Below are 72,089 nucleotides of genomic sequence, written 5' to 3' on the forward strand. Positions count from 1 at the left end.
GCTTCTGAAGGAGCACCCTTTTATAATGTCCTTTTCTGTCTTTCAGGTGCCGAGATGCTGTGGGCGATGCCGTCGCTGTTGCACGTGCGGTGGCACGTAAGTATAACTGAATTGTGGCCGTTTCCAAATGGGCGCCTCTGATAATATCTTTTCCTTCCTTTCAGGTGCCGAAATGCTGAGGGTGATGCTACCGCTGCTGCGCGTGAAGAAGCGCGTAAGTATAACTGAGTTGCGAACCCTTCGGCTCGGACACCACTAACAATGTCTTTTGTCTTCCAGGTGCTGGGATGCTGCCGAAGCGAAGGCCGCGGTGAACTCCGGTGTGATCACGGATGGATAAGGTAAGCGAGCGCAGCTGCGAGCGTGTTGCCCGTTTTCTAACCTTATGTCTTTATTTGCAGGTTGTCGGAGACTGGACTCTTGTGGCTGAATTCTGGTGAGTAGATGTTCCTGTGCCTTTTCTTCATCCACAGGTTGCTGCTCGAGAAGCTGAGGGTGTGTCTGGACCTGGAATGCAGGAGCCGACTCGGTGAGCGTCCTGCTGCTGTTGCAGAATAACGCGAAGCATGTGAATTCTATCGGGCGTGGTTTAAATAGTGGAGAAGTGCTTTGGTGCGTATTCTTCCTCCAGCCTCAACCAGGTAAGAAAAGAGTTCCAGTGTCAGAGGATTAGCATCAGCCCAACCCAGGTAAGAAAAGAGTTCCTGTAACAGAGGATTGGTCCCTCCCAGCCAGTGGCTGGGACTTCACCCAGCTTGGATTGTTCTAGGTGAGTATGCAGCATGGTCTGCCACAGGTAAGTCCACCCAATCACTACTGCACACTTTAAGAATATGAGCCCGGCGCCCATGGCGCCGGGACTGTGGTTCCTTATGAGCCTGGCGCCAGAGGCGCCAGGACATGGTCCAAAGGGCCCCTGTAGGGGTCTGCTGGAACCGGGGGTGTGGATGATGAGCCTGCTTCCGGGGACGCTGGGCCAGTCTTGGCTCCTCGGGAGTAGCGCTCATGACAGAAATGATGTGGCATTAATTTATTATTTTGTAAAAATGTGGTTGCATATTGAATTGATCATGAATATTGTGTGGTAATAATTCATGCCTCCCTTGGTTGTATTTTTCGTACTTATTTATGTATGTACAAAAAGCCTTAGCAGGCAAAAATGTACTTTTTATTATAAACAAAAAAAAAACATTATTTTCATATTACTTCAAAAGACATTTGCATTACCTCAGATTACTTTCAGAGTATTTAAAATGTATCTTGTACTACAGATTACTCGGAGAGTACTTTGGGTTACTTTTGGATTGTTTCAAAAATCTGTGTTACTTCATATTACTCCATATTACTTTAGATTACTTTAAAATTACTTTCTATTTGTTTCACAGAAATTAAGTTTAAAATTACCTTAAGAGTATTTAGGTTGCCTTTAAGAGTATGTCATATTATTTTTGGATTTGTACAGATTACTTTAAAAATACTTTCTGGTTATGTTAGATTGCGTTTGGATTATACAGTTTATTAGAATTGTTATTTTATAATGCACTTAATACCGAAGAGGTTCTAATCACGGACCTGGGATTTGAACTTGTGTTGCTCTGCGTCACCTTTCGTTTAAAATGAGCACGTTGCCACTGAGCTATCCTACCCGTCAGAATGTTAGATTACTTGCAGAGTTTCTAAAACTATTTTTCCATTACTTTTGTACTACTTCAGATAATTTTCAACACAAATCTGATTACTTTGGGATTACTTCAGGTTGCTTTGTATTACTTCAGATTGCTCCTGAATTACCTTGTTATTGTATTTTATTGAGATTTCTTTTTTTTAAAAGGCTTTTCCAAGAGCGCCTTACAATATCATTATAATACTGTGCAGAATCACAGAGTCAAAAACAGATAAATCAAAGTGAATGGGCAGTTAAAAGTTAGCAAGAGAATATGCGATTTAAGACAAAAGTATGATAGGACGGTGAGGAGCAGAGAGGGAAGTGTGTTCCAAAGTTGGAGCAAGATGAGTGAAGGAGCGAAACCAGGAAGGATCGTAAGGGGGCTTATGAACAGTGTAATGAAAGAGAAATTGGAAAAGGAGATTGTCAGAACGAGAGTAAAATGAGAGTAGTGATGAGGGATAGAGAGAGGCGAGGCAATGGAGAAATCTTTTTGCAATACAGAGAAATTGGAAGGAGAGATGTGAGGAAGGAATGAAATGGGAAGAGTGGTGGGTGAAATAGAGGAGCGGGGTGGTAGTTGGAAAATAATACAGATAGCTGAGGTCTAGATGGAGCAGAGTGAGGCAAGGTGGGAGAGTGGGAGACCGATAAGCACTCAGGAACAGTAGTCAAGACATGAGAAGATGAATAAAGATATAAGGAGTTTGGTAGCCTGGAAGGAGAGGAATTGGTGTGCACGACGATCATTACAAAGATAGGTGTGACAGGTGCAAGCAGTGTTCAAAATAAAGACAGAGAACAGAAGACAGAAATCAAAGGAGACATTGAGATTTCGAGCAGAAGATAAAAAATGAAAGGAAAGAGGGGGAAATAGAAGGCCAATTGGAGGAGAGGAGAGGGAGAAGAGGAACGAAAGAAGGTGATCTTTGTTCTAGAAAGGTTGAGATGGAGAAAGCGAGAGATCATCCAAGATTGTATAGTGGTAAGATAGGAGGAAACAGTTGAAAGGACGGGTTCGGAGAAAGGAGAAATAGAAAAGAAAATGTCAGAATAAGTGGCATAAAAAAATGATGAGAGGTTAAAGGAGTCAATTAAGGAAAACACAGACGGTGAGTATAGAGATAGAGAAGTAGGGATCCGAGAACCAAGCCTTGAGGGACACAGAAGAGTAATGTACGGGATGAGGAACAGTGGCCCACCCAAGAAACAGCGTAGGAGCGGTCAGAGAGATAGGAACTAAACCATTGGGGCACAGTTACCACGAGGTCAAGAGAGGCTATAGAAGATAAGAGAGTAAGGTGGGCCACTACATGGAAATCCTCAGAAAGTCCCAGAAGTATAAGAATAGAAGATGCTTTAATGTGGCGAGTGGTTATGAGAGAATTCAAGATGTGCTGTAGGGCTGTTACTGTAGGGTGATATGTGCGAAAGCCAGATTGATGGAGAGCAAGTATAGAGTGCTGGTTGAGAAATACAGAGACTTGGTTGTAGACATGCCTTGCAAGAGGTTTGGGCAGAAATGGAAGACGTGAAATGGGTCAGAAATTAGAGGGAAGCATTGGGTCAAGTGAAGGTTTCTTAAGAATAGGGATGATATTTGCATGCTTGAATAAGGTAGAAAAGGTGAAAGAGGAGAGAGAAAGATTGAAAAGGCAGGTCAGGTAGGGAACAAGAGAAGGATATATGATGGGAATTAAAGACGCTGCAAGGCGGTCAAGAAGTGAAGCAGTTGGGTGAGCATGAGAAAGGACAGAGGCTCTGTCGAAGTCTGTTAGGGAGACAAAGAAAGAAAGGGTAGTGGTGGAGTGGGAGTGAGATGGTTGGTCAGGACAAGTAGTAGGTTGCAAAAAGGAGTGCAGAGAGAGAAGCATTGGTGGTGAAGTAGTCAGCAAAATCTGATGATGAAAGAGGTGAGGAGAGAGGGGGTCAGGGTAAAGGTTATGTGATTGAGGAGTTGAAAAAGACAGCCCAGTTAGGGAGTGAGGGATAGTGTGAGATCAGAGTAGTAGTGTTTCTTAGCATAGAGTAGGAAAGAGTCATAGGATGAGTGATGGGAAGTGACAGTAGAAACATCATTAGGTGAGTGAGAACCTTAACAGTGACACTTGGCCTTCCAAACGGAGGCTCTGAGGAGTGATAACCAGGCTTGAGGAGGCATGTGGGAAGGGAGGAAAGGATAGGCTCGATAAGAGGAGTCAAGTGTAGCCAAGAAGTTAGAGTGAAAATTGGATGCCGTTTGATAATCTCAGCATAAGGAAAAGTGGTTAATAGAGTGTACGGAGGAAAAGAGGGTACAGGAGGATTCTATCTTGTAGCCATGACTGGACAACTGTCAGAGGTTTGCTCTTTCACCTAAACAAAGAACAGTGACTCTCATTATTCACATTCATTCAATTCCTCGGCCCTATAGCTATGGAAAGGAATCAGCTGCAGTGGGCTGTGGACTAATGTTTGGCTGTGGTAAGATTGGAGGCAACACAACGGTTTATGTAGGAACCTTCTCAAATAACAAAAGCCAGTCATTAGGTCTGTGAATGATCAAAATTGGATAGAGAGTATTGCAAAATTAGGGAATATTGATACAAACACTGAGCAGCAGGGAGCCGGATGCAGGAGTGATGCTTACAATGAAGCAAATATAATTCCAGGATGACATGTAGGAAGAAGTCTATTCATAGGGGAGTTAGCAGGCCGGAATTGAGCCCTCCACTCTGTCTGGTTCCTCAGAGATGCTGGGATTGTGAGTCACTGAGTGTCCACATCAGGAAACTCAGTTACGAGTGCAAGAAATATTTCATGTGATACAAGTCATGAACCGCTCTGGAACAAAAAAATTGAAAAGTTGTGATAGAAGTATCCCTTTTGTATCTTTTTTTTGTATTCATATTTTTATTGGGTGAAAAAACAGCATAGATTATGCCATTACATCGGATTACAAAACAGAAATTGAGCCCCACCACTCACACCCATCCTTCACAAGAGTTTCAACATAAATGTGTTTTTACTAGTGTCAACATAAACATAACATTTACATTTTATACAAAGCAATCTATTTATACTTCCATAAACCTTTCCCAAATGTCTTCATAAAGCTTGCCTTCTTTTCCCTGCACATTAACACCTTTTCCATTAAGGACATTTTCCTTAAATCCTCCAACCAAGTTGACAAGGAATGCACTCAATCACCTTTCCAGTCACGTAAAACAATTTTCTTTGCAGCTAATGATGCCCTGAAAAACCAACACCTTTGAGGGTAAGTCAAATCTGCAACCTGGTCTTCCCCACCCAGGACAATCTTGCTAAATTCATAGTCAATATCAATCATCAGAACATTGTTCATAGTTGAAGTAACCTCTTTTTTTAATTGTATGTGGTTTATACAAAATAAACCTTTACAAAATATATTTATATTACAGCTTAACAATTATCAAGACATAAAAACAGTTACAATTTCAAATGAATACATTATATGTCATACTAAAAAAGAACGTATTAATTTACTAGTACATCTCAATTATCTAAGATTCATAAAACATGTAAATACAATTAAAACATATAAAATCAATAAAACAATTATTTCTGCAACAGTTTTGAAACATAAAACAAGTGAAAAGTTGATCCTTCTTTCATTTACATCACAGGATTACATCACATTATGTATAAATAAAGGACGCAACATCCTTCCCCAGACACTAAAACCAGTTTCATCACCATCAATTACATCTGGCTTTTTATCACAATAAAGTCAATGACGTTTATACTAAAACATAACACACATAAGACACCATTTAGCCCATTAGAAAGACAAATAACTCACCCTACATTAAAACACAAGTTTTTTACAACTAACAAGGATTACCTAAATTAATCCAAACTTTATAAACATCAGTAAATCAGGCCGTTTGTCATACAATTCAAACAATTCAATTTTTTTCTTCATTTTAGATTTTTTCTCTGATTTAATTTTTCAGTAAGTTCATCAGCTATTATCATCAATGAAGTAACCTCTTTCCAAAACTCCCTCAACCAACTGCATTTCCACATCACATGTTCAAACGATCCCACACTGTGCTTGCACTGCTACAACACATTTCAGAGTCAATTAAACCCCTTTCATACATTTTCTTCGGTGACTAGTATGCTCTGTTTAATATTTGTATCTGCCTGACTTGATCTCCCAGGTTTAACGAAGTCAGATGTATGTTCTACAAGGCCCAGTTTTCTCTCACCAGGCTTCTCCACACATTTGAACTACAAGTACCTCTGATTTGATGTGACCTATGGGAATAATTAAAAGACTTACACACAGGAATACGAATAGTTGACCCGTCATCAGGTCGCTCAGACTACAGCAAGGCCACTTCAGAATCTAATCCTAAATTCTGGACAGTGCTTAAAAGAACCAAAGTGGATTTGCCTTCTTCTTTTCCAACACTCCCCGCCCTAGACTTTAGTCTGAGCAAATTGTATCATCAGTTATTTCTGTTTATAGAAACTAATGAATTGCTTCCTTCCTACAAAACATTTGTTTTTGTGCTACCACGTCTATCCTGTTAACGGTTAAAAGGAACCCAACGGCTTGTCCGTGCCCTCTTGCTTACAGTAATTGACCCTGTTTGTTGTTATTTTGTAGACACTTGAAGCAATGTGACCTTTCATTTGGAATTCCTTCAAACAATCAGCCCAATCTTTTCCCCCTTCAGGGATTCTTGCACCAACAGCCCTCGTCAATCTCCGATACTCAGCATAGGTGCAGTCCTCCAGGCCCCATTTAGTTGTCAGATTTTTAAAAGATATCCTTTATTTATCCTTAAACATGTCACCCAGCCAATGGATATTACTTAGAAACCAACTTGTCCAGAACAGCCGTTTCCCATCTATTGTAATCTCTGGGTGTATCCACAAAGAAGACCTTTTTGAACAGAACACGTCCTCTTTAGTCAATTTTGCCAGAGCCCGCCAGCATTCCGTCAAGAATTTCGTTGGTGCATATGAATGGCATCCAACAGCGTCCTCAGAGGACAACAGCACCTTAGGTGACAATGGAGTTCACATACTTGTTTCCGCTCGACTCCAAATATTGTCAGAGTCCTCAATGAAAGGAAGCAGGTGTCTTTCTGCAAATGCCATATGGTATAATTCAAAATCTGGGACTCCCAGGCCACCCTCCTTAGTTAATAGTTGTAGCTTCCATAACTTCATACACGGTTGTTTCCCATCCTACAAGGAAGACTGTATCATGCTCTCAAAATTCTTCATATCTTTCTTCCATGCTTTCATTCGGATCATATCCGGGATGAAATGAATGTGAGGAGCCGTAGTCATCTTAATTGTGTTCATCTTGCCCCAAAGATTCAGCCCCAATTCTTTCCATCTATGCACATTTTGTTTCGTGTTATCTATTATATTCTTCAGATTTACATCTATAGTGCGCTCCACATCCTTAGTTGACCGGACGCCCAAATATCAATTTTTTTTCTGGGCACCAGTGGAATCCAAAACTGCTCACTTTATGACTAGAACATGTTTCCGGAGCCGGCATAGCTTCTGATTTTGACCAATTAATTTTGTATCCAAATGCTCGTGGAAAGCACCAATTTGTTTCATTACTGCAGGAATTGATGAAGCCACACTTTGTAAATCAGCAACATGTCTTCTGCATACAGCCAAACTTTCTGCAATGGCTCTCCAAAATTGACTCCACGAATCTCTGGATATTTTCCAATTTTCATTGCTAAAGAGTCCATTGCAAGGACCAAAAATAATGACGATAGGGGACAGCCATATCGTGTGCCTCTCCCAAGTTTGAAACTTTCTGAAGACAGGCCATTTGTAATCACACTTGCTGTAGGTTTTCAGTATAATAGCTGTATCGATTGAATTAGATTCTTACCAACCCCAAAACCTTCCAATGCAGCCAACAGGTAGTTACATTCAAAGCGATCAAATGCTTTTTCTGCATCCAATGACAATGCTGCCACATCTGTTGATAACTTTCGACTCTCATATAGTGTAAGGAACAATCTGCACATGTTCTCAGACACATGCCTCTCCTTCACAAAGCCTGCTTGCTCTGGGTCAATTATTTCAGGCAGTATAAATTCTAGCCTCATTGCCAATGCCTTTCCAAATATTTTATTGTACGTGTTAATAAGGACTATCGGTCTGTAGCTACTCAAGTGCAATTGTTGCTTGATTTTCTTCCGAATCAAGGAAATAATTGCATGTCTAGTGCTCTCCAGAAGTAAACCCTTACTCCTTGATGAATTCAGCATAGCCAGCATCAGTTCAACCACTATATCCGGCATCACCTTATACAATTCCACTGGCAAACCATATGGACCTGGACATTTTTAAGACAATTAACTGCTCTCTTAAGATCTTCCACACTAAATTCTGCCACTAATTTTAATCTCTCTTCTGGATCAAGTCTCTTAAATTGCATCTTTCAATGTAAACCCTAATATCATTTCTACTCATTTTCACCTCTGGAGTATATGGCTTCTCATAAAGATCTCTGAACTCCCTATTAATTTCTTTTCGGTTCCTATGAAAGCACACCATTAATTCCTTCAATTGCACAGATTGTCTTTTCATTGTCCATAATCCTTAGCCTATGTGCCAAACACCTATCACACTTTTCACCACCTTCATAAGAGTTGCATCTTGTTCTGAATAGAAGCCTTTCTGCTTTTTCCATAAGTATTTTCTTCAAACTGTTGTTTTTTATTCTCAAATCAATGTTTAGATCCACATTTGAACTGGTAGAATATTAGAACTTCCCATTATCTGCGTTTCCATTTTAAGGATTTCATCACTTAGTTCCCTCACCTCCGCCTCCTTTTATATCTTGAACTGCAAAGAAAATCAGAGAGGGTTACTGCCACATACTAAAAAAAGTGGCAGATCTGGAAGCTATGATCAAAGGCCTGAAATCATGCATGGAAGGTGTTCTAGCACACGGTCATGGAGAAAAGAGTTGGGGATTTTGAATTTCGCTAATGGAACGCAGGGTTGGTTGGCCTGCCAGAAAGGGTGGAGGTGAGTGGTCCTTCAGGCTTCCTGGAAAAATCGATGTACACTACAATACTAGGCAGACAAACTGTCTCCTATCTTCACTCTGGAGCAAATCGAGCTCTGCTATGACATCCCGCGCCAGGAGCCTTACCTAGGGCCCTCTTTGCTAAAATCCTCAATTTCGCAAACAAATAAACAATTCTCTGTTTTGCTAGGACCAATGGAAACATTATGCATGTGAACATCTCCCTGTCCATTTTCTCTGCACAGAAACCGATGGCGTGTATACAACCCTGGGTGAAACCCCTGTGCTGGCTCCTGTCCCTTGGCATCAAAGCAAAGAGACTCCCTAAACCAAGTTGTGGCCGGATATGGGGATGGGTGGGTAGGTAGAAATAGGGAGGGGCCAGACATAAAAACGTGTAAAACACTGACGGTGAACTGTCAACAGTCTGATGTTGCATGCCCATGCCACTGTTCCCCTTTTAACAGGTAAAAGTCTCCAATCCACTTTTAAGGCAGGGATTCTATATTGCAACTTGGTTAATGTAACTGCTTATGCTGCAAATTAATATATCAGGTTGATTTGTGGTTATTATTGTTGTTTGCATACCATCGGGGCTAAGGCCGACTGTTAACAGTGACCCCGTGTTTTCTTTTGTTTTTCTTTGAATTTGGGTGTTCCTTGTAGTGTGCTGTTGCATATGAAGTGATGTGCATGCTTCTCCTGGTGTGGAACAAGGGTACCTGATGACAGTGTGTAGTCACAAGGGGAATGCACCATGCTCAGCACACAATCCCATGATGGTCACCAGACACTAGACAGAACCCCCAAACTGGTCCACCAGAAAAGCCAGGAAGGGTACAAGAGGCAGAATTCTAGAAATGTGACACTAAAAAGCTTTAGGGTGGTCACTAAATGTTTAATAAAGTGTGTGTAAATCTTATTAGCAAAAATTATGCATATAATTAATGGGATTCCTGAGAACAATGGCCCTCATTAAGCTACAGAGGAAGAGAGTAGATGTGAGAGGGGCTTGCAGTTCCACCTTCTGGACTGTGTATCCTTGACCTCTCGTGGCCTGAATTGCACATCCAGTATGTTAGAATTGTGGCTCGGCTTAATCGCAGAACTTATGTCACCACTGCTCAGTGAGCTTTACATTGGCTACCGGTAAAGTAGCATTTAAACTTCAGTCATTCTCACGATCACTCACCAATGTCTCTAAGGTAAAAGCCTGGCTTACCTCAAAATGAGGCTACATGCTGTAAGGTGAGACCTTAAGACAACCAGACAATAGAAAAGCATTCCTCTAAGGAAAAAGGCTCAGTGCACCTCTTTGCAAGGAAATTAAGATTTATTTTGTATGCAAAAAGGAAAAAGATGACAGAAGGTCCAATAGAACCAAACTGACACGGTGCTCTCTGTTAGTTCAAAGCAGGTACAAAGTTTTTAAGGTAAGAAATTGTCACTTGTGACACAAACAACATACAGTGTTAATCCTCCAACCTCATTTGCTACCACCTATGTATATACCTCCTGTCCCCTATACTCCCTTGAACGATTGGCCACATCCTAATCTAATCCCTACCCTCTAACACATGGCCCCTCTACTTCATCACCTTGGCTCCCAGCTACTTGATTGGCAAGTTACCTGGGATGCTACCCGCCCTATAAGCCTAGTCACGTGGTGTGCACCTGGTCATTAGCATGAGCTCTGATGTCAAATTGGCCCTTTGAACTAATAGTGCACTTCTCTTGATACCAGAAATGCAGGCGCCCCGACCATGCCTCCCCGGCGTGGGACTAGTTTTGTTGGCCTCACCTCTTGCTCCTCGTGTCACAAATCACAGGATGTTCTGCTCCTCACTCCCCCTTACCAGTTGCCCACCCCAATCTACCGCTTAGCTCTCTCAGTGACCAGATTAGTTGGCCTCATTATGATGGATTTATGTGCTCTGTTTTCCATCCATCCATCTGGTAGTTTAAATAGGACGGCCAATGTTCTGGGGGTCGCTAGTGCCCTAAACCTACACTGAGCCTTTTGGCAGTTCGAGACATCTAACCTTTCTCCCATGGGTTTGTCCTTTGGGACAGGCGCAGCCCTGCCCCACCTCTGCCATTCATATTCCATTCTGGTTTTGCAGGCCTACAGCTTGATACAATTAAACCATTATCTGATTAGCTCGAATGCCATTATTCTTGGATCCACTAATGGGGCTTGGGAAAGTGATTTGAACTCTTCATTGTGTCGCACTGCTACACCTCCAACATGGAATCTAAAATGCTAGGCCTCACTTCCAACATGGCGATGCTTCAGTATTTCCCGCACCCAGGCCGTGTGTCTACATCACCATCGTTACACATTATATTTCACTACAGCTACACAATATCACCCATGTCCTATACCTGGGCCTACCCACGCTTCTATAACTGTCATATAAAGCAATGTATTTGTTATTCCCGTATGCACTCTCCACCCCCCTGCAACAGCGCCCCTTCACTTTCTCATGCGCTAATAGCTTTCTCTAAGCCTGAGTCGTTTGGGCTGGCATGGGAGCTGTACGTGCAGTTCAACAATGACAAGCAAAATGTGAGGTTACTGAGATCCTACAATAGTAACCAGCTGGCTTTACCTTGCATAAACTTGGAGAAAGCTAGAAAGTGTTCTTTTAACTTTTAGCTCTTTTCCTTTGGCATAATCTGCCTATATATTTTGCATTAATCCTTTTAATGAATGTATATCTGCTGTTTTTACTGATTTTAGTTTTTAATCTTTATCATGTTTTAACTGCTCTTATGTTTTAACTTATTTTTATTTTTGTGATCCTTTTTAAATTCTGATTTATTTCTACCATGTAACTGTTTGCCTGTTTGTTGTTGCGCCGGTTTGCCTTTGGGCCTAAGGCTCATTATCAATGCATAAACATAAACATAAACAAGGGTGTGGGTTCAGGATGGGTGTGTGGGGTTTCCCACCCGGAACCCTGTCAAGTTTCTGATGCCTTTCGGTTTTGGGAGGCTGTGTTCGGCAGTATGTGAGCTGATCAATGGCTCACCTGGGGAACGGTCATGACTTTGGCACCTCAACGGTAACATTTCTTGCTTTTTTCTTTTTTTGTCAAGTGCTGTCCACAATGCCTGCAAGGACAGTGTTATTTTCAGTGACCCTTTTACACGCTACATTCCAAATCTTCCTGGAAAGTGCTAATTGTAATTGTGTGATGGGCCATTTGCATTTTAAAATAAGACTCCCTGAACCCTCTTGATCAATTTGCTCAACAAAAGTTTTACTTTGCTTGTGGAGCTGAACAGCTTATTCACAAAATGTGTACCAACTTGCCGAATGCCTGTTTCAAACAGTGATAAAAGGAAGTTATTTATATTTTGAGAATACCACAGTGAGAAGTTTTCAGAAATTACAAGTTGCCCCATGATATGTGTAGATGCAGTCCCAACCGAGTCGTGGCTGATTTTTGCATTCTAGCCAATAGTAAATAGCACTTGGAGGTGTACGGGTCTAACCTTTTGGGGAAAGCAAAACTATAAATCCTAGAATGCAAAGTGCTGTTGACCGAAATGTCTGGCCTGTATGGAGTTTACATGGAACCACTTAGCGATATTAAAGCATTCAGGCTGTCCCATGTCCGCTTAGATACTCTGCAAGTCCTGATAGAACTCTGCAAAGCTGCTCCTGGTAGTCCTGCATCAATAATAGGAACATTCAAATTGTCAATGGAAATCAAAAGGAGATGAGCCAAAACACCAACATCAGCCGACCATCTTGGATGCTACATGAAACAACAAGCCCACAGTCTTACAGGGTAATTCATAGAAATTCGCACAAAAGTGGCGCACGCGACTGGCGCACAGCGTGCCCGTGCGAATGTCTGCGCCAGCCGCGTGCGCTAAAATCGATTTCCGCGCACAGCGTATTCATGGATTTTCGCATCCAAAACCAGCCGTGGCGCAGCGTGGCGCAGCGACCCTGCAGCAGCGCCAGTTACGCCCCCAAGAACGCCCTCGCACAAGGAAAAGCCTTCAAAATCCCCAAATAATCGCAAAGGGCTGCGCTAACCCTGGACCAGTTCACAGGGCTGGCAAAGAGCAAACGCCAAGCGGGGAACGTGTATTTCAGTGGTTCGCGGGAAGTTCCACACGCGATTGTCCTGTGTACGTGTGCATCAGGGGTGCGCGGGAAGTATCACACGCAAAATCAGCAGGGTACGTGTATTTCAGGGGTGCGCGGGAAGTATCACACGCGATTCCAGCAGGGTACGTGTATTTCAGGGGTGCGTGGGAAGTATCACACGCGATTCCAGCAGGGTACGTGTATTACAGGGGTGTGCGTGAAGTTCCACACGCAATTTCAGCAGGGTAAGTGTATTTCAGGGGTGCGCGGGAAGTATCACACGCGATTCCAGCAGGGTACGTGTATTACAGGGGTGCGCGTGAAGTTCCACACGCGATTTCGGCAGGGTACGTGTATTTCAGGGGTGCGCGGGAAGTTCCACACGCGATTTCAGCAGGGTACGTGTATTGCAGGGGTGCGCGGGAAGTTCCACACGCGATTGGCCCCGTGCGAGCAGGGTATGTGTATTTCAGAGGTGCGCGGGAAGTTCCACATGCGATTTCAGCATGGTACGTGTATTTCAGGGGTGCGCGGGAAGTTCCACACGCGATTCCATCAGGGTACGTGTATTTCAGGGGTGCGGGGGAAGTTCCACACGCGATTGGCCCCGTGCGAGCAGGGTACGTGTATTCCAGGGGTGCGCGGGAAGTTCCACATGCGATTTCAGCAGGGTACGTGTATTGCAGGGGTGCGCGGGAAGTTCCACACGCGATTGGCCCTGTGCGAGCAGGGTACGTGTATTTCAGGGGTGTGCGGGAAGTTCCACACGCGATTTCAGCAGGGTACGTGTATTTCAGGGGTGCGCGGGAAGTATCACACGCGATTCCAGCAGGGTACGTGTATTACAGGGGTGCCCGTGAAGTTCCACAAGCGATTTCAGCAGGGTACGTGTATTGCAGGGGTGCGCAGGAAGTTCCACACGCGATTGGCCCCGTGCGAGCAGGGTACGTGTATTTCAGGGGTGCGCGGGAAGTTCCACACGCGATTTCAGCAGGGTACGTGTATTGCAGGGGTGCGCGGGAAGTTCCACACGCGATTGGCCCCATGCAAACAGGGTATGTGTATTTCAGAGGTGCGCGGGAAGTTCCACATGCGATGTCAGCATGGTACGGGTATTTCAGGGGTGCGCGGGAAGTTCCACACGCGATTCCATCAGGGTATGTGTATTTCAGGGGTGCGCGGGAAGTTCCACACGCGATTGGCCCCGTGCGAGCAGGGTACGTGTATTGCAGGGGTGCGTGGGAAGTTCCACACGCGATTGGCCCCGTGCGAGCAGGGTACGTGTATTCCAAGGGTGCGCGGGAAGTTTCACACGCAATTTCAGCAGGGTACGTGTATTGCAGGGGTGCGCGGGAAGTTCCACACGCCATTTCAGCAGGGTACGTGTATCTCAGGGGTGCGCGGGAAGTTCCACACGCAATTTCAGCAGGGTACGTGTATTTCAGGGGTGTGCGGGAAGTTCCACACGCGATTGGCCCCGTGCGGGCAGGTACGTGTATTCCAGGGGTGCGCGGGAAGTTCCACATGCCATTTCAGCAGGGCACGTGTATTTCAGGGGTTCTGGGGAGTACTACACGTGAATTGGCCGTGTGGGTCCTCCCAGGTGTTCGCTCTACAACCTCCACGGCCCCTGCAGGCAGCCCACACCACGGGGGACTACCCTGCACCCCTGCTCATGTCCAGCAGGCAGCCCATCCACCATTGGCATGCCCCCCAGCCAACCCACATGTCACCTTGCACTACTGATCAACAATGCATGTCTCCCAGCACCCCCACCCCCCAGCAGTCAGGGGCAGCCTCCACCAGGCCCCCACTCATGTCCTCTATTACCCCCACCCTCCAGCAGTGCAGGGGCAGCCTCCACCAGGCCCCCACTCATGTCTCCCACCACCCCCACCCCCGAAGCAGTGCAGGAGCAGCCTCCACCAGGCCCCCACTCATGTCTCCCACCACCCCCACCCCCCAGCAGTGCAGGGGCAGCCTCCACCAGGCCCCCACTCATGTCTACCACCACCCCCACCCCCCAGCCACCAGGGGCAGCCTCCACCAGGCCCCCACTCATGTCTCCCACCACCCCCACCCCCCAGCAGTGCAGGGGCAGCCTCCACCAGGCCCCCACTCATGTCTCCCACCACCCCCTACCCCCCAGCAGTCAGGGGCACTGACTGCCCCACCAGGCCCCCACTCATGTCTCCCACCACCCCCTACCCCCCAGCAGTCAGGGGCACCCTCCACCTGGCTCCCACTCCTGTCTCCCAGCACCCCCACCCCCCAGCCACCAGGGGCAGCCTCCACCAGGCCCCCTACTCATGTCTCCCACCACCCCCACCCCCCAGCAGTGCAGGGGCAGCCTCCACCAGGCCCCCACTCATGTCTACCACCACCCCCACCCCCCAGCAGTGCAGGGGCAGCCTCCACCAGGCCCCCACTCATGTCTCCCACCACGCCCTACCCCCCAGCAGTCAGGGGCACCCTCCACCAGGCCCCCACTCATGTCTCCCACCACCCCCTGACCCCCAGCAGTCAGGGGCACCCTCCACCAGGCTCCCACTCCTGTCTCCCAGCACCCGCCACCCCCCAGCCACCAGGGGCAGCCTCCACCAGGCCCCCACTCATGTTCCCCTGCACCCCCACCCCCCAGCACTGTGGGGCACCTGCCAGCAGGCCCCCACTCATGTCCAACTCATGTTCCCCTGCACCCCCACCCCCCAGCACTGTGGAGCACCTACCAGCAGGCCCCCACTCATGTCCAACTCATGTTCCCCTGCACCCCCACCCCCCATCACTGTGGGGCACCTGCCAGCAGGCCCCCACTCATGTCCAACTCATGTTTCCCAGCCAACATGTCATCACAATCTAGATCCCCGGTCCCTATGCTCAGCCTCCAAATGCAAAACACCCACCCGAGTATTGCATCCACCCACTCAGAAATGGCAATAACATGATAGAACTGCAATTGCAAGTTTGGAAACGAACACATCTCCCTCACATACACCCAATGGGTGTCAGTGAATCTCAAAACCCATATCATGATATGCATGAAACCAATGAGATGATACTACACATTGAAGTTTGATCAAATATCAAAATATGTATTAAAGAAAACATGAATTGAATCAAAAATAAACTAACAGAAATGGGAATGTAAAAAAAGTAAAAAGAAGCATGTCCATGAAAAAATGCAAAACAAAAAATCGGAATCCAAAGGAATGGTGTCCAAAGTCACAGTCCAGAAAAGAAAATCCAATGGGAAATTATAATTGAAAGCCATTGCTCCATGGGTAAATTGTAAAAAGAAAAGAAAATCCAACAGTGAACTATGTACAGGTGAACAAGCCAGGGTCCATGATCCCAACAAAAGAAATGAAACCTATCTAACAACACTACCTAATAAAAAATAACTATATACAAAAATGTGGCCCATTGTCCAAAAGGTCCAAAGAAAATGCAAAAACAAAGGAAACCTAACACTAACTACATAACTATTTACATGGGCAGCGGGCTAGTCCAACGGCTCACTGGATGTTGTCATGGGCCAGGGCATCATCGAACTCCTGTTCAATGGCTTGGAGGAGGGCATGTTCCCTGGCCCCGAGGTCTCGCAGGGATAAAGCAGTGTCCAGCTCCAACTCCCTGCGAATGTCGATAAGACCCTCGAGGCACTCAGCCCGCCTCAGCGCCCTCCGCATGGAGTTCTCCGCCCTGACCATTGTGAGCCATGCCTCCTTTGCCCGCTGCCACTCTGCACCTATCTGCTGGCCCAACCGCTCCCACACTGAAGCCACTCCCATTCCAGGGTTCTCCTGCCCTCCGGCCGATGCCTGCACCCCTGATGTTGATGGCCCCGAGCCATGTTGCCTCCCATGTCGAGCCTGCCGCTGCCTCCGACGCAACTGCCTGTGCCAGCACGACGGCATCCAGGCTGATGGTATCCACCGACGCTGTCGTGCACATGCCCTGCCCGATGATGCCGTCACATCCTCCATCTGCTGGGGTCCAGTTGCTGGTGTGTCCACCCCTGCTGGACCTCCGACTCCCGACTGTGGCAGGGATGGGATCCCCACCGAGCCGGCTGCATTGGTCGGGGCAGGTCCACAGGGGGCCCTGGTGGCATCTGGGCCGGAAGACGGCATGGAGAACGACTGGTGCATAGTCTCCACAGAGGAGGAGAGGGTCGCCAGATTGGCCGACACATGTAGGAAACCCCCGACCATGGCCGTTCCCAACTGGGCCACGTCGGCACGGTGCTCTCCGTGATGACGTGCATGCTCCTCCCGGGAAGCACGCACCTCATCACAAATTGCACCTGTGCGCAACGTGACACCAATCAGGACCTTCTTCATACGGCCAGGGGTCCCCTCGTACGTAGGTGGAGGGGAGTCAGATGACATGGACATCCCCCCTACCTACGGACGGGCCTGGGATGGGGCATCCCTGCTGGTGCATGGTGGTGCAGTCACAGTGTCAGGGACAGTGACATGCACAGGCCCCTTCACGGCGACCTGTGCTGCCTCCTGCCCCTGGACTGCAACACTTGCACCAGCAGGGATGCCCCCACCAGGCCCCATGTGCGCCTCAGTAGCGGCCTCCTCCTCCTCTGTGGAAACCACCAACCTGGATGGCTCCACCCCGTCTTCCGCCGTTGCAAGCCCCTGTGGGGGCTCACCCACCCCTTCCGCTGCAGCCGTGGGGGCATCCCCGCCGCTTTGCTCCACAGAGCCGTCTCCGTCCTCTTCTTCACATGGCGCTGTGTAGAGGGAGACATAGAACACAAGCATCAGGGTACTGTACAATGGTCCCCTAGACAGGAAGCAATAGCAGATGAGTGGCACTGTCAAAGATCACTTCCATCATGTCCCTCCACAACACATGGCTCAGTGCAGGTAAAACACATGCGGTAACAGGCATGGCGCATGCTATGGACATTAGCATACATGTCCAGGTGATTCTTGAAACATACACTGTTGTTTTGGAACTTACATGCATCATGTGCCATGCCTATCACATGCACACACTTCACCCTAGTTTCATCCATCTGGCCTCGTACACCACAGACACAGTGGATACAAGGATGACTAGGCTGCATCAGTGAACCTGAACATTGCGACAGACATGTGTCATGCATCCCTGGCATTCACAAGTCACAGACACGCAGGTCAGACACACAGACATGGACAGCATACATGTACATGGCATCAGCACCCATCCCTCACCCATGTCCAGGAACAGAGACTGGCATGCTTTCATGTGGCCATTCCGCATAGGGCAACCCATGTTGCATTTGAACACATGCACCAACCATGTGGTTCACACATTACTGGTCTCACATGCATGACGTCCCTGCACACACATATGCAAACATGGCAAGTATCAGACAACCAGCACACTGCGACATGCCCTGTCTCACACAGCAATGCTTGGCCACTAACCGCTCAACTCCAGGCGGGTCTGCCTCTCAAGGATCTGGGCGTGGAGCGCTGGGCCTACGCGTTCCAGGACCCTCATCTGGATGGTACTCAAGCGGCCCCGGCCCCCCTCCACGAGGCGTCGGGCCTTCAAGAGGGTCCTGGACCTGCAGTCATCCCAGCGCTTCTTGACATGTTGGTAGTCGCGGACTGCCACCCCCTCCGCGTTGATGGCAGTCACGATGTCCGTCCAGATCCGAGTCCGTCCTTCCTTGTTGGCGCGCTTACTTCCAAAAGAGGGCATCATACTGCCCCAGGACTTGCTCCACCAGGACGCCAACTTCGGTGGCAGTGAAGCTGGTGCCCCTCTGCCTCTCTGGCCGGGGGTTGCCAGTGGTGCCAGATGTTGCAGTGCCCGACATGGCAACCCCAGTGGCAGGAGTGGGTGGGCAACTGGGTACTGGGGCTGGGCTGTGGAGCGATGGTATCCCAGTCGGGAGTCTTCTGTTCCAGCAGGGGTGGACACAGCAAATGGACCCCTGCAGATGGCTGATGTGCAGGCACCAAATGGCAGGGCACGGTGGCAGGAGGCAGGCAGGCAGGCAGGCAGCAGCAGATGACTCGTGGGAGGCTGCTCGGGGCTCTGGGGGGCAGTAATTCGGCCTTTTGGGCAGGAGCGTGGTCTTCCGTGTGCTTACGCGTGGCCAGCTTGATACGGAGTGATTTGGCACGTGAAAATCCTGCACGTCTGCGTGTAAATCGAGGAAAGGCCCTTAGCGCATATGCACGTCAGCACGCATATGCGATTTCATTGGACCAAAGGCCCTTAGCGCGTCTGTGACGTGAGGCGCGCGGGTGTTTCCCTCATTACACGTGTTGACAGAGCACACGTGGATTTCCACCAATCGTGTGTGGAACTTCCTGCGCACCCCAGAAATACACGTACCCAGGCCAATCGCGTGTACGCTCACTTCCCTCCGATTACACGCGATGACACTCGGACGTGCAGTTTTACCACGTGTGCTCGCATATGCGATTTCATTGGCCCAAAGGCCACCATGCGCAGCTGTGACATCACGCGCATGGCCGTAGAGAATGGCGCGTGTAAAAATGAAGAGATACACGTCCGAGTGTCAAAGCGCGTAATTGGTGGAAATGGCCTCATTGCGTATGCGCGTCTGTGACGTGTGTATAAAAGGTATGTGTAGAACGCCATTTCCTTGTACGTGCTTTTCGTGGAGAGCGAGTGGGTGAAATCTGTACTTCTTGTCGGTTCACATGCGATTTACTTCACAGCGTTTCCAGTTTGTACTCCCTGTTACCTCTGACAGCTTTTTCTCTTTTCCTCTTTTTCCTGGGCCTGTTTCCTCAAACAGCGTTCCTACTACTATTGTCCTGTCTCCTCAGACAGCGTACAATTCTTTTTTTGGCGGGGGTGTTACCAACGCGCACACATGCATATTTTTCACGCTTTTGTTTCTGGCGGACGGTGAGTCGCGCACGTATTTAACATCTGTGCTTGCCCCGTGTGTCGCGTACCCCTTCAGAGGTCATTCTAGGCTGCGTGTGACACGCATACGTTCATTCTTGTGTTCCTGGGTGCCACAGCGTAGTGCAGGTTTATTTTTCCACGCACGTGGTCTAGGAGGGGTTGCGTGCACCTTACTTCGCTTTTTTGGGGTGCCTGTGCGTTGCGTGACCCGTCATCTTTCCCCAGGGGTGACATACAGCCTTGCTAGAGCACTAGGGTACGATTACCATCTGGTACTCAACCCCTTTAACCCCCAATTGCCCAGGACAATAGTTCACATCGACTCCCATACGCACAATAACATCAGTGCCATGGCTGGGAGGCGAACAAGCCGTAAGGGTGGCAAAGGTGGCCGAGCCCCAAGTGGTGGCCGTGGTGGATCCGGTAGGGGACGTGGCCGTGACTTGCAGGGTGCCCCTAGCCCCCCATGTGTGGAGGAGCAGTCAGGGACACCCATGCCCCCCCCCTGGTTGAGGTTACCGTGGCTGACACCATCCATGCTCAGCCCTTGTTGGACCAGCCCACTGTGGAACCAGACCTGGCACAGGGTGACTCCATGGCTGACTTCCAGGTCAGCAGGTCTAGGCCACGTGCGCCGGTGAACGTTGGTGTCCTCAGGCCACGTGGATCAGGGGCAGATAGGTCATCTGCTGCCCCGCGTAGGCAGACTGGGGAGGCTGCAGGGGCAGCTGCGGCTCCATCCACCCCACCTCTCACACACCCATCCAGGATAGTGTCGGTCCAAGTCCATCATGCTGACATTCCCCCTGACACCATCACACTTGAGATAATGCCTGCACCAACTCCCATGCTGAGTGTGCAATCCCACGCTCCTGCCCCTAGTGTCCAGAGCGGCACGGGACACTCCGGATCCCCACCACCTTCCAAGCGGAAGAGGAAGAGTGCTCGTCCAGTAGAGGCTGATGCCCCAGACACGGCTACACAGTCCGGCCCGTCAAGGAAGCCCAGCTTCAATGAGGCCGAACTGAATGCACTTGTAGAGTATATGTCCGCACATGACCGCGAAATGGTGATTGTTGCAGGATCCAAGACCACACCTGCACAACGTCAGGCACACTGGCAGACCATTGCGGACATCATAAGTGCCCTTGGAATCGTGAGGCGCAGAGCTAATGAATGCTACAAGCGCTGGAATGACCTGAGGCGCAGGGCAAAGAATAAGCTGGCCTCAAGTCATGCCACAACTCTAGTGACTGGAGGTGGGTCTCCAGCAGACGACATAGAACTCACTCCACATGAGCAGGTTGCTGGGACCTACGTCACGGAGGAACAGATCCAAGGCGTGGGAGAAGTGGCAGATTACGAGGCATTGTCCGGTGAGTGCACATGCATGTGTGTGTCATCCATGTGCATGGTGTGTGTGGGAGGGCTTCTGTTTGGGTGCCAGGGGAGGGTGTGTGTGGCTGAGTGGTTCGGCTCACCCATGTGCCTCTTCCTATACATTCTTGGCAACAGCATTTGGGTATAGCAGCATCCCTTCGGCCAACATTAGACATCCAGCCCAACACCACGCCAGTTGCCCTTGGAGTGTCATCTTGCCACAACACTGTTGCTTATTTACCTCTGTTTATTCAGGCAGATTGTTTGCATACCACCATTTTACTCGGGATTTCTCAGTCCTATTGTCACATGTCTGACATGGCTATGGTACAGTGGACTGGCTCAGTTTCGTGGACATGATTAGTTTGGACATGTCCCTGTGCTATAGGACCATTTTTGACTGGCAGCTGCAGGTTAAACATTTGACCCATTACAATGAAAATAATCAATTATATGAACAAACTGGACTGAATGAACAATTGGTGACCTCCTCTCCCTCTTCACTTCATGGTTAGGGTACATGCCATATGTGTGATGGCATGTGTATTTGACCTGCCAATCACTGGCCAATGTGTGATGCCACTGCTAGGCAGCATGCAGCAAATGTGTTCATCTTCCATCTTGGTGTCATCAATGTGTGCCATCTGCCTCCCCATCACACGCAGTGACGGTGCATGCATGGGGGTGTTTTAGTCATGTGGGACATGTGTCAATCAAGTACTGTTTCTGTAGCCTCTCAGCCCTAATTGTGTGCCATAGTGCTAATGCCTGTTTCCATTTGTTTTCTTTTATGTCTTTGCAGGGGAAGACGCACTTGATACTGCTGGGGTTGTGGAGATGGTGCAGACCCAGGAGGGGTCTGAGGGCCGACCACCAGTGAGGGACGTGGTGTGGTGGTGGGTGAGAACCCACAACTGCTGCAGGTCGTGCTCTCAAGGGGTGTCTCTGGCTGCACCTCCCCCGAGCTGTACTCAGGTGTTGATTCGGATGATGAGACCTACGTGCTGTCGCAGGTGAGTGTTCCTGGGAGGGATTCTGTTCTGTCCGACCCACCTGCACCAGGGTTAGAACCCTCAATGGGGATGTCAATGTTGGCAGGTACGCCTTTGGTGGTTACGGATGCAGGGTCACACTCCGCGACATCTGATCCTGTTCCTGGGCCAGCAGATCAGAGGGGGAATACAGTCCTGCAGCCGTTGGCATTGCCGGCACAGCAAGGCGCAGTTCGCCTTGCCCCAGACAGGTGTGGTGCCCGCCGACGTCGTGGCCGTACGCCACCTGGCAATACCGCATGGGAGCAATCCATTTACGGTATGGCAACCCAACAGGCAGCATCATCAGAGATGATGGCTCAGGCCATGGATAGGGTGGCCACTTCCATTGTCCCCCCCGAAAGGCTGATGGAGAGACTACAGCAGGCAACCGACTCCATCTGCCAGTCACACAGGGAGGACATGTTGGCGTCCGACAGGGACAGGCGGGCGGCACTGGCGACTCTGCAGGAAGCCATCTCCATAGAGTCCCAGGGCCACAGGGAAGCCCTGAGGCTGGAACTCCTTCACCTCAGGACGACTCTTGTTGAGCTTGAGGCTTCAACAAACCGAAGGACAGAACAGCAGCTGGAGCGTCTCACCCGTACGCTCTCAGCTGAGATGCAGGCAACTAGGGCGGAGGTCCGGGCATCCCGTGAGTTGTTGCATGGGGACCTCCGCACACTTATCCTCCAGAACGAGACCTACCACACCCGCATGCTTGCAGCCATGGAGGAACAGACTAGGGCTTTGCGTGGGCTGCCTCCCATAGTGCCACCACCTCCGGATGCAGCTGCAGAGGGTGAGGATAGCGACAGCAGTGATACTCCCACAATAGGGTAGCCGTGTAGGCCATGAGCCCATGGAGGTGTTTTTTTTTTTTCGCAAGATCCACACAGGTGGGTTTTGGTGTGCACCCTGTCCTCGGACCTCCTGGGTGGCCTCCCCAACCCCCCCCAACCCACTGGGCCCATTAATGGCCATTTTTGATTTTTCTTTTTTCTTTTTTTTGGGACAGTGTGTTGCCTTGTGTGGCTCCCGTGGGCATACGCTGCATTGTGGCTGGGCACATGCAGGCTTGTCATGGATTTGGTTCAGAAGCTTGGGTTTTTGTCACACACACCCCTCCTGCTTCCCGTTTCCATGGGCTTGCAAAGGGTGTGCCCAAGTGACATTGACGTACATGGTGACATTGGACTCCCATGAGCTGTGTGGGCAGTCTGTAGTCAATACTGTGTATACATTCATAGTGCATATTGTTGTTGTATTGTACACTGCGTGGTGTATTGATATGTGCCTCTGCATCCATCTCATCCTCCATATTTGCAGGTTCATTCCTCATGTCTTCACAATGCGGTCCACCTTGGAACTGGAGTCCATGTTGTAAGCAGTGCACCTACACTCTTGCGTGGCGCTAACACTGTATACTTGGAAGTGTTCGGAGGGCTGTCATCATCAGGTGGTGAGGCTAGCTAATTTTTAAGTCTGTAATGTCATGTTTAAGGTAGGTTGGAGGTTGTGTAGGTGATTGGTATTCTTGGAAAGTATTTGGTAATGTGGGTTGTAGGTCCTGCATTACTGTCAGCATTTCATGTGTGGACATGTTTCCATTAGGGACACTGTAGCTGTTGACACTTGGGGCATGTTGTGGGGATTATTTCTTTCCTCTCACATTGCATGACATGCCATGGTGTGTTGTGTGGCCGTGCCGGGGAGGGGGTGGGTGACATGGCACTGTTTTCATGTAGTATTTTGCAAGTGGGTATTCATTTCTGCAGCATGGAAGTGTCTTTTCATGACACTGCATTGGTGGTGTTTGTGTAGGTAGGGATGCACACATTGTGACACTTCCACATGAACAATCTCAGGCTGCTATGGTTCTGACAGTTGACAGTCCCTTTGTTCCTCTTAATTGTCAGGTCGAGTCATCATTGCTTATCAGATGGTATGTGCCAGGCCTGTGTGCACTCCACTGGGGTGTGATTTCTATGTGAAGTTATTAGCCACCAGCTGCGTACGGGCTGCCTCACCCCGTGCCCTCTCCCTTCCCATGCGCAGCGGGCATGCATGTGGTTGGGGATGTGGGGGCACCACCATGTCCACAGCCAGGCCCCGACGTGTTGCAACATTGTGCAGGACACATGCTGCCACTATGATCCTGCACACTACTGGGAGCGCATATAACAGCTGCCCGCCAGAACGGTCAAGGGAGCGAAAGCGTGACTTGAGCACTCCGAATGTGTGCTCCACTATGCCCCGGGTTGCAATATGGGCTGTGTTGTATCTTACCTCTGGAGGCGTGATGGGGTTCCGTATTGGCGTCATCATGTGGGTGCTCAGAGGGTAGGCACTGTCCCCTGGTGAGGAGGTGATGGGTATCATTAGTGGGGTAGTGACATAACTCTGCATCTGACATGCATGCATGTGCAGTGGCATTCATACTCACCAAGCAGCCATGTATCACCATGCCGCCCAGCTTCTAGGTCCCGGCTTAGGGTAGACATTCAGTAAATGAAGCTGTCGTGGGTGGACCCTGGATAGTTGGCATGTACTGAGGTGATCATTCCCTTAGCATTACATACTACCTGCACGTTGATGGAATGCCAGTGCTTGCGGTTCCTATAGATGTGCTCAGATGCCCTGGGGGGACGTAGTGCCACATGGGTGCATTCAATGGCACCTAGCACTTTTGGGAATTGTGCCACACCGTAGAAATCGAGGGTGGCAGCCTGCCTATCTGCAGGTGTCCTGGGCAGGTATATGTGCCTACGGACTGATGGGCGTGCAGTGATGATGTTCAAGACCTGGTGTAGGCAGCGTGACTGCGTGGCCTGTGACAGCCCACCCACTATGGCACTTGTCCGCTGAAATGATCCTGTGGCCAAGAAGTGCAGTACATTGAGGACCTTCTCCAGGGGGCTGAGTGCTTGGGAGCACAGGGTGGGTGATGTGAGGTCATCCTCCCACTCACTGACCAGGTCCAGTATTATGTGTGGGGGAAACCTGTACCTCCCATACACCTGGTCATCAGGCATCCCAAAAAGGCTGGTTCTGGGAGTGAAAATTCGGGCCCTCACTATCCTCCTCCTCCTCCTTTGGTAACCCACGGCCACTGCTGCTTGGAATGGAATATTCATCCTGGCGTATGAGCTTGTTTGTTGTTTGCGCGCACTTTTATGCTGCGCGGGTCGACGTACGCCTGCTTCATGCTGGCGTACGTGTCTCAGGATTGGACCATTTATTTTTCGGCACGTCGTAGGCGAATGTGTGAATCTTCCCGCCCACCCCAGGAATACACGTAGCATGCTCTCACAGGCACAGTCGCGGGTAAATATTCCCGCCCACCCCTGGAATACATGTACCCCACTCTCACAGGCCCAATCGCGTGTGGAAGTTCACGTGCACCCCGAAGTACACGTACCCAGGCCAATCACGTGTGGGACTTCCCGCGCACCCCGCAGTACACGTACCCAGGAAAATCGCGTGTGAAAGTTCACGCGCACCCCGAAGTACACGTACCCAGGCTAATCGCGTGTGGAACTTCCCGCGCACCCCGAGGTACACATACCCAGGCCAATCACGTGTGGAACTTCCCGCGCACCCCGAAGTACACGTACCCAGGCAAATCGCACGGCTGGGGGTGGTGGGAGACATGAGTGGGGGCCTGGTGGAGGCTGCCCCTGGTGGCTGGGGGGTGGGGGTGGTGGTAGACATGAGTGGGGGCCTGGTGCGCGGGAAGTCCCACACGCGATTGGCCTGGGTACGTGTACTTCGGGGTGCGCGTGAACTTCCACACGCGATTGGGCCTGTGAGAGTGGGGTACATGTATTCCAGGGGTGGGCGGGAATATTTACCCGTGACTGTGCCTGGTGGAGGCTGCCCCTGCACTGCTGGGGGGTGGGGGCGCGGGGGACATGAGTGGGGGCCTGGTGGAGGCTGCCCCTGCACTGCTGGGGGGTGGGGGTAATAGGCGATATGAGTAGGGGCCTGGTGGAGGCTGCCCCTGCACTGCTGAGGGGCTGGGGGTGCAGGGGGACATGAGTGGGGGCCTGGTGGAGGCTGCCCCTGATGGCTGGGGGATGGGGGTGGTGGTAGACATGAGTGGGGGCCTGGTGGAGGCTGCCCCTGCACTGCTGGGGGGTGGGGGTGGTGGGAGACATGAGTGGGGGCCTGGTGGAGGCTGCCCCTGGTGGCTGGGGGGTGGGGGTAGTGGTAGACATGGGTGGGGGCCTGGTGGAGGCTGCCCCTGCACTGCTGGGGGGTGGGGATGCAGGGGGACATGAGTGGGGGCCTGGTGGAGGCTGCCCCTGCACTGCTGGGGGGTGGGGTGGTGGTAGACATGAGTGGGGGCCTGGTGGAGGCTGCCCCTGCACTGCTGGGGGTGGGGGTGGTGGGAGACATGAGTGGGGGCCTGGTGGAGGCTGCCCCTGGTGGCTGGGGGGTGGGGGTGGTGGTAGACATGAGTGGGGGCCTGGTGGAGGCTGCCCCTGCACTGCTGGGGGGTGGGGGTGGTGAGAGACATGAGTGGGGGCCTGGTGGAGGCTGCCCCTGCACTGCTGGGGGCAGGGGGTGGTGGGAGACATGAGTTGGGGCCTGGTGGAGGCTGCCCCTGGTGGCTGGGGGGTGGGGGTGGTGGTAGACATGAGTGGGGGCCTGGTGGAGGCTGCCCCTGCACTGCTGGGGGGTGGGGGTGGTGGGAGACATGAGTGGGGGCCTGGTGGAGGCTGCCCCTGGTGGCTGGGGGGTGGGGGTGGTGGTAGACATGGGTGGGGGCCTGGTGGAGGCTGCCCCTGCACTGCTGGGGGGTGGGGGTGCAGGGGGACATGAGTGGGGGCCTGGTGGAGGCTGCCCCTGCACTGCTGGGGGTGGGGGTGGTGGGAGACATGAGTGGGGGCCTGGTGGAGGCTGCCCCTGGTGGCTGGGGGGTGGGGGTGGTGGGAGACATGAGTGGGGGCCTGGTGGAGGCTGCCCCTGGTGGCTGAGGGGTGGGGGTGGTGGGAGACATGTGTTGGTGATCAGTAGTGCAAGGTGACATGTGGGTTGGCTCGTGGGGACCCACATGGCCAAATCACGTGTAGCATTCCCCGGCACCACCGAAATACACATACCCTGCAGAAATCGCGTCTGAATCTTCCGCGCACATCGGAATACACGTACCCAGGCCAATCGCGTGTGGAAGTTCACGCGCACCCCGAAGTACACGTACCCAGGCCAATCACGTGTGGGACTTCCCGCGCACCCCGCAGTACACGTACCCAGGCAAATCGCGTGTGAAAGTTCACGCGCACCCCGAAGTACACGTACCCAGGCTAATCGCGTGTGGAACTTCCCGCGCACCCCGAAGTACACGTACCCAGGCAAATCGCACGGCTGGGGGTGGTGGGAGACATGAGTGGGGGCCTGGTGGAGGCTGCCCCTGGTGGCTGGGGGGTGGGGGTGGTGGTAGACATGAGTGGGGGCCTGGTGCGCGGGAAGTCCCACACGCGATTGGCCTGGGTACGTGTACTTCGGGGTGCGCGTGAACTTCCACACGCGATTGGGCCTGTGAGAGTGGGGTACATGTATTCCAGGGGTGGGCGGGAATATTTACCCGTGACTGTGCCTGGTGGAGGCTGCCCCTGCACTGCTGGGGGGTGGGGGCGCAGGGGGACATGAGTGGGGGCCTGGTGGAGGCTGCCCCTGCACTGCTGGGGGGTGGGGGTAATAGGCGATATGAGTAGGGGCCTGGTGGAGGCTGCCCCTGCACTGCTGAGGGGCTGGGGGTGCAGGGGGACATGAGTGGGGGCCTGGTGGAGGCTGCCCCTGATGGCTGGGGGATGGGGGTGGTGGTAGACATGAGTGGGGGCCTGGTGGAGGCTGCCCCTGCACTGCTGGGGGGTGGGGGGGTGGGAGACATGAGTGGGGGCCTGGTGGAGGCTGCCCCTGGTGGCTGGGGGGTGGGGGTAGTGGTAGACATGGGTGGGGGCCTGGTGGAGGCTGCCCCTGCACTGCTGGGGGGTGGGGGTGCAGGGGGACATGAGTGGGGGCCTGGTGGAGGCTGCCCCTGCACTGCTGGGGGGTGGGGTGGTGGTAGACATGAGTGGGGGCCTGGTGGAGGCTGCCCCTGCACTGCTGGGGGTGGGGGTGGTGGGAGACATGAGTGGGGGCCTGGTGGAGGCTGCCCCTGGTGGCTGGGGGGTGGGGGTGGTGGTAGACATGAGTGGGGGCCTGGTGGAGGCTGCCCCTGCACTGCTGGGGGGTGGGGGTGGTGAGAGACATGAGTGGGGGCCTGGTGGAGGCTGCCCCTGCACTGCTGGGGGCTGGGGGTGGTGGGAGACATGAGTGGGGGCCTGGTGGAGGCTGCCCCTGGTGGCTGGGGGGTGGGGGTGGTGGTAGACATGAGTGGGGGCCTGGTGGAGGCTGCCCCTGCACTGCTGGGGGGTGGGGGTGGTGGGAGACATGAGTGGGGGCCTGGTGGAGGCTGCCCCTGGTGGCTGGGGGGTGGGGGTGGTGGTAGACATGGGTGGGGGCCTGGTGGAGGCTGCCCCTGCACTGCTGGGGGGTGGGGGTGCAGGGGGACATGAGTGGGGGCCTGGTGGAGGCTGCCCCTGCACTGCTGGGGGTGGGGGTGGTGGGAGACATGAGTGGGGGCCTGGTGGAGGCTGCCCCTGGTGGCTGGGGGGTGGGGGTGGTGGGAGACATGAGTTGGGGCCTGGTGGAGGCTGCCCCTGGTGGCTGAGGGGTGGGGGTGGTGGGAGACATGTGTTGGTGATCAGTAGTGCAAGGTGACATGTGGGTTGGCTCGTGGGGACCCACATGGCCAAATCAGGTGTAGCATTCCCCGGCACCACCGAAATACACATACCCTGCAGAAATCGCGTCTGAATCTTCCGCGCACATCGGAATACACGTACCCAGGCCAATCGCGTGTGGAACTTCCCGCGCACCCCGAAGTACACATACCCAGGCCAATCGCGTGTGGAACTTCCCGCGCACCCCCACCTACCTAGGCCAATCGCGTGTGGAACTTCCCGCGCACCCCGTAGTACACGTACCCAGGCTAATCGCGTGTGGAACTTCCCGCGCACCCCGAAGCACACGTACCCAGGCTAATCGCGTGTGGAACTTCCCGCGCACCCAGGAACACACGCACACGCTATTTTTCACACAGCGGTTGTCCGTGTTTGTCGGTGCCCCTTTGCACCTCATTTGTCCTAGAGGGCCACTGTATGCGCCATTCATCATGGCTGTATATGGGTGCTTTTTGTTAGCGCACATTTTGGTGCACATTTTTTTCAGTCGCAGGGGCGCTACCGCCTGCTTTCTTGTGGCGTACTTGTTTGGCCCTGTGAGCGTCTTTGCCCATGCGCTGGTTTGCCCTATTCGATTCCATGAATACGGGTTGTAGGCGAGCGTGTGGGTGTTCCGTGCACTTGGCTCCTGTACGTCCCCCGTGACGCCCATATTTTCACGCGTTGTTCCCCATTCCGAGTGTTACGCCCCGTGTTCCGCCTACTTTTGTGATGTGCGCCGTGCTATGTGCGATTTCGCAGTGGCTGTGGCGCACGCTGTTGGATGACCTGTGCGCCGGCGTGCGCGGCGCACATTTTTAGCGCACATCCAATGTTTTTCTCGCGCACGGACTTCCATGAATCGCTGTGCGCTGGTTTTCCTGCGATTTTCGCACTTGCACTGCGATTCGCACGTTTTGGCACCTCTGCGCGGGAATTTTCGGCGCACATTAATTCCATGAATCGACCCCTTAGTCTCTGCATGTCCTTAATGGGGGTTATGAACTGAGTTATTGGTAATGGACCACAGTCACCAATAAAGCTGCTCCCATGGGAGGAAAAGTGTAGCAGCGTGCTGCACCTCGAGGGCATCGAGGGAGTCGGTGCTGCAGAGGCAGGAGCAGTGACACCTGGCGAGGGTCGTGAGTACAGAAAGTGCAAAAATATTATTGTGAATCAAGCTAAACCGGACCCCCCAATCAATGCACAGAAATACACATATCACAGTCCCCATCACCCCGAGCACACCCAGTATTCCCATGCCCCCCCCCCCAAGCCAGGCAGATGGCCTGCACCCAAGTATGACCCATACACACCCACATGACCGCAGCACACATCAATGCATGTAACCACAATGTGATATTGCCTGATGAGTGTGTTGCATGTAATAGTACTATAAACATCCTGCCAGACCTCTAACAGCATGCCTTTCAATCACCTGCAGGATCAACATCAGCGACCGATGGAGGCCACCCAGGAACGTTGTGGGAGACTGAACGATCACGTCAGCAAAGACGTCGGTTAACATCAGGTGCAGGCACCTCGAGCACCCATGAGGTAACAACGGCCCAGGTACACCATGCCCAGGAAATCACCATTTCTCCTGCTCCTGGGACCCAGCAGGCACCCCAGCCAGACATCCCTGCTGCCCCAGCAACACAGCAGGCACCCTAGCCAAACCCCCCTGCTGCCTCGGTAACACAGCAGGCACCCCAGCCTAACCCCCCTGCTGCTCCAATAACACAGCAGAAACCCCAGCCAAACCACTGAAATTCCACCGGGAAGTGCACCACCACCACACCTGTCCGAGTCAGATGGAATGGACATCAGTCAAGATGAACAGCCCAATGAGGCACCTGTATCAGGCAGCGAGAAGAACCCCAACACGCCTGATCAACTAAGCACATTTAGCCCAACGAGCCTAAGGAGTCCAATGTGGTCCCCAACACCATCACTGCAGGAGATCAGCAGCCATCTCCAGTGCATTGAGGAGCGGCAGGACATGCTGGCCACACTGGTTCAGCGACACCTTGAGTGAGTCCAGGCTTCAACGCAAGGAGTCTAGTCTGCAACGCAAGAGCAACCAGAAAATAGGCAGCCGGGTTGCACGTGCAATCATGAGCTGCCTACCCTCACACAACCCCATTATGCCCTCCACCAGCACCACTCCATCAAGTTCACAGGAAGGCAGCCCCAGGAGGAGGTCCACGCGGCTGTCTCGGGCAACTCAGAGGGACAGACATGGGGCCAAGCATGGCAAGAAGTAGTGTATTTTCATTGACTATAGTTTCACATGGTGCCATTTCGGGTCTTGGGCCTGGAAGGGGGGTGGGTACGTTTGGGAGATGGGGAGTCCAAAGTGGGGATAGGTAGTTGGGGCCTGGGAGGTGGGTGGGTACGTTTGGGAGGTGGATGGGTACGGGTGGGCGTATATTGCTGTAGCACCGGTTCCAATTTTTTCTTTCATAATACACTGGGTTACAAATCTGAATTACGAGTGGACAGTCTTCTTCCGTGTGTGTATTAATCATTTAATGCAAGTGTTCCAAACGACGTGAAGAGGAAGTGTCGAGTATCACCCCCACTCCAGTTGCCCCCCTCCCATTACCTATTGAGTTCACACCAAAGTATGTGGCGTAAGAAGAACAGTTAAATCAGATCAGCAAAGAGCAGCATATGGGTGCTGCCCAGTACCTATCAGTGTAACGGCACCTATTAATATATCGACACCTAAGAAAACCTGGACAGTAAGGTATCAATTAAAAAAGCCATACCTACTTTCTAAAAAATATGACGGTTGTTTGAATAAAATACCTGAGGAAGCAAAGCAGATAATGAAGGAAGATGAATGGTGACGTCATAAGAAATCCGACTGACGCACATATAGAAGATATAATGACCTGAGAATACTGACAAGAGACAAAATACCAAGGAGATACCATGGATAAGTGACATATTGAGCCCAAGGTGAAGAAGTTAATGTCAAGATGAAGAAACTTAAGCCACATACATGATGAAGATATTTAAACTTGTACAGATGCAAGTAACTGCAAGAGGCAAAGAAATTGTGAAGCTTGCTTATGCTTAATAGTCGATAGATTGCGGCAAGCGCCAACGTTTACAAGTATATACCTCAAGAAGCACTTTATATAGGAATGCAAGTCCACTACGCATATGAGCAGAATTGATCAAAGGTTACAAAAGGCCTCAATGGAGTGTGTCGCAGCAAGAAAATCGAGAATCAAGACAGAGCAAAACTCAGCTAAGGATGACCACGCCAAGACCCAAGTTCTTATTTGGCTGGAATAAGCCAACGTTGGATACAAATAAGGAGAGAAGAGAACAGAGGATCCTGTTCAGAAAGGTCAAGATAAGCCACAGATGTCAGAAAACTGGTAGGAATTAAATCAAAAATACGAAAAGACATGAAGAAAAGCCGATTTCATGGTGTCCAGTCACGTGACAAGGCAGGCTGGAAGGGTGAAACTTTCACACCTGCGCATGGATCCCCGCCGTGCCTATACTCCTTACAAAGTTCTCAGAGCACAGAGCAGACTCAAGGCCAATCTACAAAGAAGTAATTGACACATGACTACTGAGGTGATGATTGATTGTAGCATCATTGGTGGGAAGCTGGGGTGCAGACGAACTTCTCTGCACCTGGATGTTCTTTCTGCGTGCTGCTAGACATAGATTGAAAAGTAAGAGTGGGATTGATGCCAACCCAATCATGGTGGACCATGTAATCTAGGGTCCTATAGTGAGTACATCCAATGGGACGTCATACTTTTAGTGACGTTCATAGTGGCCATTTTGAAGAGAGGGCTTAGTTGCCTCACCTGACATTGATTATCCAATCCCCTCTCACAGTTACCATATACAGATATAGTATCTATGTTAAGTTACCTTCCTATAACCAATCACATTGCATGTTAGGTTTTTAAGATTGCCACTTACAATGACGTTAGTACGTGCGCAGGTTGTACGTTAGCAATGATGAGTTTTTGCTATAAATATTGTGTTTTTTCTAAAAGTAAAGAGAGCGAGAATATCGAGCGATTGCTGATGTTCGTTGTACTCCACGTTTTATGAACTTGTCATTAAAACGGACTCACTTTGCCAAACTATTGAGTTGTCTTAATTATTTGATGCATGAGTATGAAACTGCATCTCCATCTATCTCAAGGGTACTGCTACTCATATTAAAGGGCTCTGTATAATATTAGCACACAACATAGTACAGGCCACAGATTTCATTATGCATTCTACTGAATTGACGTGGATCAACTGTTCAATATTACACATTTGGGTCACACATTCCTACGGAGACTGTTTGGCCTGCTCAATGTCTCCAGTCGTGATGGCCTGCTAGACAACTACATGTCTCATTTGTTTCAATTTACACAATCGTGTGTTAATATGTAGTAGGTGCCTCTTGTCTTGTAAGGTGCTTGCAAAATCAGCATCAGGCATCTGCAGCGCACAGGCGTGAAGAAACCAATGTGCAGAGCAGGATAAAAATCCATTGAGCACATGGGTGCACCTACTACTTTATCACCAGTGACGATACTCCCTTCCACATGTTGCCATTGCATGGTGTGCTATTCCATGGCTAGGGGGTTTTACCATTAGCCAGTGTATGTTTTCCCATAACATGGCAAACTGGCATGTACCTATTGCAGCGGTAAATTGGGTGAACTCTGGTGAGTGTCTATTGCCCCCCCCCCACTACACAGAGGTCATGCATTGGTCATTCTACTCACCCAACAGCCAGGGACACTCTGGTGAGTGTCTATTGCCTCCCCCCACTACACAGAGGTCATGCATTGGTCATTCTACTCACCCATCAGCCAGGGACACTCTGATGAGTGTCTAAGGCCCCCCCACTACACAGAGGTCATGTATTGGTCATTCTGCTCACCCAACAGCCAGGTGCTTTCTCCCGCATAACGTGCCATGAACCCTGGCAACGTGGAGTTCTGCAATACCATTGAGTCGTGTGTCGACCCCGGGAAATGTGCACAGCAACGCGTGATGAGTTGTTGCGCATCACAGACCATCTGTACATTCGGGGAGTGGAATTGTTTCCGATTTCGATAGACCGCCTCAATTGCATGTCTGGCAGTCAACTCCACATGGGTGCAATCTAAGGCACCAATGCAATTGGGCATTCCGGCAATGGCATGGAAGGCCACTTTGGTGGCATTGACCTGTGCAGGGGTTCGGGGTAGGGCAATGTGGTCTGACACATGGCGCAGCAGTGCATCCAGTACCTGGAGGAGTATCCTTGAAAAACAGGCTTGTGACAACCCGTGCAGCTCACTTACGGTGTGCTGATAGGTGCCAGTTGCAAGGAAGTGCAGTACCGACATTACCTTCAGCAAGGGTGGAATTGCAGTCCAGATGTTGATTATGCTGCAGATATCTTCATTGATGAGGGTGACAATTGATAATATTGTGGCCCTGTCAAGCCGGTTTAATGTGTGGATTTGACTTGAGGTCAGGTTCCAGGGCGAAGCCCTGATGCAGGGTATTGTATTGGTGGCAGTCTGCGGATGGTACCTGCTGTACAATTAGGTTTGGGATGGCCACCGGGTTCCTCATTTGCCTCCTGCACCTATGCCTCCTCCTAACTCCATAGCTGCTTGCAGGTTCCCCATCCCAATTGCTGCTAGACCGACTGCTAGCATGGTTGTGTTGGGAGGTGGATTGGGTGTGGGTTTGGCCTTTTTGTAGGTTCCCAGTGGCAAATGATGTGCAACTGGACTAATTCTGCACACCTGGGGCTTGTTGTAGCTCACCTGCCACTGTTTTATGCCTGGTCCGCGGTGCTGGTATTACAGGTGTGGTGGTCATGGTGCTACCGGCATTTTTATGGCAGTGGTTCCGTGTATGTGGTACTCATAATGCACCTGGTATACTGCTGTGCTGGTAATACAGGGACATCTAATGATTCTTCCGGCTGTTTGCGGTCATGGGGCTACCGGGTGCAGTAGCACTGTGGAAGTCAGTTTGCCGTGACGGTGTTAACGCCATCGTGGGTCGGAATGTGCCAGTCCAGTAAACAGTGTCGGTACTGTACTACCAGCACCGTTGCTTCCAGACTGACAAACTTGTAATGAGGGCCATATTGCACAGAATGGCAAACTTTCATTGTTAAATCACATGCATTGCTGAATTGCTGTGCAATTATTTTGCAGACACAAACTTTCTGTTGTGCTCTTTTGACCTTTCTGAGAGATCAGCACTTGCTTTGCCTAACATACTTCTATTGAGAATCGTTGTCTATTGTTTGGTTGACGTACTATGTAGTTTAATGTTTTTAATGCAGCTTCATTGAACACGGGATAGATTTTTAAAGACAATGATGCAGCATTATATGTTGGTACACAACTAAACATGATTTTAGATGACATATATGTTATTCCTTAAACTGCAAAATGTGGAAACAAGAAACAGGGGCTCACATTCCGTCTTATCCACTTGAGCTGATCCTGGGCAAATCACTTTACGTCACAATGGCTTAGCTGCGAAATAAGTGATTTTACTCTATGTTCATTGCGTAAAAGGGCACGCTCATGCATATTTTCAACGTTTGGTGTCTGAGAAAACATAATTCTATGGGCGTAGTAGATGTTCCCTAGTTGTAGCCTCAATCGTGCCAATCATTTGCACTCTGTGCTCTTGGGTTTTAGGACATTGCCAATTCAGGTCAAAGATGTCCTCCCTCAAATGGTTGCACCTGGAACATGAATCAGGCACAGTAGGTGTGTATGTATGCAGCCTCAGAGGTATGCATTAGTATTGCTGAAGGACCATATTTAAAATGCGTGAATCTGCGTTTCGAATTATAGAGACCATTTTTGTCTGTAGGTAAACCCTAGACCATTTGTCTGTGAGAGTGTGACCCAGTGATCCCTCCCATCAATTGCAGGCTTTGTCATTTGCAGCATTATGCTCACCTTTTGCCAATTTGTAACTGGTTGATACCAGTCTGTGGTGTATTGGTAGACAATACTATGTACTGGACTACATTTGAAGTCCATTGTTCAGAGGGAAATCCTGTCAGATGATGTAAGAGACTATGTTACTCTACACAACAGACATATTGTAAGGGCAATGGCAGCACCCTTCTGGCAGAGTGTGTCAAATCTCATGAAAATCCCATTTTGGGCTAAGTCTCCTAAGGTACAGAAACCCAGTGAATGGAATTGGCCTTGGAGTAACCTCTCAAATGTAAGTTACATCTCCTAGGCGTTTCTAATAGGGTGGGAATACCACAATGAGTGACCACTCAGCATAGCAAGGGACCTGCATACCAGCCAGGTGGTGTGGGCAATCTGTAGCATTGCCCTGGGGCTTCTGCTGTTAATCCGTAATAAGGACTCTGTGTCTGCCTTACAGGCTACTACCCATTCAGTAGCCATATGTGGGGACATATTATTATTATTATTATTATTATTATATACTTATAGAGCGCCAAAAGCACTCAGGCATCTAGGAGCTATAACTGGCAAACACGGGACACAACAAAGGACAGAGACACAAGATATGATTCTAAACAGACAACCTGATCTTAAGAAATATCCAAAAGATAAGTGGTTTTCATGCGTGCCACCAGACTGCTTATTTTGTCTATGCTACATTTTCTCCAGATCAGAGACTGAGGGTTTTGCAAGGCCCGGAGACAAGGCACTCTGCCATTGAAAAGGAGGTGCTGGCTGTGTACTGGGCATCCACACATTTTCAGGCACTCCTCTGGGGTTTGCCCTTTGTGGTGCATACAGGTCATAAGCCGTTGGTGCATGTGGTTACCACCAAGGGATTGGGATTGGTTTCCCCTAGGATTGCACGTTGGATGGTCGGGTTGCAGGATTACAATTTTGTAGTAGAGTATGTCCCGGAGAGAGCAATGCTGTGGCAGATTGTCTATCTTTTTTTTTGTGGTTGCCAGGCCCTGATGTTGAGGCAGAGACTTTTAAGAGGGAGGTGTGCGTCCACGTTGTGTGTGTCATACCAGGGATAGATGAGGAGAAATGGAGATGGGAGAGTGTTGGTGATCCAGAGTTGGTAGAGATTAGAAGGGGTCTGAGAGAGGGAGGGATTGCCATTAAGGACTCAGAAGTGGGAAAGAAGTATGCACCTGTTGCTAATGAACTTGCAGAGAGTGCCCGGGGTGTGACAAGAGGGGACATGCTGGGGTCCCTGATTCGTGTGCGCACTAGGCTAGCGGTTTTAGCCCATGAGGGACACTTGGGGTGTACTTTGTTGAAAAAGAGGTTGAGGGAGTGCTACTGGTGGCCTGTGATGAACAGCGATGTGGAGAGGGCAGTCAGGGATTGCGCCCCGTGGGCTGTGAGTGACAAGAGTCAGGTGGTTAAGATGCAACAGGTGCATCCGGTCATCATTCTGGACAAAGTGTGGAGCATCGTGGCATTGGACATAATGGGACCTTTTGATGTGTTTTTGTTCATTTTTGTTTTGATTGATTACACATCCAGGTGGATTGAGTTTGCCTCTGTGCATTCTGATACAACCAGTTCAGTGGTTTGTTAAGGAAGTGTTTGGCCGAGAGGGTTCAACAGACAGCATTGTCATTGACAACGGTGTGCAGTTCGTCTCATAGGAGATGACAGAATTTTTGAAGGAGAGGCATATACAACACCACAGAACAGCATTGTACAACTCAAATGGCTAATGGGTTGGTAGAGCATGCCGAAAGATTTGTGAAGGGGGACGATTCAATTGGCATTGGCCAATAGTTCGGATTGGCGCTGTGTATTGTCTGATGCTGTGGTTGCTCATAGGGAGACTCCCAATAGGTTGACTGAATGTGCAACTTTCGAACTCATGAATGACAGGAGGGCAAATGGAAGGTTGAGACCTGGATGGATGGGTGTGGGTGCACGATCTGCAGTAAATTTGGAGGATGTTGTTGCTGCAGCGAGGGAGAGGCAGAGGATTGCTGCAGCGAGAGAGAATGTGCGACACAAGGAATGTGAGGTCCAGGTGGGACGTTTTGTAAGGGTTAAGAGTCCACCTCTCGTGCAAAAAGGATTGCCTGTGTTTCTTCCTCCCAGAGAGGTGATCGGAGTGGGTGATGGCTATGTGCAATTGAGAGATGGTTTGAGAGACGGTTCGGTGAAGATTAAGGAGAGGATCTCAGTGCTGGATGCGTCGGGAGCGTGGTGGAGAGATGATGTGTCGGTGGATGCTAAAGGGACCATGGAGGTGGAGGCACACCAGCATTGTCCCTCTGGAGTGGGGGTGCCACCCCTATCGTGGAGGACAGGTCTGGGGTTGCTGTGGAGGATGTGGTTGTTGCTGCTGCTCCTGGTAGTTTGGGTTACGTGTTTTTTCCTGTGCCCGCAGACCACCTAAGAGAGTGGAGAATTATGCTTGCCAGCGATGGTTATTTCTTATGTTTGGTTTGTGGTTATTTCTGTTTTCTTTCCTTTCCTTTCTTTTCTGTAGGTGTCTTTTTGTTCTGTCTTCATTCTTCATTTTCCTACTTTGTCCTTGTGGGTGTTGGGTAAGGGGGAAAGTGTGTTGTGTCTAGTGCGCGTGTAGCGCACATCGTTGAATGTTCTGAATAGAATGCGTTTTGGTTCGAGTGGATTCAGTTGATGAATAAACCGTGGGGTGCCACGGACCTAACTTACTCCTGTGCCTTGACTCTCCTTCTGTGGTGGGGCACCTACAACAGAGTGCCCTTTTGGGTGGTACCATACTGCTATGCAAATGGGTATTTCTCTTGTGCGAAAGGAACACTGAGATAAAACGTGACTTGTGGACTCTCCTGACGAAGAACCATTCCACAGAACAGGTTATTTGGCAATTTTTGTTCCCAGTAGAGGTACTCCCAATATTTTGCAAACATGGCTGTATTCTCTCCATCCTGGACAACTGAAGCCTAGAGGTGTTGACAGTCATAGAAGACAGCTGCCACAAAATAAATCGAGTTAAATTAGAGATCGTGCGGCTTTCATCGATTTGTTTTTGTTTTCACTTAAACGACTGCAGTGTTAAATGGGCTAGAGATGTGCTGAAGCATTGGGGCATCTGCATAGAGAAGGACTCGAAAAAGGTAATGACTACTGAGAGTTAGTCAGGAGCTAAATTGGGATTTTGGGAGATGGGAGGATGAAACTTACTAACTCGGGGAAATGTACTTAAAGTAAAAACTATTAATGTTTGTACTGCCAAAGATGTATTATCCCACCCCATGCACCCAATTTCCATTAAGTGGCTCCTTCACACTTGTTGCCTTGAAACTAGGCCCCCTGACCTCTGTTGGCCTTTGCAGTGGTTCATCCCTCTCTCCTTTTACCCTGGGTGGCCCCTTGATATTCCAGCATCTCTTTCTCTCTCTGAGTCTCTGATGGTCGCATGAATGGTCTGCTACACCTCTGCTACGCGTGTCTTCATGTTTAGGTCCCTTGAACAGCCAAGCACCAGTTCAATCTTTCTAGTATGTTGGGTCCACATCTTCTCGATGATGCCACGTACCTCTCCGAGATCTTGCATGCTTGATTGGTCCTTCCCTTTAGGCGATGCTCCCACTTTGCCCATAACTTGCCAGTCTTACTGGCCTTCAACACAAGCTGGGGAAGAGAACTCGCCTGTATACTCTGGACCCTCCTGGTCAGCTCATGTGAACTTTTGAATGCTGCCTTGAGTCATGTCTGCTTCCCCTACCCTTCCCTCGCAATTGCAGGTTCTGAGTGTCTAAGACTGTGAACAGTCCGCTGCTCTTTCCCCCACCCACATTTTCCTTGCAGCACCGCAATGCAAGCATGCTAGCAATAAACAGCTTTTAAATCAACAATAAATAAATAAATAACCTGCAAATGTGACTTAAGATTGTATGTACCAAAGAACTTAATTTGCTAAATAAATTGTTAAGAAATTCCTGTAGGGTTGAACGAGTGGAGCTTGGATCCCTTTTCACGTCCTAACTAAAGACGAATTTGGACTACCCAAAACTGAGGACTACCAGCAAACATTCACCCTGCGTCAAGTATTTCATATCAAGCAGGATGAGAATTGTGAAACCATCATGTGGTAGGAGAAACACATTATTGCACCAATTAACAGCTTCATTCTGCTTTCGAAAGCCATAGGAGCTATCTCCAAGAAAATACCACTAGAACTGAAATTTACAATAGAGAAATGTAGGGATTGACTTGTGGCAATGGTGATCATTTGTTTATGTACGGGAAGGCTTCCCTTTAGGGATTCTGACCCCCCAATTGGGTAAGTGCTGCCTGACCTGGAAACAATGGATGTCGGCAGGCATCCACCACATCGAAGACGTGTGGTATGTGTTTCACAATGTTAGTATGATTCTCTCAGGGTAAATTAACCTCCCCGAAGGGGAACAATGCAGGGCAATTGCGTAGGGCTGCATGTCTAGTTGCAGGAAAGTGTGCCCATCCTCTTTGCTACCTTGGACCAGGATCCAAGGATTGCTGGTTTTTCATGTCGGATCAGATTGTGGGCTCTTGATTTGATAAACCTCTCCCCTAGTGGTCTGGAGATGAGGTTGAACTCGCTAAAGTTAGAACAGCTTGGTCGAGAAACCCAAATGTAGAGCTAGCGGGTGAACAACGGAAGAGGATTGTGGGTACGGACATCGAGAGCGCAGTTGACCTAAGTCTGAGTGCTATTCAGGCAGCAGTGGGTCCTGGACAAAATGTCATTTCTAAGGCTTTTGAATGCCGATAGACATTGAGGTTGTGATCATGGCGGAGGCACTATATATAATAGATTGCGGTGTTGTCGAAGGTTGGACAGGTTCGGGCAGGAGTCTTTAGGTTGATACTTACTGGTATTAGGAAAGCAGATCCCACGGACGCCTGAGAGAGTGATCTTTGCCATTAACTGACAAGTCACTGAGGAGGAGCGCCGGATCTATTTGGGGTTCTTTTAGCGGTTGTTACATATGCCGAGGGAATGGAAGACCCGCAAAAAACCTGATCAGTGTGGGAGACGTGTTGAGATTTGCAAAATATGATATGAGGATTTTGGAGAAATGTGACGCTAATAGCAAATACACTGGGATCTGGTGTGCATTCAAGAGTCTATCCGCGTAGTATGCAAATTGTCCTGTCTAATGTTTGTGCTGTCTTGTCACCCCCCAACTCGTCTCTTGCTAGTCGAGTTCTTTATAGTCTGATGTACCCGCCATCACCTTGTTTGCCTGGTGTTGTATTTGTGTTTATCATTGTGTGTGATTTCTGATTTTCAACACTGTTGATGTTGACCATCATTTATTTAACTGACTCGTTTGAGGTCGAAGTCGGGGTGACAATTTTCCGGGATTTATACTGTTGGAATAATTAGCTGGCACTTGTTCAGTTATGGTAAAATGCGTTTTGTTTTTTTTTCTCCAAAATGAACTGAATGCATTAGGTATCTTAACCTTTTTAAAACCATTAGAAAAGTACGAATAAAATAAACGCGCAGAAGTTCAAGGTTTAAATGGGGTCTATTCTGGTTTAGTGCCAGAAATTCAATTTTTCAAATACATTACAGTCTGACTTAACGGTGCGTGATGTGCTGCTACTTTGATGGCAGCAACTAAGTATAAAAAAGCATCCCTTATTCACTTCTCAGAAACACAAGAATAATCCAATTTTAAAATGCAGTGCTTTGAAGTCGCTTTCTAAGAACTCCGAAGTGAAACCCGAGCTTTGGAACTTGACGGTGTCCGTGACCTCTCCTGTGACCTTGGCGTGCTTGGCGCTGGGAGATCTGGGCTGCAGCATGAGCACACCACGGTTTGGAATCGGCTTTCATTCCTTATGGATGAAGTCATTTTCCGGTGAAGTCGGAGCTCTCTCGCGACACCCCGGCTGCCGCGTCTCGGATCTGAATTTCCCTCCCAGCAGACATTGAAAGCAGAACTCATCAACATGTTTTCGTGCATTAATCTGGGTGTAGACAAACGTGATTGGAAATCATAAACCACGCCACTTGCCAGCATAGTGTTCCTGACACGCACGCTCTTAATATAAGGGGAAAGGGGAGCCCCTTTATAACTTGGTAGCTCTTTCACAAGTTTTGCAAAATGGGCTACAAAGAAGCGTCTTTCCTATGACTGGTGGAATAAGTAAATACATTAATTTTGAATTAATACCGAATCAAAAACCTATATCCTAGCATGCGTAGGCTTGAGCTATATGGTGGACTGACTACACTGCCATCTCTCATTGCGGGGATTGAAGCGTATAATACCTTTGTGTCGGGCGGCAAGGCGCTACTAACGCATGCAAGAGGGCCAGACACTGCATCATTTGTGCAGGCAGACAGCCCCACAGAAATGCCCAAGCCAGTTTTGTTAATATGGTAATCGGTGCATTTTTAGCAAATTGGATGTCTAACAACGTGCTCTTTTGTGCGGTTTTCAGAGCCTGAGTCTTTGTGAATGGGGAGAGATTCATTCAGGGAAGGGAACAAGGGACAATAAAGGGCAGGCTCAGAGATGGACTGGCCTACAGGGAACTCTGGATGGAGATAACCAGATATTATATCTCAATTGGATGTTGTTAATGCAAATAAAGAAATTGTTGGTACAACAGAGACTGTAATGACCGCGATTGCTCAGTTTAGTTTTAAACATGTTTCAGAGGACATCTGTACTCTCTTGTCACAACTAAAACCTACAAACGATTTTTTCTTTCCAATCCCTGCTTTAGTCACTAAGCGACTTGCTATTGAATTAACCCCTTTCATGACATGACCATGTTTGTACATGTATCACTAACTCGGGTGTAGTTCCTGATTCTTTGAAACTATCAGTTGTCTCCCTGCTACTAAAAAAGCTTGACCTGATCCTGAGGACTACAATAACTATCATCCGATTGCTGGCCTCCCATGGCCGGGAAAAGTCCTGTAAAAGGTGGTCACAAGGCAACTGCAGAATCATATCGAGGATAGTGGCCTTCTCCATCCCTTGCAGTCCGGGTTTCGTCCCATGCAAGGGACGGAGACAGCACTGTTGGCGGTTTGGGACAAGATGTTGCAGGCAGGGGATGCAGGTAAACCTTCCCTGCTTGTAATGCTTGACCTATCTGCCGCCTTTGATACGGTGGACCACAGTATCATGTTGGATCACATGAAAAGTCTTGAACTGGGTGCAAACAATGTGTGCCGTCGGGAGGTTTTTATTTGAAATCCTCCTCCAGTGTTGTGGTGTGCCGCATGGATCAGCACTCTCTCCGCTTCTTCTTAATATACATCTTCGTGCCCTAATGGAATATCATCTTAGATTCCATTCTTTCGCTGAGGATGCTCAGCTATACATTAGGCTTGATGATGTGGAGGATGTGCTTGCTTTGGTTAGCAAGTGTTTGGAAGAGATAGGGACCTGGATGGAAAAAAAAATAGTTGCAACTTAATCCTAAAATAAACTGAGATGATATTATTTGGTCCTAAACATTTGCTTGACGGAAAAAGTTGGCCCACACTCCCCCAATTTTTGGGGACCAGTATTAAATATGCTACTAAGGTAAAACAATCTTGGCTGTATTTGGCAAAGTGATCTGGGCTGTAATGTTCAGGTCTCAGCCAAAGTACAGACAGTCTTCTACAACATTCGTCTTTTACGCCAAGCACTACCCTATGTTCCTGATACCGATCGTGCTGTGGTCGTGGGGTTGTGGGATCTCTAGTCAATTCTAAATTAGATTATTGTAATAGGCTTTTGGTTAAAGCTCTGGTTAAACAGATTCACTGCTTACAAAAAGCTCAAAATGCAGGAGTAAGACTGCTTTTTTGGTGTAGCCAAGAACACTCCAATTGCTGGTCTTGGCCGGTCGCTGGATTGGTTAGCGTTGGATGACCACATAAAATTCTAAAAACGTGTTAGCTTTTTGACCGACACTTTTTGGCAGTAACAGAATAGCCGCCATTTTTACTGCATCACCAAACTATAAGTTTGATTTTAAAGTGGAGGATTTTCCCCCAGCATCGTGCTGGAGGTAAATCTGCCACTTGCAGGACAAATATCGTCAGATTACCCACTGCAGAAATACCACTTTCGGTAATTCTGCCAAAATTCCCATGGGGTCCTTTGGACCAGATGGCGAAATAGTTAATGAGTTTGGCGGTAATTTGGCAGATTTACTACCAAATTACAATAAAACTCATAATGAGACAATAGGTTTTTCTGTTCTTCTTACCCTCTGTCCCAGTCACCTCCACTTTCCTTCCATCTCTTCTCATCCCCCATATTTCTTTGAAGGAATTTGTTATAAAGCTATGTGATTTCTCACGCTTAGCAAATTGTTATGTTATTTATTTTTTATTTGTAACCTGCCCAAATTCTAGACTAGAGGGGTTGGGCTTGCTTGCTACTTTTTGCTCGGGTACTACTTACACAGTCTGTCACAAACGGAATGAATTGCTGTTTGCGTCTGCGAGCCACGTTTTCATTGCCTGTCGCTTACGCCACATTTTTAGATATTTTCTGAATGTCATGTGATTGGCAGGGAGCAAGGGAAATACAAGAATATGTAAGAGCCGGGCTGTGCAAGCACTAGGCATACTCGGCTGTTGCCTAGGCTGCCGGCCCAGCAGGGAGCGCCAAGCAGACGTTTCTTCCCTCTGCTGTCATCAATGACAAAGAAGGAGACAAAGAATAGAGCTCCAGGAGCTGCAGAAAGCCCTCATGGAAAGCAGGGGGTGCAGTTCTGCATACCACTGAGCTCACCAGTGTAGGGTATCGTAGCCCCTGCGCATTGCAACTTGGACTGCTTCCATCGGCGCCTGTTTAAGAGGCTGCAACACCAGTGGGCGCACGGGAATGCGGCAATCATCTTTCTCTCAGCAAGTCAGCAGAGGATGTCTTTGTCCACCCACTCTCCGAGCGGAGTGAGAGAACCGGAAGCACCTTTCACATTTCACCAGTGTGAAAAAGTCAAGAGTTACATATGTAAACACGTAACACTGGACAGGGCGGCCACTCAGTCACTAAACCCATGACTGGTGTACACTTTCAAAACCACTGCATGATTAGACTTTACTATGAGCACAGAGGTTACTCGAATGGCTGCAACGTGCAACTCGTCTCAATTAAACAGCAAGCTAAAGACATGCAAAGGAGCCAGTATCGTGTAGGATTTCTTCGAAAGTTACAAAAGAAAAGCCGCCTGCGTGTTCTGCAGACTGCATCCTGTGTCACTATGCAATACGATGAGTTCCTAAGCCTTGCTGAGCAGAGCTGCCCGGGCAGCGGTGTAACACAAAATGTGGGGGCCCCCCTGCGAGCCATGCTGAGGGGGCCCCCCCCAACTCGGCAACAAATCACGGGTTGTGACACACTCTGGGCCGGCTTAGATTATCACGCTTGCACAATACGCATGAACGTGCTGCTGAAGGGGTATACCGCACACTGTACTAGGAGAAAGATATAAATATGTGTTATGCAATATACAGCACACTTTCTGAGAAAAATTGGCTAAAAAGCCAGAGTGTTACCATTGTTTTGTAGGGTAACACCAAACCAATACATGCAAGTCACCAACAGTGCATAGGAACATGAATGCGTTGCTATTAAAAATGCCATGCCACATTGAAAACATGTCCCACTGGCTGCACAATGTAGACCAGTGTAGACATTATAACATTACAGTAAAGCATGCCAGGCCACATGTAGACATACCTAGACTGTTGTGCAAAAAAGCCAGTCGAAGCAATAGCACTTATCAAGAAGAGAGCACACATTGAAGCCCCGGTCTCTGCTGCCTCTAACAACACAGCTAAACTCTTTAAAGTCTGCACAGAACTGGTCAATCCTGTTGCGGTCTCCACCTCTCCTGTTCCCTCCCAGGCCCTCTGTATGGCTCTGGCCTCTCACTTCTCTGCTAAAACTCAGGACATCCTGTCCACTATCTCCTCCTCCTCTCCCTCTTCCTCTCTTCAGGCAGAGAGTGGGGGTAGATCTCTCTCCCCTGCAGATTGCTCCCTCTGGAATGGCCTCCCTGGCCCTCTCAAACTTTAGCGGACCACCTGATGTTCCGGAAGCAGCTCAAAACTTTCCTCTTCTCCTCGGCTTTCGCTCTCTCCCTCCCCTGCTGACCTACCTGACCTACCTGTCTGCTGTACTGACCGGTTGCTTGGCTACCCTCAGAGTCTCACTGAGTCCATGCTCTTTCTTGATCAGTCACCCTTGCACTGCCTCCGGCCTACTACACACTTAGGGACTGTAACTGTAACCCTTCAGTCCCTTGTTCTCCTTGCACTACCAAGAGCCTCAATGTCCTGGCTGCACTTACTCAGAACATTACAGCCCTGTTTTCCCCTCCCTTCTTCCTTGCACTTCCCCCCTCCAATTCCCCTTGCATTTCTCATTCTCGCACTTGCACAATTTGAATGACACAAGGCCTAGTAAGATCATTTGTCTTGTCCACCCTCTATCTTCACTCCATTGCTTGTCACGCCAAGAAACACTTGTGTATAGGCGGGTTATAATAGACTTATATCATATCATTTTTATCACAGATGCTCCAAAAATATACAATGCTGCAGTAAGAAATGGCTAGACTGGCAGCACCCAAATGCCAATCTAGCCAGGTAATTACACTTAGCAGGACTGCTTTATCAGAAATGCGCAGTTAAAAAAAAGTCATACCAAACTGAGGAATAACTAGACAGGGTGCTCCAAAATGCCTCTCTAGCCACTAATACCACATATCATGCCTGCTTAGCCTGGACATGGACAACCATTATGATTTATCGCACAATCCCACCACCCACACATCCCCTCTCCCTCCCATGCCCTACCCCAACCTCCAAAATCAGCTCCTTGGCCCAGAATTACTTTCACTTCCCTCTTCCTTTTCCCAGAGCTTACGTTTGAGGCTCCATGCCTCATAGGTAAGAACTGGGATGAGGAAGAGTGGGATTAGGAGTAATGAATATAGAGGTAGCTAAATCAGGCATTACCTGCATGTACCTCTACCTCATCCCAGTGCTTGTGTATGAGGCATATTCCCTCCTACACAAGTACTGCCTCATACACAAGTACAGGGACAAGGAAGAATAGGACTAAGAGTAATGACGATTGCCAATAAGTAATTAAGGCATTAAACAAGTAGGGGCCTAACAATATTCAGTTGGCTGGGCTGCAGCACTCACCCCCAGAAACTTTGGGCTATGTTGACTCAACCTGGCTGACCTTCAGTGCAGTTACCGGACAGAACAGGACACATGTTAAATGGCACCTGAGTTTCGCTGTTAACAAGGGCCCAGTAGTTACTAACGTAAAGCATTTCACTGTTAGTACCTGCATCCAAATGCCAAATTTTTTAGGCAATTGAAATTGTGATGTGGGTTTAGTACTTTCATGCCAGGGAAGTGATTGGAAGGGTAGAAAGGGAACAGGAGACTGTTCTTTCTCACAACAGTTCATAAGTGGGTGCTTTCCCACTTAAAGGAGAGAGTAAACTGCTTGTAACATTGAAGCTGCACTAGAATAGCATCATTAAAATGCGTAAAGAAGTTAGATGCCCCCACACAAATAAGTTTGCCTCCCCCACCACCCATGAAGTTACCGCCTCTTCCAAAATTTGAAGGCTCAGCCTACCAAAATGTAGGTTTTGTTGTGCCCCTGAACACAAGCACAAACACCATTCACCATATACATGCATCGCATGCACACCCAGCCATCCTTACATTTAAGTGTGCACTCTTTCACCATACAGGCACACCTAGGCAGCCATTCATACATTTAAGTGTGCACCCTTTCACCGTACATGCACACATTACGACTCAGGCGGTAAGGGTTTTACGGCGGCGTAAACAGCGCCGACCCTTACCGCCTGAGTCGTAATGAGGCCCATAGTCTTTTTCTCAAAAGCATGACAGCAATTCACTAACCTGAACTCTAACGCTCTTTAGGCTCTCTATGATGTGAGCGGCTTGCAAATCAATCCATGTTTCTTCCTCGAGACTTTCAGCATGGAAAGGTAGCATGGATTGCTGTGTAGGAAGAAGAGTGTACATTAGTCCTCTGACTAACGCCTCTATGTGATAGCATTATTACGTTTTCATAATGCACTGCTGATAGCTGTATTAAATGACATGGAGCTCTAGTTACCTGATCTTCCTATGTACAACGTCTGATCACAAAGGAACCAGTCGACATGGAGAGGGGACCTTTGTTTATTCAAGTTCTTCAAAAGTGGCCGTCCCCTGCATAGTTGAAATCATTGTTTAGTTGCTTAATTAGTGAAAGAAGTTTAATTAAAAAAGGTAGCCCGATATAATCAATTAGCTTGTCACTATGTTAAGGTGGTAGGGGCAAGCCTACCTTAATTCGAGGCCAATCATGTGGGTATATGCACTGCGGCTATGCGTGGAGTCACTCGTGTCTCTGGTCGCAGCTGGGACCTCTAGATTGGATGTCCGATCTGTTTATTTGAGGCCAAACTGCTTTGAGACATCAAATATGGCCATTCCCTGTAAGGGAGAAATCGCCATATTATTGGAAAGCCAAGATTGAGCTGCCTGGGAGCTTGTATGTGCGTCATGGAATACTTCCATAGAATGCGGGTGGTTGCTTACCTGTATGGAGGGGCATCTGTGCCGTTTCTGTGCGACGTGTGGAATGGCGTCTGATGCCTTCTTGGAATCTACCTCGACAGCTAGGTCGGGGGAAGCTGAGCTGTATAGAATGCTGAGGCGCATGCATAAAGGAGCAATGTCTCATAACAATGCGCATGCAGTGATATACATGTCAGAGTATGAGCAGAAACATGTTTTGAACATCAACAATCCCTTTTTTGACAACATTTCCCGATGGTTCAGATACATAGATGATATTGGGCATCATTACACAGTAGGCGGAAACCATGACGCTACTAGTGCCATGGTTGCCGCCGGTATTTTACCGTGTCCGCCTTGGTGGATGGCGGAATTACCGCCCTACTCCAAGGTGAGCGGGGGCTGTAATTCCCCATTCACCAAGGCACTTCCCCATTCCCATTTTTGCCCCCATATGGCATAATGGGAATGGGGAAGGAGCTAATTACGGTACCGCAAATTGCGGTACTTTAATTAGCACCGAGGTCCCTTTGCGGCACCCTACTTTAACGGCTGGTAAAACCAGCCGTTAAGGTCGGGTCCCACAAAGGGAACTCGTAGTAAGGCGGTAAGGGTTTACCGGTACCGGTGCCCTTACCGGTACCGGTAAACCCTTACCGCCCACCGTGTAATGAGGCCCATTATATTTATTTGGAAAGACAACAGTACGAACCCGGACAACTTTCTTAATTGGATTAACCAACAGACCCAGGAAATTAAATTCACTCTAAATCATAGCAACTTGGAAATTAACTTTCTAGATCTCTCCATTGGCCCCAAAGATAATAAGCTGTCCTGTGTACTGTACAAAAATGACAATGGGCCTCATTCTAAGTCTGCCAGTCCAGGAAATACGGTACCGGTAAGCATGCCGCTGCCATAGTTCTCGGACCGGCAAACTACGAGTTATGCTTGCAGGTCGGACCTGGCGGGCAGAAAGGCACCCGCAATCTCAGCATGTTGGATGCACCGGCACTGTTATAAACGGTGCTGGTGCATCCGACCTCCCCATTCCCATGGGAGCATCTTTTTTCCGGCGCCTGCAAATGGACAATTGCAGGGTCCGGCAGGGCCGTAATGACCCAGTAATTGCACATTCGCGGGCACAGGAAATTTTCAGAAGTTTGGCAGCAGCCTGCCGGTTTTACCGGCAAGGCTACCGCCAAACTTCTAATGAGGCCGACTGATCGAAATACCCTCTTGCATTACAGGAGTAACCACTCAAAAAACTTAAGGGCCAATTTACCATACGGCCAGATCCTACGGGTACGTAGAAACTGCACAGAACTGGAACAGTTTAAGATACATGTTAATGACCTACAAATCAAACTTCAAATAAGAGGCTATCCCAAGAAGCTTGTAAGGAACACATAAAAGAGAGCTTGCTACACCCCGAGGGAATCTCTACTCACATCTAAAATACACAACACAGAAGAAGAACAAATGATGACTTGTGTAACTTGAATGCCACGGCGCACATACAAGCTCGCAGGCAGCTCAATGTTGGCTTTCCAATAATATGGGGATTTCTCCCTTACAGGGAACGGCCATATTTGGGGCCAGATTCATAGAATCTAGCGCAGAGGCAGCGCAAGCGCGCGTGCCGAGAAAGAACGTGTGTAACACGTGCATCAGCCGTGACGCAGTCCAGCAATTGAGCAGCATGCGTATTCATGGATTTCCCGAGGCATCGGTAGCCGTGGCGCAATGAACAGCAAGCATCACCAGTAACGCCCCCAACACGCTCCCATGCGCAGGAAAAAGCATGTGAAATGCCCAATACGGCGCAAGGTCCGGTGCCATCCATGGCCCAGCACACAGCCCCCCTCATAGTAATTTTATGGAAAATCGGAGTATACCCTGACCACCCCAGCCAAATCACATGGAAAGGGCTGCACGTACCCCAGCGAAATGGCATACCCCGCTCACACCAGCCAAATCGTGTGGAAAGGGCCACGCGTACCCCAGCGAAATCACGTACCCCGCTCGCACCAGCCAAATCGCATTGAAAGGGCCGCGTGGACCCCAGAAAAATTGCACCCCGCTTGTACCAGACAAATTGCATGAAAAGGGCAGCACCTACCCCAGTAAAATTGCGTCCCCCACTCGCATCAGCCAAATCGTATGGAAAGGGCTGCGTGTACCCCTGCAAAATCGCATACCCTGCTTGCACCATCCAAATCGTGTGGAAAGGGCTACGCATACCCCTGCAAAATTGCATACCCTGCTCGCAACAGACAGATCGCGTGGAAAGGGCAGCGTGTACCCCGCTCGCAACAGCGAAATTGCGTGGAAAGGGATGAACGCACCCCCTCGAAATCGAGTACCCCGCTCGTACCAGCCAAATTGCATGAAAAGGGCAGCACGTACCCCAGCAAAATCACGTACCCCGATCGCATCAGCCAAAATCACGTGGAAAGGCCTGCGCGTACCCCTGTAAAATCGCGTACCCTGCTTGCACCAGCCAAATAGCGTGGAAAGGGCTGTGCATACCCCCGCAAAATTGCGTACCCCGCTCGCAACAGACAAATCGCATGGAAAGGGGTGCGCATACCCCAGCTAAATCGCGTACCACGCTTGCATTAGCCAAATTGCATGGATAGGGCTGTGCGTACCCCCCGTGAAATCGTGTACCCCGCTCGTAAACAGCCAAATCGCATGGAAAGGGCTATGTGTACCCCTGCAAACACCCGCCAAATCGCATGGAAAGGGCCGCACGTACTCCCGTGAAATCGTGTACCCCGCTCGCAACAGCCAAATCGCATGGAAAGGGCTATGTGTACCCCTGCAAAATCACGTACCCCGCTCGCAACAGCCAAATCACGTGGAAAGGGCTGCGCATACCCCAGCAAAATCGTGTTACCCTGCTCGCACCAGACAAATCGTGTGGAAAGAGCCGCGTGTGCTCCCATCAGCCTCAAACACACCCCACAGGCAGCTCACATCACAATGGCCCCCCCAACACCTGTGACCATACCCCACAGGCTTCCCACACCACAAGGGACCTCCAACACCTGTGACCATACCCCACAGGCAGCCCACACCACATGGGACCCCCCACCACCCGTGACCATAGCCTGCAGGCAGCCCACCCATGCCCACACCCTGCAGGCAGCCCACACCACAAGGGACCCCCCGATCACCCGTGACCATACCCCGCAGGCAGCCAACACACATGGGACCCCCCACCACCCATGACCATACCCTGCAGGCAGCCCACACCACATGGGACCCCCCACCACCTGTGACCATACCCCGCAGGCAGCCGACACCACATGGGACCCTGACACCACCATGACCCTACCCGGCAGGCAGCCCACAGCACATGGGACCCCTCCACCACCTGTCGCCATACACAGCAGGCATGCCCACACTACATGGGACACCCCTACCACCATGACCATACCCCGCAGGCAGCCCACACCACAAGGAACCCCCATCACCCGTGACCATACCCCACAGGCAGCCCAAACCACATGGGACCCCCCACCACCCGTGACCATACCCCACAGGCAGCCCACACCACATGGGATCCCCCACCATCTGTGACCAAACCCTGCAGGCAGCCCACACCAGATGGGACCCCTCCACCACCCGTGACCATACCCTGCAGGCATGTGCACACCACATGGGACCCCCCTACCACCATGACCATACCCCGCAGGCAGTCCACAACACAAGGAACCCCCATCACCCATGACCATACCCCAGAGGCAGTCTACACCACATGGGACCCCCCACCACCCGTGACCATACCCCACAGGCAGCCCACACCACATGGAATCCCCCCACCACCTGTGACCATACCCTGCAGGCAACCCACACCACATGGGACCCCAACACCACCCGTGACCATACCCGGCAGGCAGCCCACACCACATGGGACCCCCACCACCTGTGACCATAGCCCGCAGGCATGCCCACAACACATGAGATCCCCTACCACCCGTGACCATAGCCGCAGGCAGCCCACACCACAAGGGATCCCCCATCACTCGTGACCATACCCCGCAGGCAGCCCACACCACATGGTACCCCCCACCACCCGTGACCATACCCCACAGGCAGCTCACACCACATGGGACCCCCCACCACCTGTGACCATACCCCGCAGGTTGCCCACACCACATGGGACCCCCCCACCACCCATGACCCTACCCCCAGGCAGCCCACCCGTGACCATACCCCGCAGCAGCCACACCACAAGGGTCCCCCCATCACCCATGACTATACCCCGCAGGCAGCCCACACCACATGGGACCCCCCACCACCCGTGACCATACCCAGCAGGCAGCCCACCAGTTACCATACCCCGCAGGCAGCCCTCACCACAAGGAATCCCTCCATAAACCGTGACCATACCCCGCAGCAGCCACACCACAAGGGTCCACCCATCACCGTGACCATACCCCGCAGGCAGCCCACACCACATGGGACCCCCCCACCACCCGAAACCATACCCCGCAGGCAGCCCACACCACATGGGCTCCCCCACCACCCTTGACCATACCCTGCAGCCAGCCCACCCATGCCCATACTGCGCAGGCAGCCACCACCACAAGGACCCTCCCATCACCCGTGACCATACCCCATAGGCAGCCCACCCATGACCATATCCCCCCGCAGGCAGCCCACACCACAAGGGCCCTCCATCACCCGTGACCATACCCCACAGGCAGCACACACCACAAGGGTCCCCCATCACCCGTGACCATAGCCCGCAGGCAGCCCACACCACAAGGGACCCCCATTCACCCATGACCATACCCGGCAGGCAGCCCACAACACATGGGACCCCCCATGACCCATGACCATACCCCACAGGCAGCCCACACAACAAGGGCCCCCATCACTGGTGCTCATACACTGCAAGCAGCCCACACCACAAGGGCCCCATCACCCATGTCCATACCCCGCAGGCAGCCCACACCACAAGGGTCCCCACATCACCCGTGACCATACCCCGCAGGCAGCCCACACCACATGGGACCCCCCACCACCCGTGACCATACCCAGCAGACATGCCCACACTACATGGGACCCCCCCTACCACCCGTGACTATACCCCGCAGGCAGCCCAAACCACATGGGACCCCCACCACCATACCACACAGGCAGACCACACCACATGGGACCCCCCACCACCTGTGACCACACCCCGCATGTTGCCCACACAGAGCCAAGAAAGAGTGAGACATGCACCAAAGCATTTAGAGCTGACACCACTTGGATTTTAAGTTATAAAAATGTATTAATGTATAAAATTCACACTAACTAAAAGACAACCAGTAAAATCAACATATATGTAATCCAAATGAAAATAAAATTGAAAACAAAAAGAAATATGATGTAAGAAATGAAAAACTCAAAAAAGTGGTCCATGTCCATTGATGCATCTCAAATTGTAAACAGAAATCTTTTTAAAAAATCCTCCATGCTGAACAAAAAATTTAAAAAATATATATTTGTGCAACTATATACAAAGCTCCAGGGTCCATGATCCCAAAACATAAATTTACATCCATAACAAGTCTAAGAAGAAAGAACTATTTACAAGATGTGGAGCAAAGTCCATGAACTCCAAATAAAAAAAACAACAAATGAAACCTACTCCTAAAGAACTCAAAGGCAACGGGCTAGTCCTACGACTCACCATTTTCTCCAAGAGTTTCGGCCAGGGCGTCATCGAACTCTGCATCTATTTCCCTGAGGCGGGCCTATGCTGTCCCCTTGAGGGTCCACAGGGACTCCATCGTGCTCCTCTCAAACTCCCTGCGAGACTCCTCGAGGAACTGAGCCCGCCTCTCCGCCCGACGCAGTGTGTTCACCGCACTGGTGATGGTGAGTAGTGCCCTCTGTGCCCGCTGCCACTCTACTCCGATCTGCTGGCCCATTCGCTCCAACACGGCAGACATTCTTGTTTTAAGGTCCATGTTTCCCTCCTGCCGATGGCTGATACCTGCCCCTCTGATGTTGAGGACCCTGTGTCCTGTCGCCTTCTACGTCCAGCCTGCTGCTGCCGAAAAGCCCGGTGCCTGTGCCTCCAGGACAGCCTCCGGGATGACGACAACCCCCGGAGCTGTCATGCACGTGCCCTGCTGCTTGGTGCCTGCACTTCCTCCATTGCCGTTGGTCCTGTTGCTGCGGTGACCACCTCTGATGATCCTCCTTCTAATCCCGACTGTGGCAGGGATGTGGTCTCCACCAGACTAGCTGCCGTGGTTGGGACAGGTACACAGGGTTCCCTGGTGGTATCTGGGCGGAAGATGGCAGGGAGGATGACTGGCGCACAGAGGAGGAAGAGGAGGGGGGGGTCGCAGCAGTTACCAGCACATGTAGCACAATTGTGACCATGAACTGTGCTAGCCGGTTGATGAGGCGACAGACCTCATCGTGATGATGTGCAAGCCCCTGATTGGAAGCCAGTACATTATCACGAATGCTGCCTGTACGCCTCGCAATACCGGCTAGCACAGGTTCAACCCTGTCACTAATTGCCTCATACGCAGGTAGTGGAAGATTTGTTTCCGTGGATACATCCGCCACGTGCGGAAGGGTCTGGCCTGAGGCCTGCCTGCAGGTGCACACTGGTGCAGTCACAGTTCCAGGGACAGGAGCACTCACAGGCCCCTCCACGGTGACCTACACTGCCTCCAGCCCCTGACCCTGGATTGCACCAGGAACACCTAACTCATCACCCCTGCCGGGCCTCATGTGCTGGACTTATGTGCCCTCTTCCTCCACCGCCAACCTGGATGACTCCTCACTGTCTTCCGCATCGGATTTCCCCTGTGTGGTCTCACCTGTCCCCCCCACTGCCGAGGAGCCCATGACCAACTTCACCTCCCCATAGCAGCTGCGGCCGATGACTCTGACGGGGCACCAGCCTCCTCGCTCCCGGAAGATGACATAACCTGGGAGGACGACTGGGCCTTACGTCGGTGCCTGGTGGAGGCATCCCTGCTGCGGTGCTCCACAGTGCCAACTCCGCCCTCTTCCTCCATCGTCGCTGTGGATAGGGAAACATTGAACAGAAGCATCAGTGTACCGAACAAATGTCTGCTTGACACAAAGCAAATGCACATGAGTGGCACTGTCAAACGTCAAAACCATCATCACCCTCCCCAACACACCGGTCAGTGCAAGCAACACACATGCACAAACATGCATGCCATGTGCAACAAACATTCACATCCATGTACAAGGAACTGCAAGCACATCAGAAGAGGGGCTGAACCTCACATGCATCATGGTACATGCACATCACATACACACACATCACCTGACAGTCATGCATCAGGCCATGTAGACCTCCCGTCACAGTGCACTTGGGGACAACTGGGCCGCATGAGTCAATCACGCATTGAGATGCTGATGTGTCATGCATCCATGGAGTTGGCCAGTCACAAACTCACTACTCAGACACACACACATGTACACCATGCATGTCCATGATGGTGACATAAGCACCCGTGTGTCACACCTCTCGCATACCCCAGTCCAGACACAGGTATGCAAAGATGAGCAAGTCGTTACATGCCGGTGCGCATCATGCATTGCAACACAGACACCATTGATGTGGGACACGCTTGATTGGACTCACATGCAGCACTGTCAGGGACATGGACACAGACATCTGTACAGGAGGCATGCCAGACATAAGGCCAAGGTGCACACTCCAGCCACACGTCAACATGCAGATGCACTATGGTGGACAAGAACAAATGAACACTTACCAGTCGAATCCAGACAGAGCACCAACTCCAAGACCTGGGGGTACAGCGCTGGGTAGAAGCACTCCAGTACCCTCCTCTCATCGGTGGTCAACCGGCCCTGGTGCCTTGCTCGATCATCAACTGCCTTGAGGAGGTGCCGGGCCTTGTTGTGGGTCCTGGACTTGAAGTCTTCCCATCGCTTACGGACATGTTGGTAGTCGTGGGGTGCCACTACCTCCACGTTGATGGCACCCACGATGTCCGCCCATATCTTCCTCCTTCCTTCCTTGTCAACTCGCGACAGTCTAGGGAAGAGGGCATCATGATGCCCTAGGACTTGCTCCACCAGGATGCCAACTTCTGCGGAGGAGAAGCTGACTGCCCTCTGCCTCTCTGCCGGGGGTTGCCACTTGCCTCAGATGGTGTTGGGTCGGACATGGCAATGCCCAAGGCAGGTGTGGGTGGGCAAGGTGGTCCAGGGGCTGGGCTGTGGAGTGGTGGTATGGCAGTCGAGAGTCTTCACGATCAGCAGAGATGGTCACAACAACAGAATCACTGGCAATGGCTTCCGAACAGGCACCAAAATTCAGGGCACGTGGGCAGCAGGCACACAGAGTGGGCTGGCAGCAGCAGATGGCTCTAGGAGGCAGCTCGGGGCAGTTGGAGGCAGGTAAATGGCCTTGTAGGCAGGAGCGTGGGTCTTCCGTGTTCTTTTGCGTGGCCAGCTGGAAACAGAGTGACTCTGCACGTGCGGAAACAACACATTAGCGTGTTATCGGGGGAAAGACCCTAGGCGTGTAAGTTACATGACACGTGCTGGATGTTGGGCGTTGCCGTTCAGTATCGGGTTAAAGGTCTGCGTAGGACAACAGTGAACTGTACGTGCTTTTCATGGGGACAGACTCGTGAACTTTACTTCTTTGTGGGTTTGCACGCTAATAGTTCACTACTATGCATACTTCTTGTTTTGGCGGGGGAGTTGCCTATGCGCACACGTGCGAGTGTTTTTTTTTCTTTCTACGAGGCAGACGTTGAGTCGCACACCCATATTTCATTCTGTGGTTGCCCCCGTGCGTCGCATACACCATTTTTGGGCGCATAGTAGCCTACGTGTTTCTCACATATGCATTTCTTGTGTTGCTGGGTGCCACATCATACTACGGGATGTTTTTTCATCACACATGGGCTGCCAAGGGGTCACGTACACATTGATTTTTGTTTTTATGGTGCCTGTGCATTTTGTGACCCGTCCATTTTCCACCAGCGGTCACACTGAGCCTTGCTTGGGCACTCATGTAAGATTAACATCACGTACCCTGCCCACTCACTCCAGTTGCCCAGGTCACTTGTCTGCTACACCCCCGATTGCACCATTCCATCTGTGCTGTGACTGAGAGGGGAAAAGGTAGGAAAGGGGGCAAAGGTGGCCGAGGGGGGCGAGGTGCTGGAGCTGGCAGAGGTAGCCAAGGGGGCTGAGGTGCTGGAGCTGACAGAGGTGGCGAGGGATCTGGAGTTCCCAGGTCCATGCAGGGAGGGACATGCCCTCCTCTCAACTGGCTCCGGTAGCTGCAGGGGCAGCTGCAGTGTCGGCCACCCAGGCTCAGGGTCCTCCTGCCATGCCTGTAGTGGTCCCAGCCCCGGCCCAGGGAGACAAGGCGGCACATGTCCATGTCCCAAAGGCCAAGAGGTGTGTGCTGCTGGGACCTGCAAACGGTGCCAGCCAACCAGGGACAGCAATTCCATCTGCTGTCCTGACAAGCCAGGGTCCGGTAGCTGCAGGGTAAGCTGCAGCGCGGGCCACCCAGGCTCAGGGTCCTCCTGCCATGCCTGTTGTGGTCCCAGCCCAGGGAGACCAAGGGGCACATGTCCATGTCCCAAAGGCCAAGAGGCATGTGCTGCTGGGACCTGCCACAAGCGCCAGCCAACCAGGGCCAGCAATTCCATCTGCTGTCCTGACAAGCCAGGGTCCGGTAGCTGCAGGGGCAGCTACAGTGCCGGCCGTCCAGGCTCAGGGTCCTCCTGCCATGACTGTTGTTGTTCCAGCCCCAGCCCAGGGAGACCAAGGCGCACATGTCCATGTCCCAAAGGCCAAGAGGCGTGTGCTGCAGGGACCTGCCACCAGCACATAGGCACACATGCCTGCAGGGCCACCTCCACTCACAGCATCAGTGGCTGATGCCTCAGCCCCAGCCACCAATGCTCCAGCCCCTACTGACCCAAGTGGTCCCAGCCACACAGGGACTGCACAACCCTGCAGGAAGGATTAGCAGGCAGTAGGAAAACAGGCTCAGTCCCGAGGCACGGCACAGGGAACTCGTACAGTGAGGAAGAGGAGCTTCAGTGATGCGGTGATGCTGAGATTTAGATCCTCTTGGACTACGTGCAGGAACACGAGGCTGACATGCTTGTGTGGGCAGGTCGCAGGGGTGATGAGTTAGGTGTTCCTGGTGCAATCCAGGGTCAGGGGCTGGAGGCAGTGTAGGTCACCGTGGAGGGGCCTGTGAGTGCTCCTGTCCCTGGAACTGTGACTGCACCAGTGTGCACCTGCAGGCAGGCCTCAGGCCAGACCCTTCCGCACGTGGCGGATGTATCCACGGAAACAAATCTTCCACTACCTGCGTATGAGGCAATTAGTGCCTCATACGCACGTCCAGCGTTTGGCCCACTGGCAGTGTGTCGCTGATGGCATCAACGCCCTGAGCATTGAGAGGCACACAGCTTCTAAGGCAATGAAGCGCTGGAATGACCTCCGGCGCTGAGCCAAAGGCAAGATGGGTGCCAACTACTCCTCCACTCTGGTGACTGGAGGTGGACCAGCAGCGGAAGAAGAAGTACTCACTCCACATGAGGATATTGCTAGTCAGATGATTGATGCAGAGCTGATCCAGGGCATGGGGGAGCTTCCAAATTATGAGGCAATATCTGGTGAGTGGTGATGAGTGTGTGTCAAGGACATGTGTATGTTGCGTCATGGCCGTGTGTTGATTGTCTGGCAGTTCTGCATGCATTCACATGACTACCATGGGTGTACCATGTCATAGTGGTCTGACATGTACTTGTCCTGCAGCCTACACATGTGCGATGTGCTGCACCCCCATGACAATAGACATCTGCACAGGTGCTCAATCCTCCAGTTGCACCCTCTGTCCGGGCCCTCTTGGCCCTCTTCCTCATCAAACCTGTGATGTCTGATGGGCTGTGATCATATGCCACTCAACATTGTCCCTTTCTCTGCTCATCTCTGACAACTCTGATTGTTCACCGTGCCAGCCGAACCTCCGGTGGGGTGGCCTCCCTTTCCCAACCTCCCCACGGTGGCCCATAGTCTCCAGGGGACTGGCCATACATGTAGTGTGGTACTTCAAAGTCCTCTAGCAATATATATGTGCTCCTACTCACTGTGCTCGGCAACTCATCCTGAGCTGGACTGTGTGGGTTGTTCTTTTGTCTTGGGGGCAGGTGTTGCATCTCCATAGGACTGTGATATTGGCATTGGGTCACATAGGGTACGGCTATTGATTTCCTTCACGGTGCAATGTCCACAGGGACATTTGGAAGCTGTGGGCACAGTTTTTTCGAATCCATCTTCTGCATTGGTTTACCTATCATGGACTGTGATCATGCCTTCACTGTTCACTCAGGGTCAATCACTTCTCAGATTGCAATCAGTTGGTGGTGAGGGTCTCTCTTTGGCAGAGGCCTCCCTCTGGTATGGGCACGTGCCCGATTTGGACTGGAGGTGATCCTTATCGAGGTCAGGTCCCTTTTATGATGATTGGACAAGTGTTGTGCTTTCACTACTCACCCCTGCTGACGTCCATGATAAATGATGTAATGCACTAGTCTCCTCCCCAAACTCTGTCCTCAGGCACAGGCCTCTGAGCTGACAGTTTTACACCAGCACTGCATCCATGCCATACACCATACTCGGGGGAGGTCGGATGTACACCTACAGCCCTCTTCACGCTATTGACACATGTTGTATGCACTTGCACCTGGCTGCTACATTCCCATTGGTTGTCAGTGTGTTTGATTCATGTGACGTTCACCTGTGGTGCGCAGGCCTTCCACGTACATCCACTGCGATCATCTCCAACATGCATTTTTACTTGACTGGTGTCGATGTGACATGGACTCATGGGATGTGTGTGTCCACATTCAACTGTCAAGTCATGTCATGTCACATCCCTCATTCATGGATCTGTGACAGTAGTATGCATGTTACATCTGTTGCATTTAGCAGATCAAGGCAAGGCTATGGTACGTGGCATATGTGTGTTTACATCATGGATGTTGGTGTATAGGCTATGCAATTCAAGCGCTCCATGGTTGGAGCAGGTGCTGGGCACCATGCACCAAATGTGTTTTTGCCCTTCCCACGCATGTCCATGTCTTCTTTCATGCTGTCCATCACTTGCATTGACACTGCATACGTGTGTGAGATTGTGACAGGGCAGGTTGACCTGAGGGATATGCGCACATCCTTGGCTGCAGAGGGTCAGGCGCAAAGGGAAGCCTTGAGGTTAGTGTATAGGTCCCTCAGGACAACACTGGCTGCACTCTAGGCATCCAGATGACTCGTACCATCACAGAGGAACTGCGTGCATCCTGTGAGGTGTTGCATGGAGACCTCCGAGCCATCAGGTTGCAGCTGCATACATCTCAGTCCTGTGTGGCCACTGCCATCGAGGAACAGACCACGACCATACGTGGTGTATCTCCCGTGCCACTTCCACATTCAGATGCACCACTAGGGTATGACGACAGCAGCGACAGGTCTGCTGATCCCTGATAGCCGTGCGGCCCATTAACCCATGAAGATTTTTTTTCACACATCATCCACACATGTGGGTGTTGGTGTGCACCCTGCACCTCCTCCCTCCTGGGTGCCCCCCTGCCCCCAAGTCCCACATGGGCAATTTTGTTTTTTTTCTTTGTCTATTGTGCATTTATGTGACAGTGTGTTGCTTTGTGTAGCATCCAAAGGCATCCACTGTGGTTTCCAGCTGGACACATGCAGGCTTGTCTCTTGTCTCGTGTTGGTACCCTCCTTGTTTGTGCCTTGGGGTCCAGACTCCCACTTCCCCTTTCTATGGACTTGCAAGGAGTGCGTCATGTGAAAGTAACTTACAGATTGGCAATGGGCTTCCATGATATCTGTGGGCAGTCTCAAGTCCAACATGTGTATACACCCCTAGTGGGAATCATGATTGTTTGTCCCTTTTGGTTTGTGCATTTAGTAGCATACTTTGTTGGGATGTTAACTTTATTTATTTGCTTGTCTGTCTTCATTTGTGTTGGCCTTACGGCTGTATACAATTTGATGATCCCTTTGGTTGTCTGGAACATACGTATGTCCAAGGGTGAAATGCACAAGTCACTGCACTTTGTAGCACGAGTACAGTTGTGTCTGGTCACAGGAGGAGGGCTTCACTGTTGGGTGCTGGGTGTCTGGTATGATTTTGTACTGGCCAATTGTTGTTCCTGTGTACATTGTTGGGTTTAGTTGACATGGTGGGTTGATTCATGGACTTGGTCCATTGATTGTTCATCACTTTGTGGCAGTGGTGTTATGTGTTGGCCATTTGTTTCTCTGCTTGGGAATTGCATGCCATGGAACGTTGTGCGGGACAGGTGACATGAATTGTGTGGGGTTTGGGTGACATACCAGCATTTAGATGGTTGCTTTAGCATGGTGGTGGTTGGAAGCTCCTTCTTCCATGAGTCCCCTTTGTACACGCCAGATTGTGTAGCTTTTAGTGCTGGGGAATGCACACAATGTGGTACTTCCGAGGCCACATTCTCAGGGTGGTGAGACTTGGACAGATGTTTGTCCCTTTGTCATCATCGAGTGTGCACTTCGCAGGGGTTGGATTTTAGGGGAAAAACTGTGCCACAAGCTGGGTACGGGCCGCCTCACCACGTGCCCTTTCCCTTGCCATGTGCAGCTGCCAGGCATGTGGTTGGGGATGTGGGGCACCACCATGTCCACCGGATTGCCCCGCCGTGTTGCAACATTGTGCAGGAAACATGCTGCCACAATGATCCTGCACACTACTGGTGGTGCACATAGTTTCTGTCCACCTGAGTTGTCAAGGGAGCGGAAGCGTGGCTTTAGCCCTCCGAATGTGCGCTCCACTATGGCCCTAGTTGCAATATGGGCTGCGTTGTATCTTACCTGGGGTGGTGTGAGGGGGTTCCGTATTGGCGTCATCATGTAGGTGCTCAGAGGGTAGGCACTGTCCTCTGTGGAGGTGAGATAGGTTGTCAGTGATGTGGTTTAGTCTGCGTGAGACATGCATGCAATTGGCAGGCCATTTGTACTCACCAATGAGCCGTGTGTTGCCATGCCTCCCAGCTTCCAGGGCCCAGTGTAGGGGTGACATTCTGTAGATGAAACTATCGTGGGTAGCCCTGGATAGTTAACATATACAGAGGTGATGATTCCCTTGGCATCACATACAACCTGCACGTTGATGGAATGCCAGTGCTTACAATTGTGATAAATGTACTCTGTGGCCCTAGGTGGATGTAGGGCAACATGGGTGCAATCAATGGCAGCAAGCACTTTGGGGAAGTGTGCTACCCCATATAAACCCTGGACCACGGCATGCCTTTCTGCAGGTGTTCTGGGCATGTATATGTGCCTGCGGACTGAGGGGCGTGCAGTCATGATTGCCAACACCTGGTGTAAGCAGCGTGACTGCGTGGCCTGTGAAACACCCCCAACTATGGCAGTTGTCTGCTGAAATGACCCAGTAGCGTGGGTGATATGAGGTCATCCTCCCACTCAGTGACCAGGTATAGGATGATATGAGGTGGAAACCTATACCTGCCCTAGACCTGGTCATCAGGCATCCCAAAAAGGCTGGTCCTGGGTAAAAAAATGCAGGGCCTGGCTATCCTCCTCCTCCTGCGGTGTCCCACTATCACTGCTGCGAGGAATATGTGTTGCTAGCACGCGTGTGGGCGTTGCGAGTATTTTACTGTGGTACTTCCCATGTAACGCCCACATTTACACTTGTTGTTCCCCATTCCATGTGTTCCACCCCCTTTTTTAAGTGTGTGCGCTGGATGGTGTGTGCCTTCACTGGGTGTCTCGCGCAAAGCGTTCGTTCTGTCGCAGTGACACGTTGGACCTGCGCGGATTCAACGCAGGTCTCAGGTAAGCCACGCGCAATGTGTTCCATGAATCAGAAAACTAGCACTTACATGCGTTTTGCACGCAAGCACCCCGTTTTCGGTGCAGATTTATTCCATGAATTGGGCCCTGGATGTCTCAAAGCAGTTGAACCTGAAATAAATAGATCGGACATCCAATCTAGAGGTCGCAGCTGCAACCAGAGATACGAGTGACGCCACACATTTTCGCAGTGAATTTACCCACAGGATTGGCCTCAAATTAAGGTAGTCCTGCACCTACCACCCTAACATAGGGACAAGATAATTGATTGTATTAATTAAACTTCTTTCACTAATTAAGCAACTAAACAATGATTTCAACTATGCAGAGAACGGCTGTTTTTGAAGAACTTGAATAAACAAAGGTCCCCTCTCCATGTCGACTGCCTCCTTTGTGATCAGACGTTGTACATAGGAAGGTCAGTAACTAGAGCTCCATGTCATTTAATACAGCTATCAACAGTACATTATGAAAACGTAATAATGCTATCACATAGAAAAGCTAGTCAGAGGACTAATGTACACTCTACTTCCTACACAGCAATCCATGCTAACTTTCCATGCTGAAAGTCTCAACGAAGACACATGCATTGATTTGCAAGCCTCTCACATCATAGAGAGCCTACAAGAGCATTATAGTTCAGGTTAGTGAATTGCTGTCATGCTTTTGAGAAAAAGACTACAGCCCTTATTTCCCTATCTACAGTTTTTAACCTTTATATGTTTTTCAAGTTTTTATATTTTGGCACACAGGTGCGCTCTAGAAGAGTCGCCCACTAATTGAGTCCTTTTATATGTTCCCTCATAGGGAGACCCCATCTTTGCACATGAAGAAGGCTAATTGACCAACCAGCCGAAAAGTCAGTGGATACTGCACTCAGAGTGTCATAGGATTCCCAACACATTAACAATTGTTGTTGATTTACATCTAAACGTGGACTGATGGCTAGGTCACCCTCTTGTCTGTCATAGTTGACCATATAAAAGTCCAGAGAAAAGAGTATAGCACTTACAAAAGAAAAAGTCTCAATTGTGTATGTTATATATGTAATGCATTGAATGTATATGCTTTAGCTACAATACACAACTATGCTTGAGATTTGTGTTGGATATGTATTTGTTGGTGTTCAACATATAGTTGTTTATGAGATTGGTACATTTCTTCACATGGTTTTTGTAAATGTAGTTGCACTAATGTATGCACTGTCCATGAAGGACAAAAAGAAAGTTTAACAGTAAATAATTATCTGCACAGAAAAAATAAATGTTTTGAAAAACGTAACATGGACAAAAAAGAAATACTAGATTCACCAGCTAAATAAAAAAGCTGGGTGACTCAGATTCAGTACGCACTCTTCTTTATGAGTATAACAGTAGATGCAGAGATATTCCTGCTAAGTTGAAACCATGACTAAATGAGTAGTATTTACTTGAATGTGAGTAAATATATGGATGTATGTGGCAGGACGCACACCCATTTGTTTCAATTATATTTAGCCCATAAATCCTCCCACTTGTTAGGGCTGTCCCTCCAGTTATCTATGATCAAGGCTTCTCTAATGGCATTGTTTTGCATAACTTGCATTTTGTTGAGGTTCTGTTGTGAAGTGCCAAGATAGAGCGCATTACAATAATCGAGCTTGGAGAGGACTAGGGTTCTTGCTATTGTGATGCATTTGGCTGTTGTCAGGTAAGGGCGGCAGGCAGTGATGAGCTTACAGATGTAAGCGGATGAGGAAGCCATGGCAGTAGTTTGTCTTGTTAAGGTTAGAGCACTATCAATGTAGATTCCAAAGGTTTTCACAACATTGGAGACTTTAATTGTATTACCATCAATATTGAAGGAGGTAAATAGCACATCCAATTTATTCAGATTAGCGGTGAACCTAGGAGAAGCAGCTCTGTCTTATCGTCGTTAAGATAGAGCCCATGCGTCGTCCACCCAAGCTTGTATAGTGAAGTAAATGTAATTGAGAGTCTTACTGTCTACACAGTAATCACAATTGATGGGGATGAGTATCTGGGTGTCATCCGCATAGTTCGTGTAAGTGACACCCAGATAGTCGAGATCATCAAAAAGTGGCTCGGTGAACACATTGTAGAGAGTAGGAGACACACAAGACGCCTGAGGAACCCCGCAGGTAAATGGAGTAGGTGTGGCAGAGGTTGATGGCGCAAAGACCCTCATGGATCTATTGTTGAGGAAGGACTCAATCCAAGGGTTCGCTTGGTCAGAGAAGTGTGCAGCAGATGAGAGGTGTTTGCATAAAATGTTATGGTTCCCCAGATGAAATGCAGCTGATAAGTCGAGTAGAAGAAATAAGGCCAGTTGTCCCTTGTCTTTCAAGGTCTGGATTTGAGTCTTGAGGTCGATCAGCACTGTTTCTGTCCCATTTCTGGGTCTGAATCCTGATTTTCTAAGGCCTAACAAGTTGTTATATTCAAGGTATTGCTGTATCTGCAGATAGGCTGCTCGGTCCAACATTTTTAACAAGAATGGTACCATGTGATGGGTCTGTAGTTTGATGGATTGTTAGGGTCTAAGGAAGCGGTAGTACCCACGCGTCTTTCAGATTGTTGGGTACCATGCTGGATTTGAATGAAGCGTTAATGGCACATGTGATGAAGGGGGCCAGTTCCTTCACGGCTTCCTTAATAAGAGCAGCAGGGCATGTGTCTCCCTGACAGTTTGACGGTTTGAGTTTCAGGATGATGGTCTCAACCTCTTTGATAGAGAGGGGTGTGAAGGTAAATTGGGGCTGTACGTTCCTAGTAGAGAATGTTGGGTTCTGAATGGGATCAGCATTAGTAATAAGAGTTTTCTTAGTTTCTATTTTGCTTTGCAGCATGGTAATTTTGTCTTGGAGTGCATTCCGTATACTAGTGCACCACAGAGTATCTTTGGTGCAGGCATCTGGAGGTGGGGCCGGTGATTCTAACTCTTTCAAAATGTTGAAGAGTTCCTTAGTGTTGGACTTGGCTTTTTGTTATACGGTCGTTATAGTTGTCTTTTTTTGCTTGGACAATGGCTACCTTGTAGTTTGTAGCATCCCAACTACATGGAAGGAAGAAAACATGCCTGACTGAGGAGAGACTTGCCTGACTACATAATGGTTCCATGTGTTCTACTCCTTGTTGGTGGAGTAAGCACAAGCTCTTTGCTGGTAGTTTGGAATATAGAACCCTGTTTGAAGATAGACATTATCCCAGCTCTCGCAGGGTGAGCAGCCTCCCTCCTCTTTCCCTGTATAGTTATACTTTAATAAATACATAATTTCGTATATCCTTTGCTGCCCTGTGTCCTCTGTTCAGCCCCCACACTACAATTGGCGACGAGGATTCCCATACCTGCAGTTCAGAGCGGCGTTCACTGTCTTCAGTGTTGAGGCTGCTCCGCTTGTGCCCGAGCGTCGCAGCGGCCCCATTTGCTGTGTGCCCGTATAAGGTACGTGAAGTGCTGTGGAGATCGCTCCGCCCACATCCGAGCATTGCTGCAGCCCCGAACGCCTAATATCCGGGACTGATATTGTTTTTTAATGTCCAAGCGGACAGCCGTTACTCACGGCCATCATACGAACATCAGAGTACACGCATGCGCGTTACGCTACAATTATAGACACATCTGCGTTGGAGGCCCGTAATCTCTGTAATAGCTGCACATCCGTGCTTCCTTTCCTTCCATTCTCTCAATGTTAATCAGCGTCCACAAAGCAGTTACGAGCTGTATACAAGACAATCATCGCTTTGACAGCCAGGCACAGTGTACTGCTTTTGTCAGATAATATTCACTTTCTACCAACTGACTTTGCTGTCAATAGGTTTTTGTTACTGCCATGCTGACAACCAAATAATAACAAAGAGAGAAATTGCATGTAATATTCTTTTTACTCAATAATTGCTGCATTTCGCAGGTCAATCAGACCTGTGTTGATGGAGGGATCTGATAAATAAAGACTCACCACAGCAAATCACCCAACAAGTTTGTACGCTTTATTTCTGGATGACTACATTCAGCTCAGCCACCAGCAACACAGCATACAGAATCATGGCTTTCAGCAGTGTTCCCCCGCCTGCGTTTTTTATGCCTGACACTAGTGAGCCGAGCATTCCGTGGAAGAGATGGATTAAGTCATTTGAGCACTCTGCTGGATAGTATGTGGTCCAAATTGCAGCGCAGAAATGAGGAAGTCACTTTTGTTGCACTGTTTGGGCTCAGCTGGTCCGAAGAAATATGAAACACTGCCAGATTTGTCAGTGGAAGAAGATGCTGACATCAATGAATACGAGCGTGCTGTCAAGAAAATAGACAAACATTTTGAAAAGAAAATAAGTATCATTTTGGAAAGATACAAATTTGGGAAGAGAACACAAGAGGAGGGAGAAAGTGTCGAGAAATTCATTACCGCTTTGAGAAAGCTGGCCATGTCATGCAATTTCAATGAACAGCTTGATGAGAGACTAAGGGACCAGTTTATGCTGGAATGCCGGAGTGCCAAAGTGAGAGAAAAACTCTGGTCAGAAAATGACCCACCCCTAGATACCGTACTTTGTGTGGCGAAGGAAGTAGAACATACCGAGGAGTGTGTGAAAGAATTAGAAAATAAGGTGAGACATATGCAAATGGAGACTAATAATATTAAATCTGCCAAAGTTTCAAGTAATAATGCTGAAGAAACTGAGTCCATATCCATGATCAACAATGGCTCTGTCAGACGCAAGATGCCAATTAGACAGTATAAGCCATCACAACCTGATAAAGGGAGGTATAGATCTAATCAAAAAGGATCGGCTAATGACCGGACCAGAAAAGAGAGTACTGACAAGCAACCCACAAACTCCAGAAGGAGACGCCAAGGGCGGTGTTACAGGTGTGATAGTGTCAATCACTGGGCTCACGACCCAGAATGCCCAGCCTTGAAAATTATATGCAGCAAGTGCAAAGGTAAAGGTCATTATCCAAGGTGTTGCAGATTCCGGAATATTTCCACTAATTGGATAGGAGGTAATTCGGACAGTGGCCATAGTTGTGGAGAGGAAGGTGAAGAATGCGTGTTTGTCATAACTGGAGATGATGATGAAGAAGTCCTGGAGAGTCCCAAAGCCATGGTTTCAATTAATGGTGTTGAATTGAATATGATGATCGATACCGGCGCGAAGTACACGTTGCTGCCACAACACCTACGGAACAAGGATAAACACGAATATTTACATGAGACCGATATCAATCCCAGAGCTTATTGTGGAGTGAAGATTGACACCATAGGTTGGTTTTGGGGGAAATTGAAGTTTAAAGATAGGAGAGCCAAGGGAAAAATTTACATTACTAATGTGGGCAGGACGCCGCTTTTAAGTTGGACTCATCAGAGTAAATTACAAGTAAAGGTAGATTCTACTGTTAAAGAATCTGTTTTTGCCATCAGTAATGATGGGAGTAAACCGGAAAATGGTTGTGTTGCAGCTAAAGAGGACACCATGGGGATCATGTAAGCTGTCTTTCGTGATGGTGTAGAATGCCTTCAGGGCTATGTACATGAAATAAAGTTGAGACCAAATCATACTCCAATTGCCCAGAAATTGAGGAATGTTCCTTTGTCTATGCGAGAGGAAGTCAGAAAGGAGATAAGAAAGATGGAAGAACTAGAAATCATTAAAAGCATTGATGCTAGCGAATGGGTTTCGCCACTTGTGGTCATTAGAAAAAAATCTGGAAAACTCAGAATGTGTGTCGATATGGGTGAATTGAACAAGTGTGTTGTTCCTGCTTGACATCCTCTCCCGAACATACAAGAAATAATCTCAACAATTGGGCCGTCAAAGTTCTTTTCCACTTTGGATTTGACATCCGCATATCATCAGATTAAATTACATAAACGTTCCAGGCATCTCACCGCATTTATTACGCTGTATGGTCTGAATCAGTTCAAGAGGATGCTGTTTGGATTGGTGTCTGCGGCGTCTGTTTTCCAGAAGGTAATGCATAATCTGTTCGAGGGTGCAGCTGGTGTGATTTGCTTCCAAGATGACATCCTAGTTCATGCTGAGAACCAAAAATGGCACTATGAGAGACTGCAGTATGTATGCCAGAAGTTGTACAAAGCAGGTATGGCCGTAAGTAAGGATAAATACAAAGTCAACTGTTCTGAAATGGAGTATTTGGGACACAAAATCTCTGCTGAGGGAATCTCTTCCAAACCGCAATTAGTTAATAACATCAATAAGATGCCAAGGCCTGGCAACAAGGTGGATGTTCACACATTTATTGGAATGGCGGAGTACTATTCTAAATGTGTTAAGGATTTCGCAATTCACACTGTTCTGTTACGGGAATCACTCAAAGGGAAGAACTTTTAGTGGAACGACTGTGAAGATGAGTTCAATTTCATTAAAGCCGCTATAGGGTCAGCTCCAGCCTTGAAGAATTTCTGCAGCGGCAGGAAAACGATCATCACAACTAATGCTAGCAATATTGGTCTGGGGGCTGTTGTCACGCAAGAAGATAAAGGTCATGAAGTGTTAATTGCATTCGCTTTGAGGTTACTGAAGGGAGCTGAGTTATCATATGCTGCAATTGAAAAAGAAGCTTTGGCGATAAAATGGGCAGCTGAGAAATTCAGGAGTTTCATATGGGGCAACGAAGTGGAATTCCGTACAGACCATAAACCATTGACTCATGTTTTTATGTCGAAATGTCTTGACAAAGTTTCCAATAGAATCAGGAGGTGGGTGATGCTACTTCAGGAGTTCAATTACACGGTGCTTTATGTGCCTGGAGCAAAAAATGTTACGGCTAACTATCCTGTCTAACACATTTTTCGGAAGTCAATGATGGAGAAGAAGACATGGAAGTCGTTTTCAGTATTGAAGCAGCATCAATTTCAAAGACTGAATGGGACATTGCTGAACGAGATGATGATACTTTCAAAAGTTTGAAAGAACTACTTAATTGTCAAGGTTCTTGGAATAAGTCAAAATTTGAAGATGTGAAGTTGATGGCATTTTGGGCTGTTGCAGACGAGCTGCATGTGCATGATAGATTCATCATGAGAGGAGATAAGATAATCCCTCCTTCAAGTTTACATCAGAAAGTCATTGAACTTGGACATGAAGGCCACCAGGGTATTGTAAAGACTAAACAAAGGATAAGAAATGACTTCTGGTGGCCCAGATGTGATTTGCAGATAGAACGCTACATTAGAGACTGTATCCTTTGCCGTAACTGTGAGAAAAGTTGTGTGGGTGTGAAACAACCGATGGTGATTACTGAGATTCCGAGCAAGATATGGAAGGATGTGGGCATGGATATTCTGGGGCCTGTGAGTAGCAATGGAGTGCAGAAATTTTGTTTGGTGGTTATTGATCTCCTCACCAGGTGGGCGGAAGTTTTGATTGCACCTAGCATTACTGGGAAAACTGTGACTGAATTTATGTCTGCTATCTGTGATAGAGAAGGATACCCAGGGAGCGTTCTTTCCGATAATGGTACACAGTTTAGATCCAAGGAGGTGGCAGATTTCTGTACTAAATATTCCATTGAGCATAAAATAAGTTCTATATACCACGCCCAGACTAATGGGGAGGTTGAACGCTTCAACAAGTTATTGAAAGATACCATTAGAATGGCTTGGTCCAGTGGTAAGAATTGGGAGGAAGCTGTCAAGGAAAGGGTGATTGCTCATCGCTTCACACCACATTCCAGTACGGGTCTTTCTCCCTTTGAACTCAGTAGAGGAAGGAAGGCCAACACTAAATTGGCCCCTTTGTGGTTAGATAACAAGGGCAATGGGGTAAAGAAGGATTTTGCCACAGTATGTGAGAAGATCAGAGGAGTGCGAAGGTTGAACAAAACTAACTTTGATAAGAGAGGACGTAATGACAAGTATGATTAAGTGTCCGTGGTGGGAAAGTTTCTTAGGATTTATCTTCCCCCTGCTCTCAGGGTCGAGCCGTGTAAGTGGTCTAGCACTATCAGAGTCATAGGGGCATTTCGACATGCTGTCAGAACGGAAGATGGAAGGATTTAGAATTTTGAGAGGATCTGGGTATGTGAGGATAGCAAGTATGACAGTAGTTGTGGAGAGAATGTCAGTTTGGGTGTGAAAGATGGAGACAATGGCGGTTGTGATGAGGATGGGACAAGGAGCATGAAGAGGGTGTCTTTGGGTAAAACCATACCGAGAAATGTTTCCTTGTCAGTACCTTCCAGAGATATTGGTTGCAAGTCCAGATGGGGAAGATCATATTGCTTACCTAAACGGATGGAAGACTATGTTTGACTTTTATTTATTTCTTTTGTTTTTTTTAAATTTTCATTTTGTTGCTTTGCTGTCATTTTTTGTACGTTGTTAAGGATGGGAGATGTGTAGCATCCCAACTACATGCAAGGAAGGAAACATGCCTGACTGAGGAAGGACTTGTCTGACTACATAATGGCTCCACGTGTTCTACTCCTTGTTGGTGGAGTAAGCACAAGCTCTTTGCTGGTAATTTGGAATATAGAACCCTGTTTGAAGATAGACATTATCCCAGCTCTCGCAGGGTAAGCAGCCTCCCTCCTCTTTCCCTGTATAGTTATACTTGAATAAATACATAATTTCGTATATCCATTGCTGCCCTGTGTCCTCTGTTCAGCCCCCACACTACATAGTTGAATGAAGCTGCAGTGAAGTTGTACTATTTGCTAAAGATGGGGTGCTCTTCCATAATGCCTC

The sequence above is a fragment of the Ambystoma mexicanum genome, chromosome 7q (genome assembly GCF_040938575.1).
Source record: "Ambystoma mexicanum isolate Mex_15411 chromosome 7q, UKY_AmexF1_1, whole genome shotgun sequence".
Taxonomy (NCBI): domain Eukaryota; kingdom Metazoa; phylum Chordata; class Amphibia; order Caudata; family Ambystomatidae; genus Ambystoma; species Ambystoma mexicanum.